Raw genomic sequence first — 72,089 nt, 5'->3', positions numbered from 1 at the left:
ACAACGTATGTTAGCTACATTTTTTTCCCAGGATCACTTGCGTGGCGATAAAAACTTTCAATGGTGTAAGGTACGTTGGTTATATTGTATTCCCAACAAAACCTGCGTGGCGATAAATTAATTTGATTGATGGTAGGTTTTTGGATACATTTAATTCCCAGTAACACTTGAGCGCCAACTACAAATTTGATTGGTGAAATGTATGTAGGCTACATTTTATTCCCTGCAACACTTGCGCGGCGATTACAAACTTAATTGCTGCTAGGTATTGTATTCCCAGCAGCACCTGCGTGGCGATTATATAATTTGATTTGTGTTTGTTGTATAATTATATTCAATTCCCAGCAACACTTGCGCGGCGACTACAAATTTGATTGGTGCAAAGTATGTTGGCTAAATTTTATTCCCAGAAACACTTGCGCGGCGATTACAAATTTCATTGGTGATGGGTATTGTATTCCTTGCAGGATATGCGCGGCGACTACAAATTTGATTGGTGCAAAGTATGTTGGCTAAATTTTATTCCCAGAAGCACTTGCGCGACGATTATAAATTTCATTGGTGCTAGGTATTGTATTCCCAGCAGAACCTGCGCGGCGATTGTTTAATTTGATTGGTTTTTGTTGTATAATTATATTGAATTCCCAGAAACACTTGCGCGGCGCCTACAAATTTCATTGGTGCAATGTATGTTGGCTACATTTTATTCCCAGAAACACTTGCGCGGCGACTACAAATTTCATTGGTGCTAGGTATTGTATTCCCAGCGGGAACTGCGCGGCGATTATTTAATTTGATTGGTGTTTGTTGTATAATTATATTGAATTCCCAGCAACACTTGCGCGGCGACTATGAATTTGATTGGTGCAAAGTATGTTGGCTAAATTTTATTCCCAGAAACACTTGCGCGGTGATTACAAATTTCATTTGTGATAGGTATTGTATTCCCAGCAGGATATGCGCGGCGGCTACAAATTTGATTGGCGCAAAGTATGTTGGCTAAATTTTATTCCCAGAAACACTTGCGCGGCGACTACAAATTTCATTGGTGCTAGGTATTGTATTCCCAGCAGGACCTGCGCGGCGATGATTTAATTTGATTGGTGTTTGTTGTGTAATTATATTGAATTCCCAGCAACACTTGCGCGGCGACTACAAATTTGATTGGTGCAAAGTATGTTGGCTACATTTTATTCCCAGAAACACTTGCGCGGCGATTACAAATTTCATTGGTGCTAGGTATTGTATTCCCAGCAGGACGTGCGCGGCGATGATTTAATTTGATTGGTGTTTGTTGTATAATTATATCGAATTCCCAGCAACACTTGCCACAAGAGCCGCAAATGTCTGGGGTTGCTGCAGCTCCGCAGCCCCCCTTCGAAAGCCGCCCCTGCCTAGAGTTCATGCTGACATTCGCGACTTTTTCACGTTAGCACGTGGTAGCCAGCTGTTTTATTTGGAAGAATCTAATCTTCGTTACTATGTAACAGCAAGTATTGGTGTTCTGTCATGGCTATTATTTTCGCAGTTGTTTTGTGTTGATGGAGGTAGAATTATTTTGAATTTAGTTTGAAATTTAACTAGCTGTGTGTGTGTGTTTCTAACGCGATTTACAGTGTTCGTACATTTATAAAATGCCGGAAGACAGTAAGTTCTTACTCCCTCAGTTAACAGCAGTTTTACAGAACAAACTTTAACTTAATTATACCAGGGAAAATCAATAATTATCTGTGTGTATTTTTTAAATTACTCTCTTATTTTGAATAACATAATTTTCACTGGCGATGTGATCGCGAAGGGATTAATTTTAGACTATTATCCAACTTGTAGAATCGTCAGAAATAACATCACTATCATCTTTCGCTGTATTTACGTCATCAGGATAAACTGAAATAGGCCTGATTCCGCGTCATTATCAGGTCACTGATACTAAAGGCTGGTTCACAATAAACCGGAAACGAGTATCGGAACGAAAACAGTAAAATCGTTAAAATGTGTACATTTAAATGTGAGCATTCCCAATTAACGAAAAGCTTGCCGGACCCCAGGGTCGGGAACGGAGAGTTGGCCAAGTTTCAACTTTGGCGTTCACGTTTTCGATCACAGCCCACTAGATTCATTCTATTACCATCTGAAAGCTATTTTGTCGTCATATATTTTGTAGCAAGAAGACCGTGACATAACCTATACATTATTTGTTCTGTGCTGTGCATCATGGAGCAAGTTTTATTTGATGAGATTCTAATATTGAAATCCTCACATTTACGATAAGCAGCGCGCCTCGTATAAAGATGAGAAAATGAAGGAGAATACGTGGTTCTCTTTGAACACCGATCGTAAGTGAACATATTTTATTACTGTATTGGTTGTATTACAAACTACATATTCATGCTTCAATTCAATAACTACTGTTGTGTTCATTTTTGTTTTGTTGCAGATGTTTCTTCTCTAATTATTTTATGTTATGGTAGACTTAAAATAGGTTGTGATAATAAAGATGCATGGGCACATTTATAGTACCGTACCGATACTTGTTTTTTCTTTTTTTGAAAGATGGGACATGACAGTTATGCGGCCGAGCTTGGAACTACAGTGCCATGTTGCCATATGGACTACCACGCTGCCAGCTGATGGAAGTTAGCAATTGTCGTTAAGATAGCTGACGTTAAAACATTCATTGACAATCGACGCGAAGATAAGAAAACAATACACAAATCGAGAGAGAATCAAACACGAAACGTGCCAATGCTAACATTGTGTGCACAATAAATATCGCCAAGAGAGCTATTAAGCACTCACTGTAAGTTTGGCAACTCAACCGTTGTTTCCATAGCAACAGGCCTACCACGCTATGTGACGTTCAGCTGTTTTTTCCTATCGCAACGCTCCTGTCATGTCCCATCTTTAAAAAAAACAAGTATAATGAAATGTTTCAGTTGAAATTTCGAAGTTGGTTAACCTGTGTTTATGTTGGCTGCCTTGTACTCATGGGAGAACGCCATTGGTCAATTATACACAAATAACATCAGAATGCGTAATATCGACTTTACATATCGTTATTGACATGCATATCGATATGCATAGTCGTCTACTTTCTCGGTTTATTGTGAATCAAAAGTTTTCATATTCACGTCCTCTGCTTCTCGTTTTCTTTCTGGTTCTCGTTTCCGGTTTATTGTGAACCAGCCTTAATATCTGAAACGCCTAGCTCAGGTAAACCACACGCTCCACTATATTTCTGTATTGTTCGCCACACTGTGACATTCTGATTTATGTAGGCCTGTCACTTCCATACTAGACATTAGCTGATGTAAGGTTGCCCTTGCATCTTTCCTTTGTAACTGTAAATTTATTAGCATGAAATCTTGATTACGGTTTATATCTACTATATATTGTTTGCACACTATGTAGGTCTACAATATTGGCATTCACTCATAGTTTATTATTATTATTATTATTATTATTATTATTATTATTATTATTATTATTATTATTATTATTATTATTATTATTACAGTCAGAGTCCGCATGATATTATTACTAGGAGTTCGTGTCAGCTGTTCATTTTCGACCAGTGAGCTCTATACTAAATTGGAGACACTACTGAATGCTTTAAAAGCGTGACGCGATTGCTGAGCGCCTGAGCCTATTGCTATCTCTTTCTAACATAGTGTTGTCCTTGTCTCTCTTGCTGTAAATGTTAACGTACACAATATCAGCTCGTCGTAATCTTTAAAATTATTTCCGAAACTCCAAACTGTTAATGTTTTCTATGGATGTTACTAAGTTATCAGCCTTGGAGTAAATGAAATCACAAAAATGATATTAAATACCGATAGACCTACGCAGAAAAACAACATGGTTTCTAATGAAGTAGTGTCTACGAAACCTAGCGATCCCGAGTTCGACTGCCAGCAAACTTTTAAGGAACTGGATGTCATTTTAGTACCGTATTATATGGCCCTCAGGGAAAGGCCTGGCATAGGCTAGTGTTTACACGGCAATTTTGATGTAAAATTATGTCAAAGACAGTGGCGTACGCAAGACTCCTTGTTAGGGGCAAGGGTTTATATAAGATTTTTTTGTGTAATCATGAAATTATATAGTTCTCGATGCATTTCACCCCAAAAAACATGTACAATTTTTACTGTGACATTGTTTTCCTATTACGTTTAACACTTTTTTATTAATAGGGTTTTTAAAGAACATTACTAATACTTTAACATTACGAATATCAGATTAAAGTTACATGAGATAAAGATCACTCAATTTAACCCAGATAAGACTGACGTCCTATATATAGGACCCGGACGTTTTATTTTTTTAACATTGCTGTGTAAGATTTTCATAGTCGGCAATCATGATACCATAATTCTTATGTGTTATAAATTGCCTCCAATTTTTTTTCTTATATTTAGTCTGTCATAGTCAATGTTATTATCATATTTGTGTGAAACGTCCGGTGTCCTATATGTATGACGTCAGTCTTATATGGGTTAATATCATATAATCTCTCCACGGTACGCCAATGGCAAGAAGTCTTAACCGCTGCACAGACGTAAAATCTAGGAGGGAAAATGATTAAAAAAGAAACGGTAAACATTTTGGGAGTTAAAATAGATTCTACAATTAATTGCCAGATCAGTATACCAGTTTAATATTCCACTTAGCAAAACTAATAACCAAGGCGATATGATTGCATGCTATAAAAGTTCAATACAAAGATGAATAGCAGTTCTATGGATAAACAAAATTCCTTGGTATCAACGGAACAAAATTGGACCACAACAAGGTTACATCAATATTGAGTACAACTCTCTTCAGATTATACAATACATAGTAATAGCCGAAAGAAGTACCAAAAGCAAAATCTGAGCTGTCTAATGACGAAGAAATGCAATATAGCAACGTTTCTCACACTTTTTTGAAGTGGGGACCACTTTTTAAGTCGGAACAGTTCCGCGGACCACCTTACTCTTGTTCCCTTCGAAAGCAAATTTATCATTTTTGCAGCATATTTTAATAGTGTACCAGTATACGTATATATTAAAATAGAATTAATTAATTAAAATTAATTAAATTAAATTAATTTTATATTAATATTAATTATGCTAATGTTAATATAATATAATTCAATTTTGTTTCTTTAATAATTCAAGGCTATTAGAGTTTGGATAAACTTTAAGTTATTGACAAAATAAATAAATAAATGTTGGTAGTCACATTAATGAGATGGATGAGCCTGCTGATTCTTGCACAGTTGTTCCATATTCGGACGTATGCTGGTAAACTTAAGTCGGAGATCGTCACATACATCGAGTCGATTTCTGTAGCCTACATTGTTTTATTATAGTTAGTGATGAAAACCCTTTCTCTCACAGATACGTAGAAGCAAATTGAATTACAACCTCTAAAGCACCATTGTACAGTTCACTATATTCTCTTTTCACTTGTGATGAGGTCCAGAAGTTGGCCATACCTTTCGCTTGGAATTTAATTTTAAGTCCGGTCTCATTCGAGAGTTCAATTAACTTTTCTCTTTCACTCAATGAAAGTTTGTTAGTTTCAATATCGCAATGAAAGTGACCACGAACCTATGAAAATTCGTCATATTTACTTGTAAAATAAGTTTCAAATTGTGACCTCAGAGTTGTATTATTGGTGTACGACGTACAGTACGTGACCATTTCAATGTGCAGACGGGTGTCGGCAAAACTATTAAGAAAGTCATAAATACACGAAAAGGATCGATCCTCTTATGAATTCGGGTGGTCCCTGGCTAGGTTGCAGGGGCGGCGCCAGATGTGCACGGAAAAGATGGCGATAAACACCAAGTTCATAGTGTTTTAAATCCCTCTTTTGTTATTTAGAGTAGAGTGGGAAGTCGGTAGATGGATAGGGTAATAAATTTCATAAAATGTCAGTACTAGGAGAAAAAGTGAAAGTTGATTGCCATGTGTCATTTCCAGACTCTGAGATTTTCAGCTATAGAGTGATACTCGGTTCGTTTGAATTTTATTGTTTCTTCTATCTTTTTTGAAGGAACACAAGGGCACACCTCGAGAACCACAGGTGGTCCGCGGACCATAGTTTGAGAAACTCTGCAATATAGTATATCAAAATTTAAATGTATACAATAAATACGGTAACATCTTAAAGAGATTGTTTGGTAAAAATAATTGGTAGATACAATGCACGTACTAATTACAAAATATATAATAGGCTAAATCAAACTTACATAGTTTAGTTTATTTACTTACACTAATGATCATATACAGGGACATCATTTTATTTTTACTAACATTTTTAATATTAACCTGGCTATACCTTTGGATCAACGCCGTTTGCTACCCCCTTCCACGACTGGAGTTCGATGATACTGGCGTAATGTACAAACAAATCACTTTACTAAGTATAGGAGGGAAGAAAAGTAGTTCATCCATTTACGTAAACTGGGAAATATCGCGCTTTTGAGTTTGATAATTTTCATTAGGTTTTTGTTTAATCAAAATACAGTACAGTATTATCAATGAGTATTTTACTCACGAACTGAGCTGTCCATGTGGACGTATTCATTATGCAGTGTATATTATACAGTCTGCAGCACATTAGCGTACAATAGAGAGAATAAAGTTAAATTGAAAAATAATCATAATATGGATATTTAAACACATTTTTTAAATTGGTGGCCGTTCATTTCGATACACGATTCAGTTCCAATGTGGATATTATCGCACTATAGACTATTGTACTTAATCCGAATTACCAGTTTAGTTCTTCGTACTAGTAACAACTCATGTTGCAATAACTCTGTACCTACTTTATAAAGAATATCTAACGTACTGTAAATTCAATATTCACTTCTGCCCTATCCGAAAAGATAAAATTATTCAGACATACTATCTACTGTCCATCCAACTGTTATGTCGTAGGGTCGTGAAAAGGGAGGAAATCACGTGACAGTTAATTACTTAACGAGGCCCTTTTATTTAAGTTATTTTAAACAGTTGTATAATATTACTTAAACGTCCAATTCATAACAGAAATTAATGTTCTCAGAAAAGAGCTAAGACAGCCCAGCCAGTAGCTGGCGAATAAAAGCTGGTGGGGGAAACCGGGATACGACGTAGGCAAATGGACGACAGTACCTGTGCGAAAATGATTCAATATTGAAAGCTCTTTCGTCACTGGAAAACGCGAACATATTTTTGGAACGTACTGTTTACTATGACCGTAAGGCTACTATGACTGTATATGCGGTCTTGGATCTGTGTGGAGGATGGTTGAGCTTCATTAGTAGAAGGGGTGGGAGTGAAGTACATTCAAAACCTCAGGTACAATAAAAATTGAAGTAAAAATAAAAAGATGTCCCTGTACATGCAGTACACAAGAGAAATACTAGTAACAATCACTAAAATACCAAAAATAATTAATAGAAACAATACAATGAAACCTGCTAGAGCAGAGGAAAACAACGTACAAGTTTCACCCTTACCGAAATTTTCTTCTGCAAGTGAGCAGAAGTAAATTTTACTTGCATTCAAGGGCGGACGTGACAACATTTATTTGTGCAATGTCTCCTAGTATGTGTTGGAAGACAACAAACTAATTCTCTCTTCGTATTGCTTGGATCTATTGTTTTAGGATTTCAGGACAAGAATGCAAAATTAATATACAGTATATAGGCTATCGATGGCCCAGTACCATACTGTTCCAAGTCTATTTTATTTTATTTTATTTTTTTTCAGGATAGCACTTTTAAGCTGCTGGCATTCAAAACTTCATGAAACAATTCGGAATAGATTCATAGCAATTTTATGGAGAGGAATATTTACAATTTTGTTCGATTCATATAATTAGGCCTATGCAGACGACAACTGGAACACAGTGAAACAGATTTCTTTCTTGTAAAAAGTTGGACTTAGAACAGTATGGTTCTCAACCATCGATATATATATATATATATATATATATATATATATATATATATATAATTTTAATAGTCAAGATTCTAGCCTAGGCTTACAATATCACTTCCTTTTACCTTCGGTTTTCTCGTAACAAAAGTAGAATAAACTTAGGCCTAATTATGGAAATGGATACCACTTCTCAATCTTTGGTCTTCTGAACAACCAAATGTCATACAACGTCTCTAAATTTTTTGTCTTTATTTATGATTCATTCAATGTGATGTTAAGGCACGTAGGTTCCATAGCTTAGGCTAATTTTGATTAATATTCGCAGCGTCTGTCGACAGAAAACTTGCTGTAATTTATCGAAGGGTATAAACACACCATAAGCTTGGGTTTCCATTATCAGCTATAGTTGTTGTTGTTACTTAGGCAACTGTCCGAAGACAGGTCTGAACCTCATGAGTGACACCAATCAGGAATCACTCAAGACTAAACTAAGCCAGGAGATAATGGATAGGCATATAAACTATAGGAAGGTCAATAATGTAATTGTTTACATTTTCCTTGTAATACCAGCAATACTAATTTTGCCTCTGATTAAGGTTCTGGCTGATTGGCTATGTACATCTATTAACAGGCAGTACATCTCACTTGACGATTTCTGTCAGAGATATAAAAATTGTTTGTATGCATCTGAATTCTGGTTAGCGTACTTGTAGCTAATCAGTGATGTATGTAATGGAGGGGGAAGGGAACTGACCATCCTACCCCATTATCTCCTGGCCTAGTCGCCTCATAAGTGGTGTCTTGCTGGTATCACTTGTGAGGTTCAGATCTGTCTTCGGACAATTGACTAAACAACAACAATAATAATTTGAGGGTGAGTAGGTTTCCAGGTCAATTAATTTTGGCTAAACTAGCGCAGAGATAGTTCCAATCGTACTCCGTCAATAAACCTCTATTGTTTTACAGCTGCTTCTTCAGTCTTACCAACATAACTTAGCGTGACATTAAGAAAGTTTCACGCCAGTGTACACTGGATTTTTTAAAGTTATGTTTTGTTAGGTTACAGCTTTGATTAGATTAGATTAGATTAGATTAGATTAAGTTTGGTTAATTTAGGTTTTTCTGAATTATTGCGTATCACGTTAAGGTGCAATTGTAGGCTATATACATTCTTGGCTTCTAGTCGAGTCATACCTATTATAAAAAAAGTTCCGATGCCAATTTCACACTGAAAATGAGGGTCGGAAGTTGCTGTGAAAGTAGAGGTTGACGGAGAAGTGAAGGAATTTCAGACAGGTTAAGTTAGGTTAGCTTAAGCTTTTCGCATGCTTTGAATTTACGAATCTGCGACAGGCCAGGTTAGTTTAGACTGAATGTTTTGCATGTCGCATGATGAACAGAACTTCATAACTCCTAGAAATAAAATTTTACAGGGAAGCAAAAGATTATCTAGATAACGAGGTTTTTACGCATTCTTAACGAAACACTGAAATGTTGCAATAAAATCAGTGTTCTTGATGATGAGGTATCTGATTTTCTATTGCTGTTTCATTTTGAGTCATAAATGGAATTAGGCTAGGTGATGTTGTTTCTTAACTTCCCAACCAAAAATGGACTTACGAGGTTTTGAAAGGAAAATTGGCGGGAGCATTATTATACTGCTAATAATTCTAAACACAATTCTCTTGTTTATTAACATTATATTTATTGAAAATCATATAATAATATAATAAGTAAAAACAAATTCTAACATCTATATAGACAAAAAAAAAAAATACATGAAAATATGAAAGAAAAAAAAAGCTGGAGTTTAAAGCGGTAATAATTAATTGCACCCTGCCTAGTTATGAGAAGCAGATAGTGGACTTTTCCCGTATCCTATTTTCACCCAGCTCCTTACACGCCATTCTCCAATGCAGAGTGTGTTAAGAAATATGGTCTTACAAACATGAATCATTTTATCATTAATTGAAAAATGATAATGCAACGTGTATGATCTATGGCGTATTTCTGTTGTAGACATCCTCTGATTTTATTCGTCGTAGAGTGGAAATATTTAAATTTTGGCTTCACTTGTCGTTTTCCATTGTCATTGTTGCATTTCCACTTACCAGGTTCATTTTTACTGTACCCCTACTCGCTCCTTGTTAATGCTCCTCTTCCACGTTGCTTTATCTATTTTCCACCAGCCAGTTTTTTCTGGGATGTCACCACTTCATATTTTTGCGTCTAATGGTGTTTGAAACTACGGTATAAGAGTATAACCAATTGGAGGTATAAAACAGTAATAAGTACTTGACCGTGAAAACTACTCATTTTTAATACATAATATGTATAATTTTGAAAGAAAAACCTCATCAGAATCATTTTCCGAGGAAATGCCATTGTCGTTTTCACCAGGTACGTATGTTTTATCTTTCACGCTATCGTCACTGTCAAACTCGTGATTTCCAAGTCATGTTCAGTCAATTCTGCAATTCAATACAATTAAATATTAAAATATATACAATGAGCGATTCGTGATGTTGAGCACGCTGTCTACGTGTGTGCAAGTTGGCGTAATTTCGGCGACATGGGGTAGCTGATAATAATAATTGCGTCATTACCCCAAAAAATGCGTTATAGCTCGAATAACAAAGCATTAGAAACGTACTTTTCTTCCCTCCTATACCTAGTAAAGTGATTTGTTTGTATTTTACGCCAGTATCACCGAAATCCAGTCGTGGAAGGGGGTAGCAAACGGTGTTTCCGCGTCTCAAACATTAAACCAAAGGTATAGCCAGGTTAATATTAAAAATGTCAGTAAAAATAAAATGATGTCCCTGTAGAAAGGCGCACAGTGGGCCAAGCTGTGTCCAAGTGTGCGGACCCGCCTAAGTAAAACCAAGCCAAGCCGCTCGCATATGTAGAGCGAACGCTGCAGTGCACAGCGTAGCTGTACAGGATCTTTCTATGCAGGCCTGTTCCGCTCTAACCTCTACCTAACAGAATCTGTTGGCGGACGGCGAGCGGTCATACGCCGGCATACGGACAAGTCCATACACGCTGCACTACGCAGACCGGTCACATCCACCCGTTAGCGCTTACTTCGCACCATCGCCATTAAGTCGACGGGATATTACTACTTGGGACCGCACAGTGGGCAAAATTTACATACATTAAGAAATATTTTACAATACTATTGTAATGCTCGTATATGAATATTCTTGAAAATTCAGAAATTGATTACCAATTTCAAATTCATATACATATTACATATTGTTGTATAAATAAAATTGTAACTTGGTCACACCCGAAAAATCTAGCTGGACAAAATTAATACTTTATCTTGTAACCAACAGAATTTTATGAAATTTTGTACAATAGTGACAGGTAACTTGCGGTTTTTGTGTGCAAAGTCTGGTTACGTTTGTACAAGAAGAACTACCACCTAACAGGGATGCATTTATACAAAAGCAACTTCTCTCGTACAAACAGATTTTTAAGAAAACTTGTACAGAAGTTAGAGGTAACATTTTTTTTGTGTGTGTGTGAAAGATTAGTTGCGTGTGTACGATAGGAACTACCATTTTACTAGAGATGTATTTAGACAAAATTAATAACTTCTATCGTGTGCAACAGGTTTTTATATACTTTAAGATGAACTATCCCTTTATCGAGGGCGCATTTATACAGAATTCATAACTTCTCTCGTATTCAACAGATTTTTATGAAACGCCGAAAATAATTTACCGATAAAATATATCTTTGTGTACGAACTTTGATCAAGATTGTATAAGAGAAACTACCCCATTATAGGGGGTGCATTTAAACATTTTTGATAACTTGTTTCCTATCTAATAGGTTTTTATGAAGTTGGTGGTAGCATATATTTGTCGTCTACAAATTTTTATTACGTTTTTATAAGAGGGATGTATTTAGATAAAATGATTGATTTCTAGATTTTTATGAAACTTTGAACAGGGGTTGAAAGTAGCATAATTTTTTTCTCGAAGCAAACAAATTTGTAAGACACTTATTCTTTCGAAGTTTTTCTGAGAAGGGATTTTGTCAGTTTGCGCTTAATTTGACACTACTACCTTCATGAAAAGATTTACGGAGTCTTCCTGCTTTTTAAGAATAGTCGAGGTGGCATAAACTGGTTTCTATAATTTTGTGATACTAGTAGGGAATTGTACTTCATAATTTAACTAAACCTAGTGTTCTAGTAAATGCATATGTCAATTCTTATTCAAATATTTTCATTCCGAAAAACAGATTTAGTTTTTTTTTTTTTGTATATTTGATGGCTTTAAAACTAGCAACACTACAGTACTGTATACTTAATTTCTTCTCTGTACATTATCACATAATTAATTTAAAATGTTATATTTTGTTCCGCAATACTTCAAATAATTCCACAGGGGTTGCAACAGGTAAACCACTTTTCCTTCAAGGCGACATAATGTCGCCTGATATTATATCGATATTATATGAATAAATTACAAGAAGGAATGATTAAATGAATAATGAAAACAAACTTAATACGTCATATACCTATGACATTTAGTATGAAATTAAAGGGTTGTTATAAGATATAAAATATATTTCGTAGACCTGTTCCGATCCGTTCATGTAGACTATCAATATTCACAATAAACACATAAATTTTTCTTCAATGATTGTCAGTCATCAACATGCACAGACGAATTTCTATTTTCATCCATTATTATGATTGAACATGCTACATCCCAGTTAAGCTAAAACAGCCGATAGAAATGTAACATTTAGTCCTTCACGTTGTCGAACACACACCACAATGAATAACTGTCTCACACTGCAAACAAGGCCAGCTGCCTGCAGGTCCTATTTTAAGTTAACATTATGTTATATCGCTATTTATTGTAGTTTTGGTTACAGATTATGAAGATTCAGTATGTTTGCAATACTATCTCATAAAAAAAAATCACTTTCACAAGGGTGACCAAAGTTAATCTTGTCCCGCTAGATTGCAAATCTAGCCAGAAAAAATTATGGGTGTAATATTTTAGAATCTGAAGTTCATTAAATCTACTATAATTGAATGTTATGTGAGTGTGAACTTATATTGCGATAAATATTTTACTGCAAGATAGTTTTACAACTCTATGGATTGAATCACTAAGTACAATTACAAATAGTAGATCTAATATAAATATACTTGAATAATTTCAAGGAGAAAATTGTTCCAGGGCCGGGTATCGATCCCGGGACTCTTAGCTAGCCCACGAATGCTCTACCGACTGAGCTACCCAGGAACTACACCCGGCACCGTCCCAATTTTTTCTTTTTATCCACACAACTCAAGTGGGCTGACTAGGCGCTAGAGACCCAAATTTGAGTGCTTTATCTGAAATACAGATTTGCAGAACTACAGTATACCTGTTTATCCTTTGCTGTCGTCTCATCGGTGTCTTCTTCAAATTTCGAGTCCTCCACTTCCTCAGCATCATAATCTATTTCTCCTACTCCTTCTCCTTTTTCGTCTTCTTTATTTTCTTTTTCTTCTTGTTCTTCTTCTATTGGGCGTCTTTGAATTTCATATTCATTCAAGAGATTTTTCACCTCTTGTGATAGAGATTATTGCTTCTTATTGAGAACGGGAGCAGTGCTAAAGATATTACAAGGTTCGAAGTTACGAAAAACAGGTTAAGAATATGTTTTTTTTTTTCGCGCGAGTATTTTTGTGGATGTCCTTCACGAAGCTTCTTCACATCCTTATGTCTTGCCTCTTGTGTCTCTTCAATTAGCATTCCTATTGGTAAGATGGCTAATTCTATTATGTGCATATCATGAATGAAAGTTTTATGTACAGTGACCGACATCTAGTACCGTGGATATAGCCATAGGTAAATACAAGTTTGTTGTATCACATGTAAGTGAAATGAAGGCCTCAGGATTAATGGGGAAGTCGTTAGACATTGCGCGCAGAATGGCGTAAAATAGTCTTATTAATTATTTATTTACACCTGTGATAGACGAAAATAATTCTGGATATTAGAAAAATTTGCATGCGGTATTGCCCTCATTAGCATTACCGCTACCCCTCGGTACAAGACAATCAACCTATAATCCCATTTCCATTCTAAATTAACCTGTCATTGTCTTTTCTTGACAGCTAAGATTCTCTTTTCTTCCTGGTGTTGGACTTGCCATTTTTTCAATTTCAGTCGATATGAAATGTGCAACAAGCATTCATTCATTTAGTGTCCTGCCCAAGAGCAGGTCTTTCACTGCAAACCCAGCATTCTCCAGTCTTGCCTATTTTCGGCCTACCTCTTTTTTTTTCCTTATATGATCTACAGGGACATCATTTTATTTTTACTTCAATTTTTATTGTACCTGAGTTTTTGAATGTACTTCACTCCCACCCACTCTACTAATGAAGTTCCAACTGTTCTCCAGACACAATAAAGGCCGCGTATAGTAAACAGCACTGAGTTAGTGAGTATAGTACGTTCCAGAAATATGTTCGCGTTTTCCAGTGACGAAAGAGCTTTCAATATTGAATCATATTTTCGCACAGGTACTGTCCGTTTGCCTACGTCGCATCCCGATTTCCCCCACCTGCTTCTGCACGCCCCTCTGTAAAAGCTGGGCTGTCTTAGCTCTTTTCTGAAAACATCAATTTTTGTTAGGAATTGGACGTTTATGTAATATTATACAACTGTTTAAAATAACTTAAATAAAAGGGCCCCGTTAAGTAATTAACTGTCACTTGATTTTCCCCCTTTCTACGATCCTGCGGCATAACCACTTGGACGGACAGTAGATAGCATTTCTGAGTGATTTTATCTGCGTGGGTCGGGCAGAAGTGAAGACTGAATTTACAGTACGTAAGGTACTCTTTTATAGAGTAGGTGCAGAATTATTTCAACATGAGTTAGGCTTTCTAGTACGAAGGACGAAACTGGCAATTGGAATTAACCATAATCTATATTGTACGCTAATGTGCTGTAGACAGTATAATATACATTGCATAATGAATACGTTCGCATGGATAACTCAGTTCGTGAGTAAAAACACTTATTCTTAATGCAGTACTGCATTTTGATTAAACAAAAACCTAATGAAAATTATCGGACTCAAAATCGCGATATTTCCAAGTTTACGTAAATGGATGAACTATTTTTCTTCCCTTCTGTACCTAGTAAAGTGATTTGTTTGTGTTTTACGCCAGTATCATCGAACTCCAGTTGTGGAAGGGGGTAGCGAACGGTGTTTCCGGTTCTCTAAAGGTATAGCCAGGTTAATATTAAAAATGTTAGTAAAAATAAAATGATGTCCCTGTATATATCTTAATGCAATCTATCATCTGATATCTTCTTGTACCCCGAACTCTTTTCCCGTTTACCATTCCTTCCAGTGCATCCTTCAGTAGGCAGTTTCTTCTGAGCCAGTGAGCCAGTCAATTCCTTTTCCTCTTTCAGATCAGTTTCAGTATCATTCTTTCTTCACCCATTCTTTCCAATTCAGCTTCATTTCTTATTCTGTCTGTCCACTTCACACGTTCCATTCTTCTGCATATCCACATTGCAAATGCTTTTGTTCACTTCTCTGCACTTCGTCGTAATGTCCATGTTTCTGCAACTTACAATCCCAAACTCCATTCAGAGTACTTCACTAGTCTCTTCCTTAGTTCTTTTTTCTAAGGGTCCGCAGCAGATGCTCCTTTTTCTATTAAAAGCTTTCTTGGCCATTGCTATCCTCCTTTTGACATCCTGGCTGCAACTCGTGTAACTGTTTATAGTACACCCTAAGTATTTGAAGCTGTTCATTTGCTCCACTGCCTCATTTAGAATTCGCAAGTATATCTTCTGTATTTTTCTTCCTATGATCATTTCCTTCATCTTATTTGCATTTTTTTCATCCCATACTGCTCACAGCTGTCACTTAGCTCCAGTAGCATATCCTTTAGTATCATTTCCTCAGCAAATCTTAGGCACTTTATTCTTCTTCCTCCTACTATCACTCCTTCCATGTTCTGAAAACAGTTCTTTACTAAATCCTCCAAGAAGAAGTTGAACAGGGTAGGTGATAAAGCGGATCCTTGACGTACTCCTCTCCCAATTTCACTCGTTGTTTCATATGAAAAGATTACTGAACAGTTTTCTTTTATCTATATTATGAGAAGGAGATAGGCCAAAATTAAACGCACTGACATCACAAAGAGTTTCTGCAGATTCTACATTCTTCATGGTTCTTTGGTGTGCAGCTAGATACAGTATGTAGCATATTTATGTTGATGAAATCTTGGAAATGTCACTGCAAATTTTGCCATCCAGCATCATCAGTAATAATTTAGAAAACACATTTACTTATTTTATAGCTACCATCTCCGTCGTTGGTATAAAATATTGAATTTGCTACTCCATTTTATTTAATTCCTTGAGTGACATGTCTTTTCCATCTTTTTCAAGAAGCTGTTTCACTGGTTTACAAAATTGTGTAGGAAGAGGCCTTGAATTCTTATAAAATTCTTGTGTCAAATCACTACTGTAGGCATGCGTTTCTAAAGGTACTAAACATATCAGAAACATATCTGGATTATCGAAATGGCTTGACTGGCCTATATATTGAATTTCTGTTTATAACGACTTTCCCGCTACTTCTGTCACAACCCCACTTAAATACAATATTCAGTTCATCTCCACATGTAATAACCCTTTCAAGTATTTCTTGTTGTACCAACGCCAACCTATTTATTGTATGGTCAAAAATGGCTTGTAATTTTATTTCGGCTGGAATATCAGTTATTTCAACTTTTTCTTTAAGTGGATCACATACCTTATTTGCTTCCTACAGCTTGTCGTAGGAAATATTACTGCTTCTGATTGTAGAACCCATTCGTGTGTTCATATATTAACGCTTAATCAACTTATTTTCCACAAAATAAGAGAAAGTTTCCTCCGGTGTACAAGTTGTAGGGGGGGAAATGGTGATTCATTTGCTTTCTTACATTTGGAAGCTCTAGGATGGTTCGTTTCTGTTACTTGGCCTAAAACAATAGCTGCAAGCCTTTTTTCTGACAATCGAAGAGAGTCCTGTGTTGCTAATGATAATTTATTCTTATGTAGAAAATTTCGCTGTAAGAGAACGAACAAATTTCTTACCTTTTCTTATGATTTTCTGGATCTTCCAATACCATGAGATTTTTAAACTCAAAGTTGTTTTTGCAATTAATTTATAAACTTTTTAGGGAACTTCAGACTTTCCTGCAACCAGTTACAATACATTTTTTTCCATTCCTTAATTTCCATTCTAAACTGTTTTCTTGAAACAAATTAATACGTCCTGTAAGCATTTCTGTACTAAATTTATTTTGTACATAATCACCTAAATCTTAGCGTTGGCACATTATGTCTAATTGGTCCATTCTCGTCATTGCCGACAGAAACCGTTGTTTGTACTCTGAAATAAAATAGATTTTTCTGCAAAGGCGCAAAGATCGACAAATCTGAAAATAAGCACTGTGAACACCAAGAGTTTACCTACATTTTCATCTGAAAAGTGTACCACTTGCAGAGACGTGTGATAGTTAAAATTATATTTGAATACGGTACATTCGATTTCGTTTATACTTAAACAAGTCTGTGTATATCGACGGGATTAACTATTTTATATTTCCATAAATTCAACAAAAATTGTATGAATCTAAAGTACATTCCTGTGAGTAACACATCTATTTCAAAATAATACAATATAGCACTTGGATAGCTTTTGCAACGTATCCACACTTCACATGCTATCTGTAAGCCCACTTCGAGGTCTCTCCAAGCCGCTGTATCCTACTGCAATTTTAATTTTCTTAAAGTTTATTTATTTTATTGGGTTATTTTACGACGCTGTATCAACATCTAGGTTATTTAGCGTCTGAATGATATGAAGGTGATAATGCCGGTGAAAAGAGTCCGGGATCCAACACCGAAAGTTATCCAGCATTTGCTCGTATTGGGTTGAGGGAAAACCCCGGAAAAACCTCAACCAGATAACTTGTCCCGCCCGGGATTCGAACCCAGGCCACCTGGTTTTGCGGCCAGACGCGCTGACCGTTACTCCACAGGTGTGGACCTCCTTGAAGTTGTTTAGTCAACTGTCTGAACCTCACAAATGATACCAAGAAGGCACCACCGAGGAGGCAAATAGGCCAGAAGATATTGGGATATAGTGGCCAGTTCCTCTCCCCCTTTTCTTGAAGGATGTTGACGTATAGATGTTTATCCAAACTATAAACATAGAAATGGTCGATTTTTTGAGGATCGGTAAATTGAGATTTTTCCTCCTAGATCGAGCATCTGGCCCACTGCACTGTGGACCGGTCTGCATAGGAACTTTCTGTACACATGCGAGTGAGGGAAGATATTTTATTCACTGACAATATTATTCTACATGATTTAATCACATTACTGACGTAAATATTACATTATTTCTGGAATATGATGGAGCACTCGACAGAGTTAGAAAAGAAACCTGCCTTCGAAGGAAGAAATGTTAATTTTTTTGTTGTGAGCTTAGGGAATTACTTCAGTTGATGTGGTACTAAGTTTATAAAATGTTGTAATACATTATATTGTCACTGCAAACGAATTTGCCGACTACACTTCGATTCAGAACCCTTAGTTATGTACTATTTGTACGTTTAGGTTCGATCCGAAGGATGTTACGCTTGTGCATCTGAGGGATCATTTTTTGCGGAACGTATAAAGAATATGAGCTGCTTTAACTGAAAAATGAGTACAAATAAACGACTTAATGTTTTAACATGTAAATAAAAAATTGACGTTTGTGTTTTCCCCACAATCACTTTCGTCTTTTTTTAATACTTGATATGTGGGTCATCCTAATTCATTAAGGGTAGGAATACGTGATAATCAATTGCTTAATATTTACGTTTACAAAAAAAAAGACAGTGTTATATTGCCCGTATAGATTAATTATTAACATATTTGCACCTTCTTTATATTTCTTGCTGTAAAATAAAATAACTTAGAAAATATAACTTATTGTATTACCAAGTCTAGCATATAGTCACGAAGCTCAATATCTACGTAGGGAATATGCATCCATAGATAGTTGATAACCACTAGGATCGCTACTGTCACCTCATCACATAAAATGCGAAATAGTATCGGCACAGTCTATTGTTCCTAGTACCCTCAACATCTAACTTTCGTGACTGTATATACTAGACTATGATATTACTATATACTATGCATTGTACTTTATTGGTCTGTCTACATCAGACATTGCAGTTTCATATTATTCTCAACAATTGAAATAGGTATTACAAACCGTTATGGCTGATTCGTCATCACCTCTCCAGTGTTGCCAAGTCAGCGGTTTTCTGGAATTCTGAGTTGGCAACACTGCACCTCTCCCTCATGCCATTCGGAACAGTTCGGCTTCAGTATTCGTGGCGGACATATTAAAATTTCTATGTAGCATCGCGCCCTGCGATATAGAATTTAATAAATAAGTAATGTCCAACTAATAGATATTTATATAAAAGTTGGATATTTACAGTTAATAACATACTAAATTTTCTCATAAAATATTGGCTGCGATCAGTATGTTATGAATTAAAACGATATAGCAACAATGAGTATCAATTATTCCTGACTGCATGATGCGTTGAGGAAGGTGGTAATGGATAGCCAACTTCACAAGGCCGAAAAAGTAAACTAGGGTGATTCTGTCTTCCGGTGACATTTGCATTAAAAGTAAATAAACAAATAGAAGTAACCTACATTGATTTACCACAGTTGTCGAGAGATGGCAAATTATACCGGAGAAGTTAACAAGGTATCTCTTATTAGGGCCCTGTTTCTTATTTGGGTACTTTACCTTACTCAGCTCATATTTTACAATATCGTAAACGTATGTTTTGATCATGTAAGTAGGACGAGATATATGCGGTACTTGTTCTGGCTAAAAGGGCAAAAAGAAGATATTGTAGATTGTATAGTCAACTGTCCGAAGACGGGTCTGATACCAAGAAGACGCCACTTATAAAGTAACCAGGTCAAGTGATGATGGGGTAGAGTGGCCAGTTTCTTCTCCCCCTGCATTGCATGCATTGCCGACTAGCTACATATTACACAAGTCAAACTTCAGATATAAAGCTAAAACGTCTAAATAATGGTTATTGAAGGAGACACTTTTCTGTCAATTTATTTCAAATAGAAGGTATGTTTTCTTTATACTGAAGAAAACATCATTTAACCACTTATAATATTAAAGTCCTAAATTTACAGTTACAAGCACTTAGATTTCCACTTGCACCAGAGCCCTGCTGTCTTATATTCATGAATACTTGACACCATTTTGTAACTTCTTTGGTGTAGTTTTTGCAGAGAACTATAAGAAAATTTGATTCAAAGTATCTGTCACCATTATTTTTAATTATTCAAGTTAGAGGCAAATGCATTTAGTAACGAAGTCAAGCGTGCTTTAATCCATTCTCTACCCCAAGAGGACAGGGAAGGATATATTAAAAAATAAAGGCATGACGCATTCATTTTTTCCGAATTCGAACACAGAATATATAACATGGTCACCGTATTCATAGATCTAGGCCTAATTAAAATTAAGTCAATAATTCATTTCTTCCCCATGTGCGAAGACTTTGACGTGATATTAAAACTTCCAGTTCAGAACTTACAAATCCACCTGCTTCAAATCTTCTTTTACAATTTCAGCAACAATTCGTATATATTGCTTTGTGAATCTGTATCTTTCTTTAAAATTCTCATCGTTGAATTTAAATGGATAAAAACAAGTTTTCTATTTCTCTATTTTTGTATAGTCACAATTATTTATACCATCAAACCCTTCAATGCCCTATGTATTTATTAAATAAGCGTTTAAATCTATAATTTCGATTGTATAACTTTCTTTACAGAAGATATTTAGCTCAGTTTTCGAAAAAAAAAAAGTAAGGAAACAAACTATCAGCTGTTTACAGAGTCGGCCATCTTGTCCTTCTGTGCAAGACTTACACTAGGGGGATAGGTTGTGTAACATTATCATATGTAATTGTACACCTCTTATACATAGAATAGCTTATATGTTGTTTATTAGTTACGTTTCACGTTCCAACGGTGTATAAGTCCTGTGTAACCTTCATACTGTACATAATTTATTAGTAAAATGAAAATGTATAACTAACAAGAAGTTGATATTCTATAGAATGCTTTTTAACTACTCTAAGTACATATGCATTATTATTTCACTGAGAAGTCATTTGTAATAAGATGGAATGTAAGTTTTACGAAAGAATATAATTTTTAGTAAAAGAAAATGTACTTTCAGGTTTCTGGTCGCTGTAGTATCACACTGCATGTTGTTCTTGAAGATAGGTCATTGAAATATCTGGAAGACTCAATGACGTGATCTGCCTTAACTGCTTTATTTGAAAGCACATTTGAAGCCCACCAAGACAACCTATGAACAGTCAGACAATTCAAAACGTATTTGTGATGTAGAATGGGAAAATGGGCCTCTTGTCGCCATAGTAAATTTTACAATAGAGCTGAAAAACGAAGTTAATCAGAATTAATTTTTTTTGTTTTCTATTTTAGTTTCTTAAAACTATTTCATAAAGATATAACAATAATAAAATTTCACTAAATTTATGTTCAAATGACAAATATAGTTTGGATTATGTGAGTTGAACTTTAACCACCTTTTCTCAAAACACTGTTTTTCCTATTGGAATTCAGAATGTTACGTCCCTGTTGAATTTTTAGATTGTTGGGTCAATTTTGTATTAATGGCTACACTTTTATCCTTTACAAGAAGAATTGAAAAAGTCAACTGAATTTTTCCGACAATAGGTTCCTTTTCCCCTTTCCGCATCTCATTTGTTATATAATTTATACAGTACAAATCTGTAAAAAATGTTTCTAGTCACAAGGGATTTTCTTCTATTGTTGTAAGACCATTTTTTCCAAAGCGGACCTGCCACGTTATGATGCTAACTGAAACATAAGGAAGGAGTTACGATAGTATCCACGAGATGGATGAACCAAATAGTGATGACTTGCTGGTATTCCAAAACCGCCTAATATTTCATATCCCCTCTTTTAGTCTAATAATAATAATAATAATAATAATAATAATAATAATAATAATAATAATGCAGTGATAATGTATTCTCGTGTAAGACTAATAGAAGATGTTTTGTTTTGTTGCAGGTAAGCGACCCCTCCATGTGTCCAGCTCTGTCGACGTCGACTGTAAGGTAAGTTTTTTTTTTAAGTATTGACTGGGTACATTCCTGTGGGAATTCTCTTTATAGATGAATGTCTTTTAATGAGTACAATAAACATAGTAATTTAAAAAAATATTTCGGATACTCTATCATCGCGAGATATTTAATTCTTCCTTTTCGATGGAAGAAACTACGAACAGTATGAGAAAAGTGTTGACGTATCACTTGATTACCGTAACACGTAACATCAGATAACAGCGTCTAACTTTATTATATTCGTATTATATAGAACGGCGTATCTCGTAAATCGAGCCGCAATCTGTACCTTGCAGAATTTCAGAAAATCTATTTGTGAATTTTTTTAGTCAACAGTGTTTATATTCTGGTATTAATATTCGTGTGAAATTTCCACATTCCGTTGTGAATGAAACTACCGTCGGAGAGATAATTATAAAAATGCAGCCGTAAAATCGTCTTTGTAACCTTTATATCTGGTTAGTTGGTATGTAATCATTAGAGTGATTGCAATGACCGCAGTTTATAGTGATAGTGGAAAGTTTTAATCAGTGAAAAGTTTATAGTGTCAGTAAAATGTGTTCTACTCGTATAGAATCAGTGAAGTGTGCCTTAGTGCCAGTGCAGTGAGTGAGATAAGAGTGAAGTGAAAGTAGTGAAAGAGTATCAGTACCAAAGAGAAGAATGGAGCGTGTGAAATGGTCAGACAGAACAAGAAATGAAGCTATGTTGGAAGGGGTGGGTGAAGAGAGAAAATAATGCTGAAACTTATCAAAAAAGAAGTAAAAGGATTGGTCGGACCACTGGCTGAGAAGAAACTGCCTACTGAAGGATGCACTGGAAGGAATGGTGAACTGCAGAAGAGTTCGGAGAAGAAGAAAATATCAGGTGATAGACGACATTAAGATAATATGGATCATATGCCGCGACTAAGAGGAAGGCAGGGTGTAGGAAAGATTAGAGACAGCAGGATTTGCAAAAAATTATGAATGAATGAATGTAGTATAATATAATATAATATAATATAATATAATATAATATAATATAATATAATATAATATAATATAATATAATATAATATAATATAATATAATATGTATATATGTATGTATATATGTATGTATGTAAGTTGTAATGGCAAATTAGGTTTACCTTAATTAGGTTATTTTAAATTATTATTATTATTATTATTATTATTATTATTATTATTATTATTATTATTATTATTATTATTATTATTATTATTATTATTATTATTGGATGTGGTGGTGGTGGTAGTGGTGGTAAGTAGCAGCAGAAGCTGTAGTTATTCTGTGTAGTTATGTCGCCAGTGTCACCGGGTGTTTGCCCATTTGCACTTTGAATAAACACATACAAATAAATAGTATATTGATTACGAAGATATAGCCGTTCACCCCTTATTCTAAACGACACCTACATCTAATATTAAAGGACAGTGACTTCATAACACCGTGACGTTTTTTGATGATATGGGAACGGATATAGACAATTCAGTTGTGTAGATATTTTAATATTGCGTCTGTTTTTTGATTAATTTACCAAACTGACGCACGTGGGTTGCGAATAAGTTTTTCGTTGTCTGCAGAAATTTTCCATACAAGGCAAATATAATACTTTTGTTAGGATATAAATAACTTTCAGTATCTTTGTAAGAATGAAGAGAAATATTTCAAGTTGACAGTAAATATTGAATTTATATTTGCAGATTAGCACATTTCACAGTTTAATAATTAATTCTGCTTCTAGTACATTAAATAGCCTACCGAATTTCTGCAAGTTTACCCATTAATATATACTTTTATAGATCAACTGATGAGTAATTGTTTAGGTTTGTAAAATGAGTCATTTGCTTGCTATGTACTGTATATTTTTTTGTCGTAGCTTAGTCGGCAGACTCGCTAGCCTGCTGATCCGGAGCTGTGCTAGGAATTGGGTTAGACTCCCGTTTGAGCTGATTACCTAATTGCGTTTTTTCCGAGGTTTTCTCCAATCATGAGGCAAATACTAGATAATCTACGACGAATCCTCGGCTCACATCATCTCTCCAAACAAAATTGTTACCTTGTAATATCTTGACTTGTTCCACATCTTAAAGCTCCAATGCTGATGTAAAATCTATGGAATACAATATGGAATGAAAAATATGCAGATCCGACCGATGTAGATGAAGCCTGTCGCATGGTTTCCTCTCAGAGGGAAGTAAGGCTGGGATGTCCGTGCAGAAGATTTCTGACACGGAAAAGAAACCTCTACCTGTTGGAGTGATTTGAGCATATACATTGAATTTGGACACTGAATAGCCTCTGTAATGGAGAAGTGTCGCTATAATAAAGGGTACTGATATTGCTAGTACTGTCGCTACTACCTACGTCACTACCACGAATACATATGAACCATATTCTGTCTGTGAGTAAAATCGGGTATTTATGTACCACTAGTGATCTTATAGAAACATTGAGGTTTGATTGATACTTACAAAAGAAATCATCACTCACTACTTAGATTACATAGCAACGAAAATAAAATACAAACTTGCATATTACATTAACTTCCAGGTAGATTTGATAGCCGTCTCAACCAGGGTTTAATAATCGGCCTCCTTATCATTTCTAAAATTATATATATATATATATATATATATATATATATATATGTGTGTGTGTGTGTGTGTGTGTGTGTGTGTATGTGTGTGTGTGTGTGTGTGTGTGTGTGTGTGTGTGTGTAAAATTCAATTTTTTCTTTAACAGAAACCATAGTTAGGTTGGCTATCATTAAAAAATTTATTGGAAATGCAAAAAACAATTTAGGCTACAACACAAATTACATTTTATAAAAATATAAATTACGATTCATTATGCAAATTGATGACTTCAGTGCAGTGCAGGATATCAACTCTCAATTTTCGGAAGAATTCTAAGGACTTGCGTGGGGTTGTGCCTCTAGCCCTAATCATAAGTCCTATAACGTCTCATGTGTTGATGTTATATTTGGGCCCCAAATCACTGCTGCATGGCAGATAAATTGCGCGTTTTTCTTTCCAGACTTCTCTAGGTTGTTCCTCGCTGTTCTCAAAACGGACTGTGGGATCTAGAATAAGTTCACAATTTTTTTCGGTCTCTAACAATGATATCTGCTCTTCGAGTTGATCCGTCAGCGGAAAGGCACCCAATTTCCTCGTACATCTCATACTTATCAGCCCGGCGAAGTTCATTGGCAATCGTTGATCGAATTTTATTATGACAGCCAATTCTAAGTAATTCTCCCTTCCGGCAAAAACCCAGTACATGGGCTAAGGTTTCTTGCTCTTCGCATCTCCTGCATTGGGTAGTACCAGGCTTCTGATTGGAAGGGTTCTGACTGGAATTTCACCGTTTCATTGTTAGCTTATTATACTTAAGAAATAAAATTCGTGTGCTAGATTCAAAGTAAATGGTCATTGAGTTTTTGATGTAAAGACTAGCCGATAATTATATTTTATGTGCATCAGCCCCAATTTAACTGACCAGACGTGAACAAATTCCATCCACTATAGCTTTACATAGGAAATATAGAAAGACATCATGGGTATAAAAAACTTTTAGAGATCAGAGTGCTAAGCTATATCACCTTACAAATTTCGAAATTGAATTCTGCATCGTGATGGTACTTTCCCTTAATATTTCGTATAATAAGAAGTTGAAGAGGCACAGGTTCTGTCATTTATTGTTAGTATGCTAGTCAAATGAAAGATTCCGTGCAACACTGCCCTAACCCGTCATTTTGTAATATGATGGAAACAGGATTTGAAATTTTAAAAATACCTGTAAATTTTGTTTTTAGATCAATGTGGATAGTTTTAATTAAATGTTCAGGTCCACTCTAGGGGATGACATATGCATGATTTATTTGCAGTAGCATCAAAATAAACGTGTTGAAATAATAATTGTATTATTACATGTGTAAACCTATGGGATTGGGCTGTGTTCCTGCAAAGTTTTTAAAACGATATTTTTAAAGAAATAAGATTTGTTATTTGGTTGAAGATCTTATACAGATACTTTTAATTTGAAAGACGCTTCTAACTGCAGAGGTTATATCAACGTCGCTTCTACTTTTGTGCAGGCCGTACAGTCATAGGTGAATATAGAAATTGTATCAAAATCAGTTATGTAATTTTCCGTTAAATATTTCAATGTACTTACTTATCTGCTTTCATTACTCTTCAAACGTCTTAAAAGTGATAAAATACGAACATGTCACTTGGGTTGTACAGCATCCGGTCCTCCAGCTTCAAGCTATAACTCTCTCTGTGGGCCGCATGAATGTGTGTTATATTTAATACAATATATTAGCTATAATTAAATGTATTATGAGCCGATATAGTGCCCCTGAATTAATGTTTATTTTGAAAATAATTCTGTTATTATTTTTAATGTTACAAAAATGTTTGAAGTGGTCAGCGTATTCTGTATCAAGTTTTCTGAGTACTGTCTGGACTTCCCCTACCAATAAATTAAACTATTCCGCCTACTTCAACTACGTTCAATATTATTGGCAGTTTACAAAATCCACTTACAGTAGTATAAATACTACAAAAATATTATTGATATGCACAGGTTGTATTCAGATTTAGTTAAAATTTGCTTGTAACTATTTAACATCAAGTACGAAATATACAAGAATAACATATATTATACAGGTTTGTTTCCGATCTCTGGAAACGAATTCTGAATGACATGTGCGTCAGGAGTCACACGACAGCTGGACTGTGGTGAGAGATGATAGACCAGTGGTAAGTGATTTCATAGTCAGAGTGCACGGTGTGTCACAGGAGCAATGCCCAAGAAAAACGAGTTTTTTTGGGAAGGGTACATTACGACACTTTCCGATGCCAAGAATAATTACGTGAAAATCATAGGAGCCCGCAAAAAAACCTGGTTTCTTCATTTCCAAGAAAGGCATCTACTGTGTACTTAATAAACTGGCGAAGCTCGGATGGGATTAATTGCAGAGGGGAAAAGCAAGCAAAATCACCCCTCGCCACACATTGCACCCCCGAAATGACTCAAATTAATCCCATCCGAGCTTTACCAGTCTTATTAAGTACACAGAAAATGCCTTTCTTTGGAAACTACATTTTTTGCAGGCTTCTATTATTTTCACTTAACTCTACTTGGAATTGGAAATGGTCGTAATGTACCCTTCCCCAAAAAACTTGTTTTCGTGGGCATTGCTCCTGTGACACACTGTGCACACTGACTATGAAATCACTCATCACTGGTCTATCACCTCTCACCACAGTTCACCTGTCGTGTGACTCCTGAAGCATATGATGTCATTCAAAATTTGTTTCCAGAGATCGGAAAGAACCTAATGTGTGCTAGTTATCGTAACCTAACAAATTCATTACTGAATCTCAACACGGACGCCGCGCCGCCGGCAGTTCTTCAAATATTCAACTGGTATTCTAGTTAATGGCCGATGTTTTATAATATTGGTTTCGTCAATACTATTCACTGCATTAGTTATTTCTTCAGTGCCCCTGAATCTAGAATTCCTTTACATTGTCCCACAGGAAGAGGTACTGGTTATTCAAATCCAATCCAACAAATTGGAAGAAAAGTTCGGACATCAGTAGGCCTATTTCACTGTGGCGGCATCTCGTTTTTTTTTTTGACAACGCTGGTTTCCAAATTCTTGACTTGATGTACGAAGTGAAAGTTCAATACATGCAGCTACGTTCAATCTCTTATCGTACAGTCGATAAATAAAACAGGTCATAATTGAAGTCTTGTAGCTAATACTTACTCCGCCCACATTTCGAACACAAGGTTGCTCTCGTCATTACGGACTTAATTTTTTATACAGCAAACTTGCGACTTTTCCTACTTACTGACCACTTCACAGTCCCAACAAAAAACACATTACTGTACACAAAGAAATCGAGTATAATACATACATTACTTATATCTTCAGATGAGCGAAGATTATAACGTTGATTTCATCTACAGTGTAATATCCTTTAGATGCATGACATATTACGGTTTTAACATATTACACTACATAATTAAATATTAGTATCGGCTTATGGACACTGTATTATTATAACGTGTGAGAACATTTTTATTTCCCTTGTTAAAAGTGTTAAACATCAGTACTTTAATTTAATTAAGAGTGACATACATTAATTTCGGATTATTATTGTTACATTCGAAAATATGAAGCCCTAACGAAAATCAATACGCCTATTCCCAACAGGAGAGAGTATAGCGAGAAGCTGCATTAAGTCCATAGCAGCTTACGTATGAAGTGAGCTGTCATGGAACGGGTGTCATCAGCTGCCGCTGATTCATTGTGGCCGGTTAGTACAGCCCAAATGACTACTAAAATATTCTGAAACCAAATTAAAGAAAATGGCAGAAAAAGATTAATTTCAAAAAGGATGAAGTCCCTGTAAAGATAGTAATAGGCCCTGAAGCTTCGGACTTCAGAAGAAGTCAAAGTTGCTTCCAGGTCCCAATGATGACCAGCGAAACTAGTAGCATCAGTCCGTCACTCCTCTGGGAACTGGAAGACATTCATGACTGTTGGCCAGTGAGTTGTGTTTCTTGCCTACGTCTTGATCCCATTTCAGCTCCTTCCTTGTTGTTCTGCTTCATTTCTGAGTGTGTTGTAACATGTGATTCTAGATCTTGTTCTTCTTCTAACTTGTTTCTCGAGGATTCTAGTAAAATTTTTCTTTACCATCTCTTTTCCGTATTTGATTAGATCCTGAAGCTTCAGACTCTAAAAGAAGTCAAAAGTCGCTTCCAGACGTCGTCACGAAGGTTAGTTATCCTGACTTAAAGCTGGATACTCAACGTCGGTATCCTGGTCAACACGCTGATTTATGCCCGTGTGCACCATTCTCGATTAAAATTTGACCATGGTTAAGTCGGCACTTGACCATCTTCAACGTCAATTTGCGGAGTATCAATCTCGTTCAAAGTTAAACAAGCGAGTTGATGATGATCAAATTTGATCACGGGTGTGGGACCGATTATCTTGAATTGAATAATGATTTATAATAATAATAATAATAATAATAATAATAATAATAATAATAATAATAATAATAATAATAATAATATTAGTAATAATGATTTATTTTAGCTGGCAGAGTTAAGGCCGTAAGGCCTTCTCTTCCACTCAACCAGCAAAAAAGTGTATATACATATGCATGAACTTACAAAGAATTCAACAATTTGATTTAGATGAGAGTTACATGTATACAAGAGTTATTTACGAATTAAACAACAAAATACTATGAACTATTAATTAAACACTGAAATGAACTGTGTAGCAGAATTAAACTAAAATACATAGAATGTTAATATATTTCAAATGATATTAGATAATAGAAAGAGATTATTATGAGACAATTTTGAAAATACAGCACAATCAGGATGATGTCTAAAGAAAAAAGCAACAGTGTAGTCAGTGATAGTTAAAATCAGTATGATTGGAGTGAAATGCTAATAAGGTTATCTTTTAAGCTGTTCTTAAAGGTGAACTTGAACATGGTCAAGTCGAGAAAACCAAAATGGCGGCACGATTTGACGTGCTTGATGGAATTGAAGATGAAATGATGTATCTTGAACACGCAAATCACTGCGGAAATAACAGAATTGGTGTTCTTGTAGAAAGAGTAAGTTTGTAGATGAATAATAAAAATGTTTTTTTTTCTCTCAAAATAGACTAATGTTTTATATATGTTTCTGCTTTGGAAGATCGGGACTTTACTTGACAAAATATTATTTAGGCCTAATTGTCCAATTTTGTTAACATAATAAAGTAGTTATTATATGCCGGTAATAATAGCCTATAGCAAAACTAAATGACCATTTTGTAGAATGCGAGATTATCACTTATTAGCTATAGATTTGCCGTTTGAAACTATTATGACCTACATGACGTTTTGGACAATTAGGCTTTTTACTCTTGAATTAAGAGAAAATACACGGATATCTTCCTTTCCCTCTTACTCCAAAATTCCAACCTTGTGAACACAAAATAAATGGATAAAATTCAGAACGAAGGATACATTCCTTTCCCTCTTACTCCAAAATTCCAACCTTGTGCACACAAAATAAATTGGCACTAAAAACTTCCTTTTCGTATGCATGATGATGCGTATTCTACATACACAGACGAATTGCTTTTTTTTTTTTTTTTTTTTTTTTTTTTTTTTTTTTTTTTTTTTTTTAATAATTGTTAGCGAGGTATCCGTATACTGAAATTTTCCCAAATGAATTATTGGCACTGAAATGTGTCTTTTCGTAAGCAAGATGATGAACATTCTACAAACACATATAAATCTGCTCTTTTTAGTAGCCTATTTCAAGATAATTATCAGTGAGCTATCCGTATACTGAAATTTTCTCAATTATTATCAGTAATATGAAATAACCACTGTATAAATTACGTTACAAATTATGTGGAATTATGTAAACACGTATAACTCATGTCAATTGTGAGATTAAATCCAACCAGGTAGCCTGCTTTTCTTTTAGAGAACTTCCGTCAGTACTTTTATTCTGTAATATGGATGCATAATTGCTGACGAGTTCTAAAGGAATTCCCACTTCGAACTGTGAGAAGTTCGGTGCTCTTTTGTTTTTTTCTTCCATGATTATTGAAACGTTGTTTGAAAACTGCGAGGATGTTTGAAAGCAGTCCGACAAACAAAAACGAAGCGATAATTGACAGAGTGCGTTCGTTCGCTGTTTTATACGCGGTAACCTAGCGCTCACATGATTCTTCTCAAGCGAGCGTACCGTCAGCTGACGGTACTGAGTTGATGGAGGGAAAATGTCGGTGCACCGCATCTGCAACTTGATGATTGTCAAGAATTGACCATGTTTCCGTGATTGCTAATAAACGGGCTAGATGATCGAGAATGGTGCACACGGCCATTAATAGCAAAGAAGATTGGCTGCCCCGTTTTGAAGCAGGTCACTTAGCGTTGTTGTCAAAGTTAACACGCTGATTTGCACGCTTCTATTTATTCACACTGCAAATGGGTAAACACCCAGTGGCAGTAGTAACACATTATTGTAATAATACGATACAATAAATAATAATAATAATAATAATAATAATAATAATAATAATAATAATAATAATAATAATCAATATGAGAAACTAACTTACAATATTTCTTTTAAATGAAGGGAGCTTCCTAAATAAAAGAATAATTATATGATAACCTAAAAATTTAAGTAAATATAACTTGTTAACCTAATAAAGTAATCTTAATTATTTGCAAGTGAATTTGATAGTTACACATATTAACTAACTACACATCAACTTAATTAATTACATATCAAATGAGTTACACATCAACTGAATTATATATCGAATTAATTAATTGCAACCAAATTAATTGCACATCAAGTCAATTAGGCTATACATCTTAATAAGTTACAAATCAGCATAATTACACTCTTAATGAATTACAAATCAACCTAATTAAACATCTTAATACCAAATCAGCTTAATTACATCACATCTTATTGAATTACAAATGAACCTAATTACACATAATTACAAATCAGCTGAATTACACATTAATGAATTAAAAATCAACTTAATTACACATTAATAACAAATCTACTTAATTACACATCTCATTGAATTACAAATCAACTTAACTACACATCTCAATAACAAATCAGGTTAATTACACATCTTAATGAATTACAGTTCAACTTAATTAAACATCTTAATAACAAATCAGCTTAATTACACAACATATTATTGATTTACAAATCAACTTAATTAATTACAAATCACCATAATTACAATTAAGCTTAATGACACATCTTAATGAATTACAAATCAGCTTAATTACACAAAATCTTAATAAAATATAACTTTAATTACACATCGTAATAAATTAATGAAAAATCAGCTTAATTACACATCTTAATTACAAATGAGCTTCATCTCGCATCTTAATTACTTACAATTCAGCTTAAGTACACATCTTAATTTACAAACCAGCTTCATTACACAACACCTTGAAGAATTTCTAATCAGCTGATTTACACATTAACTTAATTATCTACATCTCAAATTAATTAATTACGTTCCAGCTTACTTACATTTCGAATTAAATAATTACACATTAACTTGATTAACTATACATCAACTTATTACACAACAAATTAATTATTTAAAAATCATCCTAATTAATTACAGAGGTACTTAATTACATACCAAATTAATAATTACACAACCAATCAATGAATTACACATCGAATTGATTGATTAAATATGAAATTAATTATTAACATTAACGTGATGAATTACATACAGTATCAATTAAATAATTACAAATCAACTTAATTACATATCAGCCTATTTAATTATACATGAACTTAATTTTATTACATATTCTACAGTATTCTACACCACTATATGATTTATATTAATATAAATCTAAATTATTAGTATATATATTATTTATATAAAAAATATATTCTTGTTAAATCTATTTATCAATAATTAATTATTTAAAATAGGACCTTATATATATATACTTATATAAAATAAATAATTGATGGGATATAAATATTATTGGTAGTAATATTAAACCTTTAGTGTATAAATAATAGTAACAGTATACACACATACACAACACATCTAACCACCCCATACAACACAAACATGCTGCATTCAGGACAATGGTACACAGATTACTCAACATACCCATGAGCCAACAACACTACAATGAAGAAGTGAACACAATCAAATACATAGCACAAGAAAACGGATACAATCCAAACATAATAGACAACATCATAAGGAAGACAAAACAAAAACTTAACAAACACAAGAATACGCAAAACACAACACAAACACAAGAACACAAGAAATACATCACACTAACATATGAAAACAAAAGCACACATAAGATCGCATCTTCATTCAGAAAACAGAAATACAACATAACATACAGAACAAAGACATCTCAACACACAAAAAACACAAAGAAATAAATACGACCACACAGGTGTATACAAACTCACATGTAATAGTTGCGACAAGTTCTACATAGGACAGACAGGCAGATCATTCCAAACACGCTACAAAAAACACATTAAAGCTATAACCAGAGGACACAATACATCTACATACGCCGATCACATAACCAATACTAACCATACAGACAATAACATAAATACGGACATGGAAATCCTACGCACACAAACCAAAAAACCAAAAACTCAACACACTAGGACATACGAAATATACAAACAAACTAAAACACACCCCGATCAAATCCTCAACACACAGATCAATTTCAGTACACACACACTATTCGACTCCACACTCCAACACCTTCCAACAATAAAAAACACCCTCTTAACAGGCAGAGAAGTTCGAGATGACGCCGCGATCTAGTAGGCTCTGATGATGGTGCGTGAAGCACTGAAACTGCTGTAAGCCGGACAAATATTGCATATTTAACACGAGTAAGTCCACTAATTCATCAATTAATAATATTACATATCAAATACGAGTAGATTAATTAAATGCAAACATAATTAATTAAATTTCAACTTAATTAGCTAATTAGCATATTTTACATCACTTTTCAGTTTATCTGGGTAAGGACAGACCTCAAATTCACTGACGGTACTCATTCAAATATTTTATTGTTCTGTTTAGGAATAAAAATTTGCTTACTTCTGTTCTCTGTTGTCTAGTTGTGATATTACATTCATGATCGCGTCTACTAAAACAAGATGATCTTCCAATTCGTGAATCGACACATTTTCAAAATCATGTAGACTAGGTAATCAAGGTGAATACTTACGATCTGAAAATGAAAGGAAAACTCTGTAGTAATTTTCTGTGAGTCCACCTAAAAAAAAAAAAAAGAAATAGATCCTGAAGCTTCGGACTTCAAAAGAAATGAAAGTCGCTTCCAGATCTCGTAAATATTCCATTGTAGTGCGTCTGTATCGTAGCCGGTCATCTGAATATTCATGCGGACCGGTTACCCATCTTCGGAGCAGTTGCTGAACGTTGTAGCTGATCATAATACCGGATGAATCAAATCATATCTTCCATATGCTTGATTTTCGATTACAATTGGTATTACCAGTATTTGTAAGACCAAACGCTCTACCAGAGACACATTCGATTCTAGTCCTCGGCTATCTCAAAAGCCGCCATTTTGAATACAACTTTGAAATTTTGAATGGAAAGGGGGTTTTGTAGGTACTCAAAATAATGTGAAAGTTTCTGAGAAAAATAAAGATGCAATCCGTTTAGAGATATCTATAATGGTTTTCAAGTTATTTAAAGATAAATGGCATAATAACACAAATATTAGTTACTGCATCTACAGATATTTTATAACATGGTACAGTACTAAGGAGGCTTTGGAAAAGGTATCTTTATGCAATTCCGATAATTAACTTTTCCAGCTTTACTGTTTGGCTAACCTGTGACAGTTTCAATGCATTGTTGTGATTATTTGAAGCTTTCGTGAAACAAATTTCTTGATTTTAGTGATGACATAATCGAAAGAAGAAAGAATTGATATCATTCTTCATTCTGGTAGGCTAAGCAACAGAAATATTGAGTAGACTGAACGAACAGTTATCTAGACATTGGATTGGTCAGCGTGGATCAGTAGAATGGCCGGCCAGGTCTCCAGATTTAACACCCTTGATTTTTTTTCTTTTGGGGTTATATAAAGAGCTTGATATATGAAGAGAAAATTGAGAATGTGGATAGAACATTCTGTAACATTTCAGGGATGACTTTAACACAGGCTACAATGATACGGTTCTTTAAATGTTCCACATTCTCAATTTTCTCCTCATCCTACCAAGCTCTTTATATAATCCCAGAAGAAAAAATCAAGGGGTGTTAAATCTAGAGACATGGCCGGCCATTCTACTGGTCCACGTCATCCAATCCAATGTCCAGGGAACTGTTCGTCTAGTCTGTTGCAACATATCTGTGGCTTAACCTACCAGAATGAAGAATGATATCAATTCTTTCCTCTTTGGATTATGTCATCACGAAAATCAAGAAATTTGTTTCAGGAAAGCTTCAAATAATCACAACAATGCATTTTTCTGTCACAGGTAACCAAACAGTAAAGCAGGAAAAGTTAATTACCAGAATTGCATAAAAACACCTTTTCCAAATCCTCCTTAGTACTGTGCCATGTTACAAAATATCTGTAGATACAGTAACTAATGTTTGTGTCATTATTACAGTTATCTTTAAATAACTTGAAAGCGATTAGAGATATCTCAAAACGGATTGCACCATTGTTTTTCTCAGAACATATCACAAGATTTTGAGTTAGTGCTTGACCACCTTTCCATTTAAAATTTCAAAGTTGCATTCAAACTGGCGGATTTTGAGATAGGTGAGGGCTAGAATTGAATGTGTCACTGGAAGAGCATTTGGTCTTCCAAATACTGGTAACACTTATAGTAATCGAAAATCAAGCATATGGAAGATATTTATATGATTCCAGACTTTTGATTCACTCTGTATTATGCATATTGGTCTGCTCCTGTGGTTACCACTTTTAATAGTTATTTTATCAATTTTACATTCCTTTCACGTTCACAATCGAGATTATGATCTTCATCATTGTCTTCATGACAGACTTCAAAGTTTAAACTTGATGTGTCCATTGTTGTCGTTCATGTCCCTTCATTTCAAATTATTCTACTGGTATTTGTTTCCTTTATCTTTTATTTCGATTTATGTTTCAATTTAATTACTATCGAGTGTTCACACGAACTGCTAGTGTGTCATTCTCCATGATGGAGATTAGTTTGAAATCTATTGTGCAGTGCGCGGTGCTATTTCTCCATTAGCATGCCGTCAATCATCGCTAGTTTATAATCATAATTTCACTCCTGCAGAAAGCAAGATAAATTGTGTCGTTAGTGTGGTATTTCTCAAAGAACCCAACTGCACTGACTCTTACAGGCTCCGTCCCTGGAAGAAGTGAGAAACTGTTAAGCTATCAGAATTGTATCGAATGCAATATTAATAAATTATTGTTAATTGTTCTGTTAACTTATTTAATTAGGTATACTTACTTACTTACTGGCTTTTAAGGAACCCGTAGGTTCATTGCCGCCCTCACATAAGCCCGTCATTGGTCCCTATCCTGAGCAAGATTAATCCAGTCTCTACCATCATATCCTACCTCCCTCAAATCCATTTTAATATTATCTTCCCATCTACGTCTCGGCCTCCCCAAAGGTATTTAATTAGGTATATTTCTCCCAATTCGTTTCAATATAATAAAAAAATGAACACATTTGAGTATTAGTCACAATCAAAAGAATTTTTTTTAACCACCATTCCTTCCCATAATAAAACATTCCTTTATTCTTAAAGTTAAGCTCTGCTTATGTAGCCTATGTATGTATTTATTCACACTGCAAATGGGTATAGGGTAAACTAGGGTCTGTTGGACAGTCGGGCATGTTGGACACTCCGTACTTTAACGTGTTACCACGCCACTTGTGGGCACCACATTCAGCTAGAAGTCAATGACGGAAGTAGGCACGAGTGGGGCTACTTCCGTCATTGACTTCTAGCTGAATGTGGTGCCCACAAGTGGCGTGGTAACACGTTAAAGTATGGAGTGTCCAACATGCCCGACTGTCCAACATGCCCGACTGTCCAACAGACCCTAGTTTACCCTATACCCGGTGGCAGTGATAACTAATTACACTCAATATTGACAATTAATAGTAAGCATAATCAATAAAAAATACAATTAATAATAAATTAATAATACTAATAATAAATTAATAATAATGCGAGTAATAATAATAATAATAATAATAATAATAATAATAATAATAATAATAATAATAATAATAATAATAATAGGGAGCATCCTAAATTAAGTGAAGCACGATCACTTAAATAACATTTAAATTAAATCTAATTTGTATCTTAACCCTAAGTATGATATGTTCATACCTGCACATGTACCTTTCAGCACTACACTCACTTTGCTTACAACTCACTCACTGCACTGGAACTACGACACATTTCACTGATTCTATCCCGATTTTCCTAACACTTCAAAAACATTTCACTGTTGAAATACTTTCCACTGCCACTATTAACTATAAAACTTCACTGACAGAAACACACTTCACTTACACAACACACTTCACACTTCACTGACACAACACACTTATTCACTGATAGGCCTACAACACTTAAAATAACAAAATATCAATTACATCGTTTAAATAGTGTGAATAACATACTACCGTCTATTTGTAAAGTCCTTAAGCCTATTTTAAATACATTTTTGGTTATTGGTAAAGCCTAAGTCTGCAGGTAAAGCATTCCAGTCCCTGATAGTACGATTGAGAAAAGAAAACTTTCCAGTGTCCGTCCTCTGTCTTCTTTCCCTCAATTTATATGAGTGGTCGTTCCTTGAAGAGTAATTTGGCGGCTGCAGCCTATTTTTTTATTTCTCTCCAGGCAGGCTGACCTCTGTATGTTTTGAACAGTGCGTATAATCGAATTCGCGTTCTCTTGTCCGTGAGTGTGTCCCATTTCAATTGTGAATTATTACGACAACGCTTGAGAGCCCGTTTTTTAATCTTTTCCAGTGTCTTAAAATGTTCTAATCTGTAAGGATCCCAACATACAGCACCATATTCCATTACTGGACGAACTAGTGATTTATATGCAATCTCTTTGGATTTATCAGATTATTTTCTTAGTACCCTCATCACAAAGTGTAACGCTCGGCTACATAGCGACTTGAACTACATCGCATTACAACTCTTCAGAGCCTAGCAATGTCTACTGGACCCAAAGTTTATAATTGCACAATTTTACGATACCTAGTATTATGTTTGCAGACATTCTTCATAGGTTGTCGCATCGTTTTTTTCTATATTTATTTCGTATTTTTATATTTATGTGAAATTCAGCAATTTATTTATTTTATTCATCCAACCATGTATTTATTAATTTTTAACTTTTTTCCACTTATTTTTATTGTATTTCATTTTAATTTAATATGACTTATTTATTTATTTATTTATTTATTTATTTATTTATTTATTTATTTAGTCACTCACAAACTCATTTATTTGTCTTGTCTGGTCTGACCGGGTCTCGAATCATCTTGTTTTGACTGCCGATTTGTATTTATTTATCACAATGTTAATAATAAATTATCAAGGACCTTAGGGAGCGCATTATTATAGCTAGCGTTAGTTCAGTATCTGCAGTAATAGGAAAAGAACAACCAGGATTCTTTTAAACATTTACTGTTACAAATGGTTATTTTGACTTAATTTGTTGGAGAATTTTCTAGAATTCAACTTCCAGATCGTTCGGATGCAAGCAGACAATGTTATATAAGATGTAAAAGAATCTATATTAAAATACAGTAGAAACCATAAGAAAACAGAAACTGATAATTACAGATTTAATGTAAACTTGTTTGTCTCTACTTACATTACTTCACCGGTGTTCGCCTAATACTGAAGTATATTTTCCTTCAGTTCCGTAGTTGAGTTGCTACTTTCCTGTCACTCGTTATAAAAGTGCATTTTTTCTAATAGTTATAGAGATTTTTATTAATTATTGTTTGCTTTTGATTTCATACATTCCGTTAGTTATTGTTAAATAATAATCCATTTTACTGCAGCATAATATTAATTTGTATCATTAGACTTGAAGTATTCTGTGATCAGTTTGTGTTATGCCGGTCATGTACCTAATAAGAAATTCCATGGCAATATGAACAATATAGGATAGGTTCATTGTTTGAAACAATTCAGAATAAGCCTAAGTACAAAACGTATTCGATCTTGCGAAAGGAGGATAATATTATTCAAAACCTAGGAATAAAATAATTAATTTATCATGCATTTGACATGAGTGAATTGAAATATACTGATGGGGATGCTAAGGACATTAGGTATGGATTGGAAATAGAGAAGGCTCTTCAGTAATCTTTATATGAAACGACGGTCAAAATCAAGATAGGAGAAGAAATGTTTGAAGGAAATGAAATAGGGAGAGAAGTACAACAAGGATGCCCTTTATAATCTACACTGTTCAACATCTACTTGAAGGATTTCGTGAATAACTGTTTTCAGAACATGAGAGGGGTAAAAGTAGGAGGAAGAAGCATAAAAACTGCATAAGATTTGCTGATGATATCGCGTTCTTAGCAGAAGAGAAGATGATACAAAGGGATATGCTACTGGAGCTAAATGACATCTGTGAGCAGTATGGGATGAAGATAAATGCAAACAAGACGAAGACCATGAACATAGGAAGAGAAGTAAAGAACGTAAACTTGCGAATTGTATATGAGGTAGTAGAGCAAGTGGACAGCTTCAAATACTTGGGGTATACTATAAGCAGTAACATGAGCAGCTGCCAAGAAGTCAAAAGGAGGATAGTAATGGCAAGCTTTGAATAGAAAAGGAGCATCTTCTGCGGACCTCTGAAAAAATAACTAAGGAAGAGACTAGTGAAGTGCTTGGTATGGAGTGTAGCATAGTATAGGGCACAAACATGGACATTACGACGAAGTGAGGAGAAGCGAATAGAAGCATTTGAAATGTGTATATAGATAAGAATCGAACATGTGAAGTGGACAGACAAAATAAGAAATACATCTGTGTAAGAAAGAGTGGGTGAAGAGAGAATGATTCTGAAACTGATCAGGAAGAAGAAAAGAAATTGGTTGGGTCACTGGCTAAGAAGAAAGTGCCTTCTGAAGGATGCACTGGAAGGAATGGTGAACGGGAGAAGAGTTCGGGGCAGAAGAAAATATAATATGATATAAGACATTAAGATATGTGGATCATTTTTTATTTATTTTATTGGGTTATTTTACGACGCTGTATCAACATCTAGGTTATTTAGCGTCTGAATGATATGAAGGTGATAATGCCGGTGAAATGAGTCCGGGGTCCAGCACAGAAAGTTACCCAGCATTTGCTCGTATTGGGTTGAGGGAAAACCCCGGAAAAACCCTCAACCTGGTAACTTGCCCCAACCGGGATTCGAACCCGGGCCACCTGCTTTCGCAGCCAGACGCGCTGACCGTTACTCCACAGGTGTGGAAATGTGGATCATATGAGGAGACAAAAAGGAAGGCACAAAATAGGAAAAATTGGAGTATGCTGGGTTTATAGTGAAAGATATGCTCTTGGGCAGAACATTTAATGAATTATATTTCTGATATTAGCTAAATAGGCCCTCTCTGGCGTTACATTGGCCGCGTTTGTGGCTCCAAATTCGCGCTTTCTTCTTTCATGCAGACGGTTCGGGTTCGATGCACTGCAAGATTGTAATGAAATATATAGTGGATAAAGAACATGCTGAATAGCTTTTTCTCCGGGTTTTCCCTTTTCCATCTAAATTCCATCAATACTCTCCAGCCTGCATTGCTTTCATTTATCATCTACAAAATAAAAAGTGGCCGGTGTGAAGTCTTGAAAACAGCGCGGGTTTCCGATGCTGATATAGGAAGGAGTTAGGACTCCGGCCGTGGGGCTTACCAGACTACTCGTCTGCTGACGAGCCACAGCACTCTAAGGTCTGAGGCAGGATGGCCCACATCTCAGCATCGGATTCACAATCGCCACGGAAGCCATCGTTTGCACTTGGACGTAATCGCATATAGCTACTGTATAGGGACAAAGCATGTCCAAGCGCAAGAATCCGTTTCGGATCCAGTTCACGTAAAGCCGAATAAGATATGCCGTTATATTGGTAATTTTCAATGTACAATTTTGTAATCTGTAATCAGGGATGTAGGTCTGCATATTTATTAGCAACTATGTATAGGGCTACTGTAATAGTCTGCGCCGTAGTGTCGTGGTCTAAAGCACAATGCCTAGCACTCTAATTGTGGAATGCGCACTCGTTCATATGCCCATGGGAAAGGAATTTTCTCTTGAAATTTCGGCCAGTGTATGGGATCGGTGGCCACCGAATGCGATTAATTTGGGGAGCTACGATGGGTAGCGAATCAGGTTACGAAACCAGCTGTATCTGCTTGGGGGTTCATCATGCTAACCATACGATATCTCCGTTCTGATTGGGTGATCGTTCACCTCTGATGATTGTGGACATGAGATCAGCAGCTAACTGGTCCGCCTTGGCCATTCATGGGCTGTCAAGCCACTTACTATACTGCAATATTTCGTAGATTTGAATTCAGCTTTTGAATGGCTTAGTAATATTCCAATATTTGTGTAGGCCTAATATTGAGCAAAATTGTATTTACGAGCCGCATCCAGAAAGTAAGTTTCCCGATTTTTCCCCCTTGAAAGTAAACGTAATTAGCCGTGTCAATTGCGCATGCGTAACAGATCTATGACGTATCAATCATATGCCAGCCGGACAGGTCCCGCCAGGTGCCAGTAGCGTGGCAGCAGTGGTCCGAAATGGAAGCTCTTATTCCTTCTCCCGCCGCCTGCGAGGTTCGGTGGGTGATAAAGTTCTTTAATGCACAAAGGTTTGCGCCAATTGAAAATCATCGGCTCTCTCTCTCTCCCTCCCCTCCCCTACCCCACCCCATCTCTCTCTCTCTCTCAAGTAATTCCTGTCCTCCGGTGAGCGTTTTGGCAGCGACGAAGAGCTGAAGACGTCTGTCACACGCTGGTTCCATTCACAGGCGGAAGAGATCTACGACAGAGGAATACAAAAGTTGATTCCGCGATACGACAAGTGTCTCAATTCTGATGGTGGCTGTGTTGAAAAATAGCTGAAACATTGCTGTACCTGTTGCCAATAAATGTTTTCTTGAAAGTGTGTGTTCTTTTTTTAAAAAAATAGGGAAACTTACTTTCTAGATGCGCCTCGTAGATTGAAACATCGAACGAATTAGGCCTAAGTAGTACATTAAAATAAGACGACGTGACTAAATGCAGAAATATCGGAAAACAGAAGAAAAATAGCATTGGAAATAAATAACGATGGGGTTTGAGTAAAGGGAGATAAGTCACAGAAATTAGTTTTGAGGTAAGGCCTAAATCAAAATTGAACTTCGGAATCTTATTGCAAATAATGAATTTTATACACAAATAAAACACATCTCATGCTAGTGGGCCTATTATCTTGCTTTTAGTGCGTGTATTCACCGGGGAACAAAATTACATTTGCACAAAAAATGATTGAACTTCTTTTATCCGAACACCATGGTCGTGGTTCAAGTGTTATTTTACAATTCATTTTGAAAGAGTTAAGTCTCTGACAGTGACGTGCCGTTGTCATTGTTCTATATCGTTTTATACGATATTTCATTTACTTACCCAGTACGAAACTTGTTATTATTCACTAATACAGGGTGGTCCTCCAGCTTGGGGGTTGGGCGAAGGGCTAACAACCCATCACCGTAAAAAAACAGCTTGTTACGAATTCCTACAGTAAGCCTCGGAATAGGACTGATTCTCTGGCACGACCACAGCAAAGGAATAAGGTTTTGAGATTTGGCACTTGGAACGTAACTAGCCTTTATAGAACAGGAGGGGTAACATTAGTAGCAAAAGAACTAGCTAGATATAGAATAGACTTTGTGGGAGTACAAAAGGTTAGGTTAGATGGGAATGGCATATCACAAATAGGAGATTACTTGTTGTATTATGGGGAAGGAAACAATAATCACCAATTAGGAACAGGATTCTTTGTACATAAAAGAATAAAATCAGTAGTAAAAAAGGTCGAATTTATCAGTGACAGGTTATCATATTTAGTACTTAAGGGTAGATGGTGCGACATCATATTTATAAATGCTCACGCCCCTACAGAAGAGAAAGACGACTATATAAAGGATAGCTTCTATGAGGAATTAGAACATACTTTTGATCAGTTCCCTAGATATCACATGAAAATTTTATTGGGGGATTTCAACGCTAAAGTAGGACGGGAGGATATTTTTAGACCAACTATTGGAAAAGAGAACCTACACGCAATTAGTAGTGACAATGGATTTAGATTAGTCAACTTTGCCACATCGAAAAATTTAATTGTCAAAAGTACATTCCCCCATAAGGATATACATAAATATACTTGGACTTCTCCAGATGGATTGACACACAACCAAATAGATCACATCTTGATAGATAAACGGAGACATACTAGTATAGTAGATATTCGAACTTTCAGGGGTGCAGACTGTAATTCTGACCATTATTTGGTGATTGGAGAATTAAGAGAAAGATTATCAGTAGCCAAGCGAGTAGAGCAACAAGTTAATATTACTAAATTCAATATTTTGAAATTAAAGGACGAGGAAGCTAAGCAAAATTATCAGGTCGAAATTTCGAATAGGTTTGCCACTTTAGAAAGTTCCGACGAAGTTGAGAAAGAATTAGATGTTAATAGCGTGTGGGAAAATATCAGAGATAGTATCAAAATTGCAGCTGAGCAGAGCATAGGTTATTATGAAACTAAGAAAAAGAAACCGTGGTTTGATTAAGATTGTTGCATGGTAGTAGAAAGAAGGAAACAGGCAAAATTGAAATTCTTACAGGATCCAGTTGAGGAGAAGAGAGATAATTATTTCAATGAAAGACGGGAAGCAAGTCGTACACTTAGGAATAAAAAGAGAGGTTACTTGAAGGAAAAACTGAATGAGGTAGAAACAAATAGTAAGAATAAAAACATTCGAGATTTATATAAGGGTATAAGGGAATTTAAGAACGGATATCAGCCAAGGGTAAACGTGATCAAGGATGAGAATGGTGACTTGCTTGCAGACTCTCCATCAATCCTAAACAGATGGAAAAACTATTTTGCGCAACTACTAAATGTACATAGGCCAAATAGAAATGATCGGGACGATACTGAAATACAAACTGCTGAGCCATTTATACCCGAACCAACGCTTTCAGAAGTCGAAATTGCGATAGAAAATCTGAAAAAGTACAAGTCTCCAGGTATCGATCAAATTCCAGCAGAATTAATACAAGAGGGTGGAAGTGCATTATATAGCGAAATTTATAAACTTGTAGTTGCAATTTGGGAAAAGGAAATTGTACCAGAACAATGGAAGGAGTCCATAATTGTACCTATTTTTAAAAAGGGGGACAAAACCAACTGTGGTAACTTTCGAGGAATATCACTTTTGTTGACGTCGTACAAAATTTTGTCCAATATTCTTTTGAGGAGATTAACTCCGTACGTAGATGAAATTATTGGGGATCATCAGTGCGGTTTTCGGCGTAATAGATCGACTATTGATCAGATTTTTTGTATTCGGCAGATAATGGAGAAAAAATGGGAGTATAAGGGTACAGTACATCAGTTATTCATAGATTTCAAAAAGGCATATGACTCGGTTAAGAGGGAAGTATTATATGATATTCTTATTGAATTTGGTATTCCCAAGAAACTAGTTCGATTAATTAAAATGTGTCTCAGTGAAACATACAGCAGAGTTCGTATAGGTCAGTTTCTATCTGATGCTTTTCCAATTCACTGCGGGCTAAAGCAGGGAGATGCACTATCACCTTTACTTTTTAACTTCGCTTTAGAATATGCCATTAGGAATGTTCAGGATAACAGGCAGGGTTTGGAGTTGAACGGGCTGCATCAGCTTCTTGTCTATGCAGATGACGTGAATATGTTAGGAAAAATACACAAACGATTAGGGAAAACACGGAAATTTTACTTGAAGCAAGTAAAGCGATCGGTTTGGAAGTAAATCCCGAAAAGACAAAGTATATGATTATGTCTCGTGACCAGAATATTGTACGAAATGGAAATATAAATATTGGAGATTTATCCTTCGAAGAGGTGGAAAAATTCAAATATCTTGGAGCAACAGTAACAAATATAAATGACACTGTGGATGAAATTAAACGCAGAATAAATATGGGAAATGCGTGTTATTATTCGGTTGAGAAGCTCTTATCATCCAGTCTGCTGTCCAAAAATCTGAAAGTTATAATTTATAAAACAGTTATATTACCGGTTCTTCTATATGGCTGTGAAACTTGGACTCTCACTCTGAGAGAGGAACATAGGTTAAGGGTGTTTGAGAATAAGGTGCTTAGGAAAATATTTGGGGCTAAGAGGGATGAAGTTACAGGAGAATGGAGAAAGTTACACAACACAGAACTGCACGCATTGTATTCTTCACCTGACATAATTAGGAACTTGAAATCCAGACGTTTGAGATGGGCAGGACATGTAGCACGTATGGGCGAATTCAGAAATGCATATATAGAGTGTTAGTTGGGAGACCGGAGGGAAAAAGACCTTTAGGGAGGCCGAGACGTAGATGGGAGGATAATATTAAAATGGGTTTGAGGGAGGTGGGATATGATGATAGAGACTGGCTTAATCTTGCACAGGATAGGGACCGATGGCGGGCTTATGTGAGGGCGGCAATGAACCTTCGGGTTCCTTAAAAGCCATTTGTAAGTAACAGTACTAAAAAGTTTGAAACAAAAACCATTAATAAAATTACAGTGTTATTGACTATTACGTAAATAGAAAGGCTTCTGAACTACAACAAAATACCGAACTATAATGAAATATCGTTCGAAAAGAATATACCAGTAAATTGGAATTTCAGGACAGTCAATAATTCTTACAGACCTGCTATTACGACAGTACTAATGAAAACTATGCTGTGGTGTATTGTTAACTATAATTTATTCGTTTTGATGCGGAATGACCTTCGTTATATTGCCTTTCCATCTTTCAGATTGTGGATGTTTGTACAAGATTTCTTTTTTAAAATTTCTGGAGTTAGAAGTGATGTTTCAGACTGTAGGTGTGAATTCCAATCTCATGGACGCCCGTCATCCAAGTTTGTCTTGTTTCCTAAGTTTGGCCTCGTACTTCTATTATAGTTACTATCCTCCGTATCACGGTTCCGTTGATAAAGGCATTATCAGGGCATTACTTATGATTGTGAATAACTTGTTCTTCTTCTTGTCTCCAGCGACTCAATGTCAGTGGCAACTGCAGCAGAAAGATTAAACAGATGGGCATTCGTGTGGACGGAGCTTAATAAAAGAGGACAATCCCAAGTGATTTCGTATTGTTTTTTCCCTGCAAAACGGTATGGTAAATAATTAGAAGGATTGCTAACTATTCTTTACCATGAATGGTTCTTTCCTGACACCGATTTTGGGCACCCGTTCAAAAGATTACTGTTACAAGACTATGAGCCACTGTCGAAAGCTAATGTTATTACTAGCTAGGTCGTGAACAAATGTAACTTGTGTGACCATGTCAATTGACACAACCTCCCCTGAGTGTGCAGAAGTTGCGTACAAATTTAGCCGTGTCGCGCTGTCTCTTTCGATAATACGTCGGTATCGAGACCAGCTACAGACATGTGCGACCGGTCATCCGATATCTAATCGCGAGTTCAGCAATAATGAAGTCATAATAGATACGTATAATAAACTTCCAGTGAACCAGGGTGAATGATTTTTTGTGCACTGGGACTAATTTTGAAATATCGCTTCTTATGAAGATAAAATAGGCCTATATTGCATACCCTATGTTACTTCACTTACTGTAACCCATACTCTTTATTTGTAAACCGAAACAAAAATTAAACATTCACACCTACACAACTGTAATTTCATCCCTGAGACTGGATGACTTATTCTATGTTTGGTTTAATTTAGTTTCAATATGTCTTGTTGTTATTCCAATTATGATGGCGCTTGGCATTAACATGCCTTATGGCCAATAGTACATGAACCCCATGACAAAAATTTTAAAATTTTGTGTGCTCTTTTACAATTTATATCTATAACAGTCCTGACATTTGCTTTTAGCTTCTAAATTGGACCTTGTTATCTCTCTCTGCTCCAGATTATTTATATATAGAGGGTATTTTATATCAATGTTTATGTAGTTGTTTATCTCTCAGTACTTCCGGTTTTTTCAGACCTAATATTTGCTACAATAATTTGTTTCAGTAATACTCATCTTGTTTTACATGTGTGTCCGGTGATTTTATTTTTATAGCGACATTTAATAAATTATGTTCGTATACTGTATTACATTTCAGCTCTTCCAATTTGTTTATTTTGTAACAACGTTAGTCGTAGGCTCTATAACTGAAATTCCGAGGAGAACTATTTACGAGTAAAAGTTTGTTCAAGACGGTGATATTTGTACGACAAACTGCTGTAATTTAAATGTCTATTCCATGCATAAACTTCTGCTTATTTACTTGTGTCAAGGAATACCATTGTAGAAAGAGCTGTACATTGATACGAGAGTTCATCATAGGAAATGAAGATTTAATCATAAAAGTTTGTCCAATTGAATGTTGCGCTCCATAGAGAAATTTGACAGGTGATTTTGAAGCGGAGAGGAAACCGCAAGTAAGATTTTAGTGTAGGCTGTAGGTAAATGGAAGACCTGTATATGATTTGATTCTCAGCTTCACAGATGATCAAAGGCGTGACTGTGTTGAATACTTGAAAAATATATGTGTAATTACTCGAAGAAACAAACGGATCATTGGTATAAATCGTTGAAAATTTGACGAAAATCAAGAAACTGCGTTTTCGGTTACCGAATAACCTATAAGAATTTTAATTTCACAAATATGAACACAGAGTATTAAAATTTCACGTCTTTTCATAGTATTACCGGTGTTAGTTGTGTAGGTGATCTCGCTGACGGTACCTACCACCGATATTCAGCATGGAAAGAAAATATGATAAAGCGCCATCTGCAGTTTGACACGGAGTACACGTTTTTCAGTTTCCTTCACCACAGCTTCGCCTCTCTTTGTGAGATTGTCAGTTTTTTGTACATGCCGTGTTTCATGTCAATTTTTCCTTATAGTGTATTATTGTTACAAGGAACAAATTATTCCATTTTTTAGTGACATAAGGAAGTCACGTCCCAATTTTCGGAAATGTAAACATTCCGCTCTGCTCTGATCTTTATTTTATCCTGACAAAAATGGGAGGCTTCTTATTTGTTGGTAATATTCAAACAATACAAATTTTTCTCTGAAATAAGTCCATAACTAATGTAATGGCAAGATCTGTTGTAAAATAATTGTCCATCGTCTTTTTTCTCCCCGTGTCTATTATGGGTTCAACAAGTCTCTTTACAACCACGCCATATTTTAAGGTCAATTTCGTTTCTTACGACCGAATATTTCCAGATTATTTGTCTAAAATGCACGAGTATAAATCAAATCTTACATTTTTCTTATATATTTGTCTGGTTTTATCGGAATGTGCACATGAAATTTACAACGGTAGAGAAAAGCTTCTAAGATGAGGAGCGTTTTTTCAAAACTCGATATATTCAGCAAATATACATTTTCAGAAATTTCGTTTTTTTTTTTATTTTCACCTAAAGGCATATGTCTGAAAAGTTTCAATTTTTCATCAATATTTGTTCGTACAGATATACATCAAGTGTTCTAATGAAATACATTGAAATTTAATATACCGGTACCTCACTATGGTGGACTAGGAAATGATTTACTGAAGTTTTTTTTTTTTTTTTTAAGTGTATAAATGCAAAGGTATACAGAGGTAAAATGTTGTAATACAAAATGTCGTATTTCTTATTTTTCAATTTATTTATTTATTCATTTTATTTTATTTTAAGCAGAAATATTTTCTTAATAATTGATGATTATTGGGCTTCATTGTAACACATTTAATAATAAACCTGTTAATAATACACATTGTCTTAATATCTGTTACAATGTTCTAAAATGTGTTGCATTTGCTGAGTTGTTGTTTAGTCATCTGTCGAAAACAAGTTTGAACTTCATAAGTGACAAGAATAAGCCATCACTCATGAGGAAACCAAGCCAGCATATAATGGGGTAGCGTGGCCAATTTTTTCGCCTCTCAATTGCATACATCGGTGATTAGTAACATTATCAAGAGTAAACATTGCAATATTAAAAATATTTTAACATTTAAGAAGCAATGATTTTAGCCTATATAGTTAATTTTTAGGTTTGTCCATCAATGGATAATATAGCCTGCTATTAAACTAAACTAAGCAACAATAATATTGCGTAGGCTATAAAATATTCAAAATCTTATTCTTAAATCTAGACATCAGATTATCTGTCGCCTTCAAATATATCAATGTAGAATTTCATTGCATCGTGCTGTATTTCAAAATACTCCATTAGAGCATAAACGTCCTTCTTTTGTTTCCTAACCATGTTTCGCTTTGATGATAGCAAGATGGCATTGTTTTCTTCTCAGAATTTCAACTGATTCTTCGAAGTGTGTACTGTTTATTCATACTTTAACTCGGTTCTTTGCCTTCTTGTAAGTGATAATCTTTGACCGTTCATTTTAAATGCCAGCCTGGAGTTTAGTACTTTCTGTGCATTATCCTTTATAATATTTTTAATTTCCCTGTCCTTGCTGAGAACTTTAAGGAAGTCGTGTTCCTTCAAGATGTCACACAATTTTTAGCGTTTCTTCTGGATCATTATTTTCTTAGTTATACCAAATACACGGAACTAGAAAGAAGTGCACAATATTATTGAATGTTATACTTATTCCAAAAACGAAATGAGTGTAGTCATGACGCTGTATTTATTTTGTCTGATGTAGAAATCAGAAAATAAATGTATTCTGGTAGAGTTTCTTATCTGTGTCAGAAAAAAGTCCGGGCTGCATCCTATGTTCTGCTTTGTCAGTGTTCACTGCACTGCTGTGAGGTGTAAAAATGTTGATGAACTGTAATAAAAACTTATTTTGAACTGTGTTTAAAGATGCCAAATGAAAATGAAGATGGTGATATCTTCGTAGCTAGTTCAGCAGCTTTGGATAGTTTCTTCTTTTTCGTTTTGCTTTTGAGATTAAACGTTCATGTCCATCAGTGCATTTAATAATGGACTCTTCTTTTTCTTTTATTGCTTTACTTTGCAGGCACTTGCTTGCACCTATATTGTCTGCCACCGGGACGTATTCAAATTGTACACTATTTTAAGAATCGTCAGATTCACTATTCATTTCTCTTTAGTATGAAATCTGTTTTCTTCTTACACTAACAAATCCATGTGCATTCATAGTTTCTCTAAAATTGAGCTGCAAATTTTGTCGACAATGAAGTTAAGTTGCGGGATTAATATTGCCACCAAATTCAAAGTATAAATTATTACAACAATGACTTAATATAGCATTCTAGAACCTGTAGTAAATTCTGCCGAATATTTGGTATGGAACAAGAGTAACAGTTGAAAATAATGTATTGTATTTATCGAGTTTGCTTCAATTTTCCCACAGCACACTCGTATATAAGTTCTGTAAAAACCTTGTGATTTCGGCTCCTTCCACATGCGGTAATTGTCGAGTTTTCGTAAAACCCGATTCACAGGACGATATAGAATGTTGAAATAATGCTGTTATGATGTATAACTCTAGTTTGAAAACTTTTTCACTTATCGAATTATGAAAAAACGCTTCTGAAATTTCATTTACATTTTTCTTATTTACTACCTCATACTGTGCATTGCAAACACTTTCCTGACTGGTGCAAGATTATCTCTCAGTTTACGAGTATCGCGTTCATTTACGTTATAAAATCTCAATGAAGGAGCAATAAGTAATATCTTCTCAAGGACATTGTTGCCCTGAAATATTCTGGAGCATTTCTGTCTTCGATCCACAATTACTGAAAGCAGCGATTTGTTTATGCAAAAATTAAGAGAGGGGCACAAAATAAACATAATTGCTCCTTTGTCTTTTTGGACTATTTTAGTATATTAACCCTTAAGTACTCGCCTGGTATAAAGTTACATAAACACTCGCGTCGGGTCAATTTGACCCATTGACACAAACTAAGATGTGGACGTGGATTCATGGCAAAATTATGGAGTAAATAAAATGTTTAAACTGAAGTAAATTAAATATTTTTATTCTGAACTGTACATTATTTATATTGAACATAATCAAATACAATGAAATTTGTAAATCTCAACTAAAGAAAAATTAAAACATGACTTTGAAATCTTATAACCATACTGTTTCTTTACGAGGTGTGATTGAAAATTTTTAAGGTTAGGTTCATAATAATGGTACCTAAAGACTACTACAGTCCTCTTCTGGAGGAATATACAAACTCCTACTATTATCCTAGATTTCGAAACATTCTTGAAAAATGTTGACTGGGTTTGTAATAAAAAATCACTGTACCTAAAGGCTACTGCAGTGAATGCCCTTCAAACGGGTTCATTCTGAATTGTAACATCGATTCCTAAGATGTCACCGCAAACCAATAAGCACTGCTGACTTCAGTCTTAAAACTTTTCAATCAGACATTGTAAAGCAAAACAGTGCTTCATTTCTTGGCTTATTCTCCACATATTGTGCAAACAACTTTGCAGTGAATTTTGCATACGTGTCCCAAACAAGCAGCACATTGTGTTGAATGCTTATTATCATTTGTGCTAGGGCTGGTCCACTTCTTGTTTCTTGATTTTGCTGTTCTTTCGGTGGCACTTCAACACCTCTCTCCGTTAGGAATATTTTTATTCTTGCCCTGAGACTGCGTGATACGTGAGGATTACTCATTCGCCTGACAACGTTTTCCATAAGAAGTTCTTTAGCCAGGTTCTTCAGAAATATTCTTCTTTGTATCTTCTCTCTGGTATTCATCTTATAATAAGCAACACATGAGTTGAGTGCTGAAACAGTTATGAAATGGAAGAACACTGCCAGTGGCCACCTTCTTGTTCTACGTCGAACACTATAGTTGCTACACAATTGGTCGCATGAATCAACTCCACCCTTGGTACAGTTATAAAACGTCACAATTTTTGGCTTTTTGGAGGAACTTGTGTCTTCATCTATGACATCGTCAAGCTCAGAAAGTTCCCCCACAGATTCACCATCGTCATTATCATTAGTGCATTACTGAGAATCGTATTCAACTCCCTTGCAATTTCTTCGTCTGTTACTAGTAATTCCCTCGACTTCGACTTCTCTGCAATTTCTTCGTCTGTTACTACTTTCTTTGACATTCTTTGAAAATAATAATAAAAAGAGCTGCATATACAGCTGAAATGAACGCGGAAAATGTGAAAAATATAATAATATAAAGCTTACATCAAATAATACTTACGCATAAATAATGAAATCTCCTCAGTTATTCACAAAATCTTCCTGCCTTTTAGAAGAACGCACACACTCGCGTCGGGTCAAATCACATGTAAACAGCTGTTGGGGCTAAATGATAAACTCAGCAATGACTACAGCCAGGCCGTTTCAAAGATTTCAACAATAGAAGAAATTACACACCACCGGCACTCTTCATATGAGGAGCAACTAATCAAAACGTATATTGTCCATTAATATAAAATTTTCAGGAAAGGCGAAAAACTGTTTACTGGAAAAGTATCTATTGAAATCTGATACACTTTTCACAGTCAGTTAGATGAAGAGGCACTGAATGAAATCCCATATTGCAGGAGATCTTTAATTCGCTGGTTACGTTGCAAAACTCAATAATGTTTTGGACATTATACGTTTTGATTTGCAATACTGGACTATATACATTTTGATGAATTAATTTGAGTCAAATTTATGTTCTTAAGCTAATTATGTACCTAAAATAAATGTTTGAAATTTATCACTAAAATTATTATTACAGAAGTTCACAAAATTATAATGGAATGCATTTATTTATATTATCAATTTAATGATACACCATAAATTTTTAAACCATTATTACTGTCCTGTGATTACAAATTACAAAATCCGGACTCTTCATGTAAACAATCACAGGTGTGTTCTTCGTCATCACGTTGTGTTGCATGCGGCAGATCCATTGCTTCTTTGAAGAAACTCGGCTCTTCTTGCAAAACCCAGTCTTCACCGAATCTTAATCCGAGCAACTTTTTCACATCTTCCCTTCTTTCTACCTTTACTCTACTGGTTAATAGGAGCTCGGAGATCTCGCCTACAGCATGGACCTTATACCCACGTTTAGCTAATGTTGTGAAAGGTTTTGAGGGATCGTCAATGTTATAGTGGATTTCTGTTTTTAATGTGGCATCTTCTTTGTTGTTTTTTTCAGTCAGTTTAGATTTCTTAAAAAAATTATCTTCATTTCACTTAAACCTCTAATCTTTTTCCAAATCTTTGACAATTGTTTATAATTGTTTAATTTTCAGTCTTTCGATATATCCCTGGTTATTCATGCATCGTTGTAAACTTCCTTATATATTTCTTCAGGAATTGTACGTAGTTTTTTCTCAATGAGCCCAAAAAATCTGTCTGCAGGTCAGGTAAGAAAGGATGTCCACGAACAGGGAAGACGAAACAGACTTCTTTCAGATTTGGCTGAGATCTCTTGATGAGCCAAAATGTAACTGAATGCATTAAGTGTTGGTTTTTATTTTGGCCACCACATCCATCGGCAAAGAGTTGAAGAGTAGTGGTGGCTTCATGAAAGTGTGTCTTTGACAGAAAATCTGTGACAGCAGAAGAAATTTTTTTTTGGCCTCTTCCAGCTTGTTTTTCGTTCCAGACATAGCAAGCAGGTTGTGTAGCCTCTATATTAGTTACACAAGAACAATAAAATGATATCTGACGGGTATAATATGCTTCACCTATATTGAGTTTTGGGAGAGGCTGAATTTTTAAATCAAAAGCAAAGGATAGACTTCCATGTGGTTTCTGTTTTATTAACGTATAAAATGCCTTTGCTCTCAATCTGTGAGCACGAAGTTCTAACATTAATTGTTGCTTTTTGTTACCATCTTCAGCGTTTTGTATCTCATGGCGCATTCTAAGGCAGTAGTTGCATTTGTCACTAGCAGGTATGCCAAATCCTTAATTGATTTTTGTATTGAAAATTTTGGTAAAAAACGATTTCATCACTTTCAGATTTGATGCTACAGAGTTGATGTACATTTTGAAAAGCTTGTTTATGCTCAAATCAAGTCAAGATAGGTGAAGTCTCTGGCATTTACTTCCGTTATAATGATCCTCTGTCCATTTTAGTTTTGATACGAATTTAACGACTTTCTTTCTTTTGGCTTCATATTTTCCACCTTATGATCTCCTCCTCTTTTGTCACTTGTTCCCTTACCAGATGGAATGAACTTTGAAATTGTATTTACACGTGTTTGACCAATGCTGAACAGTTTTCTGAAAAATCTAGCACATACATGAATTTTTTCACCCACTGATTTAACCTGTGAATAAAATTAGGAGAGTGTAAGAATCTTTTTAAGTACTTTGGTGAAAATAAAACTCTCTGAATTGTGTTAATTAAACAGTATTCAAATTAAAGACTGAGAGAAATCTTAAATAAGTGACGATTTTGTTTTTTAAATCTCTATTTTCGGGGAAAGTAGGCTACACTGAAGCCTTTTAAATAATAAAAAATATATATATCAACAGCATACTATACAAATTGGTTAAAATTGAACACTACCTTACTAGTATTTTACTCTGAAAGCAGTAGGCTTTACTTTAGCAGTATGTCCCCGAACACGACTATATTTTGGACTATTCACATCCAAAAGGAACGATAGCCGCATATCCTATTGTTTTTCTATTTGGATTAGCAAACACTGTCCGTTTTGCTTTACAGAGAGCATTAACAGGAATATAACAGCAATGAAAGCGGCCTTCTTTGTGCTTGCACAGCAGTTCAAATTGCATGAAGTGAGGATCATTGTCACGATATCTGTGGAAGACAGAACCGAGAAGAGACTGTAAAAATATTTATATTGAAAAATATTTAGGTTTAATTTTAGAGCAGAATGCAACCACTTGACGATATTATTACAATAATACAATCTGCATTTTTTAAACTTTACCTGTTTTCATACTCTTGTTCTCTCTTTGATTTCTTTATCATTCTTTTTCTTGTCCCACGACCTTCCCTTCCTTCCCCCCACTAATACAGTTTCCTCTTCGAAATCCATAATAATTTGATTTAAGCAACACTAGAAGAACGCACTTCTTGGTTTGTTTCTGATCAGTAACTGTTTTTATACTCAGGCAATAATAAAATTATAAAAATGACAATTCTCTCAAAAATGAACATAATAATTTTATTATCCACAACATAAACATGAACGCTATGAACGTTTCGTAATTCGTCAGTATTTGCCAACTTAACTAATCAAAATAAAAATATCAGTGGACTATATACGTTTCGATTCAATCACCTTCATGGACAATATACAATTTGTTTCAATCACTGGTTTTCAAAGCACTTTTTCACTGTCAAATAGTATGATTTGATGTAATCTGACTATGGGAACGTTTAGAGCGTATGAAAAAGTACACGATAACATATCAAACTCAATTTTGTCCACCGGTGGACAATACAGTATACGTTTTGATTAGTTGCTCCTCATATTACCTTTCAGCAAAGAAAACAGAGGAAAGAAAAAACACTCGGGTCATATAGACCCGACGCGAGTACTTAAGGGTTAACATAAGGTTCACAAATGTGTTATGCCATGACTTTATCATTACGTATTATGACATGGCTGAAATGGAAAGAAAAAATATTTTATTCTCAACAAAATTATCTTTCGTGGCATAAACAAAACAAACTTACTGGCATCTGCCTTAGAACATTCAAACAATTAAGCATTCAAAAAACAAAACAAAAAGTTACGATTCAAAATTTAGTCTATTTTCCCCTCATCTCGATCACATCTTTCAGTCGAATGGGCATGGAATCGACTAGAGTCGTTTCAAATAGCTACTGTTCTCAGCCACGACATTCCAAGCATCCTGGACATACATAAGTGTTCTGCCCATGGGCAGGTCTTTAACTGCAAACTCAGCATTCTCCAATCTTTCCTATTTCCTGCCTTCCTTTTAGTCTCCGCACATTATCCATATTATATTAATGTCGTCTATTATTTGACATATTCTTCTGCCCCGAACTCTTCTCCCTTCACCATTCCTTCTAGTGCATCTTTGAGTAGGCAGTTTCTTCTCAACTAGTGACCCAACCAATTCCTTTTTCTCTTTCTAATCAGTTTCAGCATCATTCTTTCTTCATCCACTCTTTCCAACACAACTTCAATTCTTATTCTGTCTGATCACTTCACACGCTCCAGTCTTCTCTACTTCCACATTTCAAATGCTTCTATTCGTTTCTCTTCATTTCGTCGTAATGTCCATATTTCTTCCCCATACAGTGCCACACTCCACACAAACCACTTCACTAGTCTGTTCTTTGGTTCTTTCTCGAGAAATCTGCAGAAGATGCTCATTTTTCTATTAAAAGCTACTTTGCTCACGTTTGCAGTTTTTCTTGTTAAGGATAAATGCGGTAAGTTCCAGTTGCTTTCCACACACCATTGTGTCTTTCGAATCTCAATAGATCCCAGGGTGCTCAAGCGTGGAGGTGAAGAGAGTGGATTTGAGTAATCGGGCCCTCCGGACTTCACCGAAATTCATCCCAAGGGTTAAATATTAGTTGCATCAGGATTTTCGACCCGATCAGATACCGGGAAATCCCAATTATCTCCCCCCCCCCCCCGCATCCTGGACGAGCTTCTACAAATCGTCAGAAAATTTTGGAGGGGGATTGGGCCAATTTTTCCGCAAATGTGTCTATACTTGTGCCCTCATAGTTCAGTCTGAAGAACGTAGGAATTTAGATGTCAAAGTCTCAGGTTCAATTCCCCGTCACTGCTTTTCATTTTATTGTTTCAAGACAGTATAATGTAATAATATAAAAAGAAAAACTAACACTAATATTATGCAACTGTATTGTTCCAAACCTACTATTAAATTTATGTTTTTTATTCGGTTATTTTACGACGCTCCGTCGGTCGTGAGATCGAATCTCACGTTGTCGTCACAATATTGTACTAACATACTCCAAACAATGTAGAAGCGGATAATCACAATGGCAACAAAATATAGAAAAATTAGTTATTGACTGAAAATACTATAATGATATAAAGAACATAATCGTTTTTTATCAAAAAAGGTGAGCTCCATATTTCTTTTCGATCGATTCATATTTTGACTTTTAATTCAAAACAATGTTGCTTTTATTCACAGCAATAATGACTTTCTATAACTGAATTTAAACAATCCCGTCAACAATGAGTATTTCACTCCACACAGCAGCGCAGTATTCGTTATTGCACTCCACAGACGACAATGAAAATTCACTTGGATTATGGAGAACAACAATGTACTGCTAATCTCAACTAATGTTCACAAAGCACTATTTACAAAACATAACTGTCAGTTCTCTGTTTACAGTTCGTTTGACTTGGCTAGTTCTTCTAGCTCATTCACTCAAATTCACGGTATATCGAAACCAAGACTTCCAGACACCGTCCACTGAACTTCGAACTAAAGACTTCTGGAGACAGTCCACTGCACTCGAACTCAAGACTTCCAACTGCGTTGCTTCCGCCTGGGCGCTGCTACAGTTACTCAAGTTCACTCACGTCGTACCAAAGGCTCCTGGTCGTTGCTTCCGTCTGCACGCTCATTGCTGCTTCACAAAACTGACTAGTTTGCTGTCCAAACTAAAACTGGCTGAACTTCTTCGCGTCTTCTATTTATTGCTACGCTACATTACACATTCTCGACGTTTCTGTTTCTGGAAGATTCGTTTTCGGGAATAATCTGTCACGCTGCTTCTCCCCCTTCACCTCCCGCCGCAGTTGGCCCCCCTTCTTTTCCTCCGCACCCCGCGCAGCGGCCAGCGTTTCGTCTCCCCTCCGCGCCGCGCCCCCAGCGCTCCTCGGAGCTCGCCTCGTCTCTCGCGGCTCCTGTCTTGTCGCGCGTCCTCCCTTCTGTGGGACGCGTGATCGACTCTCGACGTGGCTGTCACAATATCAAGAAGGAAGATATTTTATAGTAAAACAATAAACAAAACACTTAAAAGAACGTCGACAAACTGTTGTGAAACGTAAGTCACTGGTCGCGCGACGAGAGAAATGCTCACAGTTCACACTCGTTCGCGTAGAAAATCATTCCAATCCATTTGTAAACTGGACTTGAAATTATGTGTGAGCAAAATGCTCGTGTAGCGACCACTGGCGTATTAATTTCATTTAGGTTAGATTTGAAAGAAATGGTTTTTAATAAGGCCCCGCCGATCAGGACTATAACTTAGTCTAAAATGAGTCCACATAAACTTAGTGTGCATTGAATGTGCCAGATAGATGCCAGAATTTTTAAAACGATAATAGCATGTACTGCAAAATGGAGAGTAGTGTGCGGAAAGAAACAGAAAGCTATCGCATTTATCGTTGCCAAGAAAAACTGCAAACATGGTGAAGTAGTGGAACAATTGGACAGCTTCAAATACTTTGGGTGTACTATAAGTAGTAATATGTGCTGCTATAATGAAGTCAAAAGGCGGATAACAATGGCAAACGAAGCTTTTAATAGAATAAGGAGAGTTTTCTATGGCATTCTGGAAACGAACTAAAGAAGAGACTAGTGAAGTACTTTTTATGGAGTGTGGCATTGTATGGGGGCAGAAACATGGATGGATATTACGACGAAGTGAAGAGAAACGGCTGGAAGCTTTTGGAATGTGGATATGGAGAAGAATGTAGCGTGTGAAATGGACAGATAATAAGGAACGAAGCTTTGCTACAAAGAGTGGGTAAGAAAGAATAATGCTGAAAGTGATCAATAAGAAAAAATTGCCTAAAGTTTAATGAAAGATACACTGGAAGGAATGGTGAACGAAAGAAAAGCTCGGGACAGAAGAAGTTGTTATCAAATGATAGACAATATTAAGATACATGGATCATATGCAGAGACTAAGAAAGACTATAGCGGAAAATAGGGAAGATTAATGAATGCTGGATTTGAAGTAAAATATCTGCTCTTGAGTAGAACGCTATGAATGAATGAATGAATGAATGAATGAATGAATGAATGAATGAATGAATGGCATGTACCTACCTCATCGCTAATAGACTACAATATTATTACTGTAAACACTGATTTGCCATACGCTACCGCTTCCCCATGGTCAGGAGTTGTTGTCTGCTTCGAAGTGTCTACATCAGTCTTGCGATGGGGACTAATAATTGCGAGCGAGAGCTATTTTATGCCCGCTGCGCGCGCAGAGCTCTTTTACCTGTAAACATTGCTAAAGGATGTACAGATCTTACAACACAGCGCATCATGACGGAACGGAAGCGCTTAAAGCTTTCAAGAAAGAGTGGAAGATACAATATTTATGCTTCGAACATGGTGATGAAGTCCAGTGTTTGTTGTGCAAAAAAAAAAAAAAAAAAAATCATTTGCAAAAAAAAAAAAAAAGGCAACATAAAACGGCATTATGAGACGCAACATGAAAAAAATGTAGGCATTATTCAGGAGAAGAGAGAAATAAATCAATTTCGGAATTGACATCGAAGGTAAAATAATTTACGTTTGGGTCAGTAGATTGTATCTAGAATCCTTATATTTCTTTATTTTAAATATATTGTTGATGTTATATTTGTTGCTTGTTTCTGAATATTTACTTTTATTAGACTACGTGTTTCTTTAATTTAGAAATAATATTTTATCTTTGATTGCACTTTAACTTATACTATTCGCGAGCTTGGTTTGACAAGGTTCTAACTGACAAAATCGGTGAAATTGAGATTGTGTACTCATAACCTTTCATTCAATCAGATCTTTATAGGAAGCTGACTTTTATTGCTATCTGTTGACAAACAAAGAAATTAGTACTGTGCCATAGTTCTATCTGCAATGAAATTGGTATTTTTTTAATTTGACAAAGTTGTAAAAGTTTAAAGTGACAAGGTTCTAACTGCATTTTCGCTACCTCAGATTCTACGACTTAAGAAGAAATTTTTTAAAGAGAACTCATTAAAACTACTTTCCATTGATATCTAAGAAGGTGTATAAAATTATTTCGAAAAATATTTATAAATGAAAAAGTAATAGTATAATGAAACTTTAAACTCAATTTTCTCAGAATAATGGTTTTTGCAGTTAGAACCTTGTCAAACCAAGGTACCGTATTACTAAACTCAAAATGCTAATTCACTTTTATTCAAATAACTATTTTCAGGATTTTTAGCAAATATGAACTAAAATTTTGAAAACTTTGATGCAAGGAGCTTTTTTTTAGCAAAGTCAATATAAAATATAATTAAAAATATAATGTCAAAACTATTAGACCTAATTGCACCAAATTTTGTACAGATGATATTATTATAGATCTGTTTATACAGTTTAAATTTCACAAATTTTGGCTGAAATTGTGGAAGTTTTAAAAGTCATACATATCCCCTTAAATGATTGACCCCAAAAATTACGATGGCTCTCATTATCTTAATTTAATCAATTTGCTTTTTTTTTTTTTTTCTTGTTACGTGCATCTCACAAATCACTCTAAGAAAACTCATTACATAATCACGACTGGAGTGTAAGGACTACATTTTCACAATCACACAATCAATAGGCTATATTCTATTTCAGTCAATATTGCCATTATTATTTTTTCAACAAATACTCAAAAGTACTTAGAGATCACACACGTGGAGCAGGTAGACCTTATTAGTTTCTCCTAACCAATGAAGTGAATTATTTTCATAATAAATAATTGCTTTTAACAATTAAATGGTTTACATATAGTTGACCTTTCCTATTTCTCTTTTTGTTAAAAAAATGCGATTTGTTTATATATGTACATGTAAATTAAATAACTTAGTAATTAGCCCTATTACATAGCCATGAATTTAGTAACGCAAGTTATTGTAATAATTGCTGCCTTTATTCGCTGCATGTGCATGTACAGAGTGATTTATATAGAACTGACACATTTCTTTCATTAATTGTTTCAAAACGAATTGTGCTAGCGACAACTTATTATACCTAAAATGTAGAGGAATTTTGGGAGATTATTTACCTCTATAGCAAATGTTGAAAATGTCCTCCATCCTGCATAAGGCACAACTCAACACGTCGTTCCATGTTACTGGCCACACGTTGGAGGACTCTGTTGTCAATAGCTTGAATCTCCTGTGTGATGTTGTGCTTCAGATCGTCCAATGTCTGGGGACGTGTGGCGTAAACCCTGTCTTTTAAGTAACCCCATAGAAAGAAGTCCGGCGTTGTCAAATCCGGAGATATCGGTGGCCACAGGTTCCTGCAAATTATTCGGTCGTCAAAGAAACTTGCAATTAGTTCCATGGTTTCATTTGATGTATGGCATGTAGCGCCATCTTGCTGAAAATATCCTTGACTCAGCTCTACATCGTCCAGTTGCTCAACAAACTCCATGAAAATCAGTCTGTATTCTGCAGTGTTCACAGTCTGGTTAAAAAAAAATTGGTCCCACTATTCTCTGTGCGGATATTGCGCACCAAACTCCGATTTTAACCGGGTGCATAGGCGCTTCATGGATGACATGTGGATTTTCGATGGCCCAATGGCGTGAGTTCTCTGAGTTCACATAAACGGATAAATGGAACCATTCTTCATCTGTGAACCATGTGGCAGGATTTTGCACAATGAACGCCTGAAACCAACGACAATAATTCAATCTTTTATCCTTATCTGGTTCCTGTAACTGATGAACAACCGTAACCCTATATGGCTTTAGGCCTGCACTTTTCGCAGCTCTCTGACACATTGAGTAGGTGTACCCTGTCTCCTGCGACAAACGTCTTAATGATTTTTTGGGTGACTGCTCCAGTCGTGCTCTTACGTCAACAACAACCGTGGGAAGCCTAGATGAACGATGCTTGCCCTTTTCACTCACCAGAGATCCAGTTGTTTCCAATTTGTTTACCAGTTCCAGTATTGTGTTTCTTTTGGGAGGATTGCGAACACCAAATTCTCTCTGGTATGCCCTTTGAGTAGCTGTAATTGAATTCGTAATCCAGTATTGCTTCAAAAGGAAGAGCCGTTGATTTAATGTGTACTGCATTTTCACGTTGACACAAAATGTCGAAAACAGCTGCCAACAATAGGAATAAAACATAAACATCTACGAATTTAGTGCTGCCAACAATAGGAATAAAACATCTGCACATCTAGTGACAAGGAATCGAAACTCCAGAACATTCTGCTTAATTTGGTGCTAAAATTGGGTCATTGAATGAATTTCCAACGGAATAATTAAAGAAAGAAATGTGTCAGTTCTATATAAATCACTCTGTACATCCCTGTTGTCTATGTTACAGTGGATGCACTATGCGCTCGTGATCAAGGTCGAGCTCTTCTACCATGATTGGGAGCTAATATCGTCTCATTCCTGGTCTACATGTATTGCTACGGAGAACAAGAGAAGTTCGCTATGAGGTCACAGAGCATGTAGTTCGAAATGACTGGATTGTAATAACGAAAATTCTAACGTATAACAAATTTAGAAGAGTTTGTAATTTCAGACCTAGTTTCAGACATAATCAAACATTTAAAAGTAGAGATACCATAACTTAGTTTTAAATTGATTAATCAGAGACCGGAAGTTTAGGCATTATGAATCATTAAAATAGGCAGGCAAAAAGGCATCATACATAGCTAAAATAGGCAGGCAAAAAGTCATTATCGTCTTCTTCTTCTTCTTGTTCAGTAGGTGCTACAACTTCGACGAAGTTTTGACCTTCCTTTCTGTTATGAACAAGATTTGGCCAATTATTTACATTCAGTGTTTTCAAATCGTTGGTTATGTTTTCCTTCCTTCTACTTTTTGGTCTTCCTTTTGCTCTTTTACTGATGGGGTTCCATTCATACATTTTCTTAACTGATTTACCTTCGTCCGTACGATTGATATGGCCAAACCATGCCATCCTTTGCGCTTTGATATAGTTTACTATGTGTTAGTTTTGTATTAAAATAGCCTCCATCTCTAAGGTGTCTGGTTCATTATTTTTGGTTGAACAATTTAAAATTTTTGTTTTCTTTGTATTTACGATTAATCCATATTGTGCTGATTCTTCCATTAAAGTTTCGACCTTTTCAATTAATGCTTTCTTTGATTTTGCTACTAGTAGTATATCGTGTGCATATGCTGTACATTGTACCAATCTTGTGCTTATATTACCTCTAATCTCTAGTTGTTTGATTATCAGGTCCACCACTTGTATGAAAAGGGTTGCAGAAAGCGGATCTAAAAAAAGGCATTATAAATAGCTAAAATACGCAATAAAAGGCAATTACAAAAAGCTTGCACATTCCACAAAGGGATTTCGGCAGCAAGAAAAGCTTTACATAAGTCGAATGCAAATTGAAATTTTCGACTCGATATTACAATTACTGTGGAAGCAAAGAAATCTTCTTCTCAGTAGCCTTGGAAAGTGAATTTTTGTGTTTGGTTGTACTGATATGTTGCGATATGAAATATTTAGCTAGCTACGACAATGAAAACTGAAACAAAAATAACCGTAAAAAATAACGTTATACCCGCACTCATTGTTGCCTTGTCAAATAAACACAAGCGATAATTAAATCGCTTACTGTTATACATTTTTGCACGGCAGCACTCATTGTTGCAAGGAGACTATGAACTGACTGAAAGACAATGATATACATACGGTGAAGTCACTTTCATTGTAGCGGTTATAGAAATGAATAAAAATTTAACATATATGTAAACAAATTTTATTAATAAATTAATAAATAATAGATAAGTAATCAAATAAAGGCAAAAAAGCATTTATTTGGTAAATTAGGCATTTATATTAAAAAAAGGCAGAAAAGGGCAACATAAAATTATGACCTTTCAATCACAAAGGTATAATTCGTACAGATTTACTTTCAAAATGATTATGTATATAACACATAAAAAGACATTCTGCCAAAGTACCGGTCTCTGTATGATTAATAATCAATAAAATATCATTTGTATACAAATTTACGGTTTGAATGTGTTTAAAAATATATAGCTCATTTTAAATTATGCAATTACCCTCATATTACATTTCACACAATTCCAGTTAATTTGAAGGAAGTAAATGAAGCTCTAGGCCAGGGATGCGAATCTGGCAAGTAGGGGTGAGATATAATTTTACCCACCCCACTCTATACGATAGAGTGGACGCTAGTCTGGTGACATCTATCATGAAAACATACCGCTGGCTATGTCGTCGTCAGTGGTGTGTTTAAAAGCCAGTTTGTAACATAATACAATACAGAACACTGTAATAATAGAATACAGACAATCACATAATATTATTATTCGTGTTGGATATGTTCTGAAGAGGAACGCTGATGTCTTTTAGCTTTCACCAGTTTATCAATATCGGGCTGAATTTCTGAACATAATCTCAATTGGTACACTAAATGAAAATCAGTTAATCTACTGGGTATGTCGCTTTTAATGATATTCATCTTGGAAAATAACTGTTCGCATAGGTAGATCGAGCCGAACATGGCCATTAATCGTCCAGCAAACAGTCGTAGGTTTGGAAACTTCTCTTCAGATGGTTTTTTATGAATCTCAGGACCAGACGTCTCTGAACATCGGATAGCTTTGTTATTCTGAAAGTCAATTAATTCTAATTGCAGTTCTGGAGGAGTTTCAATAGGAGCAAATGCGAGAGGGCAGGTAAACAGTTGCACCTCGGAAAAGGATCTTATTGTTTTAGAAATGTGCCCTCACTCTTCTGTCAATTTGTTTTTCAGACGGGGTTTCATTTAGTTTATGTTTATGGCTGTTTTTCATTTCCTCCAGTTCCTTCTTCCGTTCAGTGCCTTGTAAAAAAAAAAGTTAATATCTCAATATTGTGCATGCGTAAATTGCTGCTGACGATGGCTACAAAGCACTGCACAAAAATAATTGTATATATCTGAAAGTACATGCTTTCCATAGTTTATATGATTAGATTTCTTAAAATGTGTTTTAATATTGAAGTGAGAGACATAATTGAATTGCGTCGAGCTTGATGAAACATCTGATATCATCATTATTAACGACAAAAAATAGTCGTTCTTCCAATCACTATGAAACATGCCACTTCGGTTTGAACAACTCATATTACTACCTCCGCCACTGATGATGTATGCTACGTACTGCGATCTCTTTGCATTGCATTGAGACGGGCGGCCTTCGAGCGTTATGGAAAGTGGAAGGAAGGGGAAATATGTGTGATCTGAAATTACAGTATCGCATCCCAGCTCTATGTCAATGTTTAAATTTTAAAACTACCTTAATAGTGTCTGATTTTTATTTTGTTTTGAGTTTTCAAACTCTGAAGTTGTGAAATGTTAAAACGTTAGTGTACGTACAGAATGAATTTACAGTTAATTTGTCAAACAAACTAATTTAGCCCATCTTGTCTTGCCACGTGCACATAAAGTTTGTAACAAATGCTGGTACATACAGCTCGCTAGGTTGGATTCCTAAAGTAATAGGGGCTTCGGAAAAGCTGACTTACAGCATGGATGAATATATAATAGGATGCGAAACTTACTGAGTTTCCCGTAACACATACTAGAGGCGCTGTTGTAGAAATTGATCTTGCTGCCACCTGTTAGGAGGAGGGGCATTATTACATCTAGCAGCGCACCAAGTATCGAAAAGAGTAACTAATTACACCATGCATTTAGCAGCGCACCTGGTGACGAAAATGTTAAACTGTGCAGAAAGTATTTCCTCCCACCCTCATCGATATTCAAAACTAACCCAATTTAAAGTAAAACATTTACATTTTTATTCCTCACAGCATCTTCTACTGAAAATACTTACCGGAGCCAAAAGGAAGATAAAAGAGACGATCTATTTTACACTACACAATTAAAATATAACCAGACAGAGACAAAAAAAAATAAAGCAAAAGGTTTCGTGATTGGGATTATATTCTTTGGGTATTTATTGTACAGCGCAATGGAAAAGTCTGCAAGAACTACTTAGATAGTTCAATTTATTATATTACTATTACTTTACAATACATTCAACAACACTATTTTTACAATGTCTATAAACATCACTGTTTAACATACACTGCTTATACACACGTAGTACCACTTTATGTTCACTTATTAGCAAGCTTCTGTCTGCCATCTTGTCTCTCTCTTCGAACAATATCTCGAACGGATAAATAGAGAACTCTGGGTAATGTACCCAACACGTAGTTATAATGTTCACCATCTACGACGTTGGGCGCTGATCATCTTATTTCAGCCCCCCGCCGCCAGATGGTGCTGACCGCAGTTTCGCATCCTATTACATATTTATCCATACTTACAGTCCAAACCCTTGATGTACCAGCCACTTCACTGCTTTACGTGTGCAGCGGGACGATATAGTCTAAAGGGGAAAGCTTCGAGTGCCGACATAACAAAAACGCAAATAAAAAACGCAATATTTCGTTATTGTGTAACATTTAATTACACAGTATGTTAAGAATAATCATCCTGCTATTCTGCACAAGGCACTATACGTCACACAACGCTTTCTTGCATCCTCGAGAGCATGAGCTTCCCTAATCCTTGCCAAAAGGTCATCCCTGTTTTTGGGTAGTGTTGCGTAAATTTTGTCATTCATGTAGCCCCACAAAAGAAATCCGACGATCTTGGTGGCCACCCATGCATAGGCCTGTTAAAACGAATCCACCAGCGATGATAGTTTCCATTTTAAAATATTTGACAAGATCTTGTTCTGTGTGCTGGATGGCTATTCTTTTGGAATATAATTTTCGTTCGAATATTAAAAGGGACATCGTCGAGTAACACATACAAATGCTGAGTCAGAAAGGCCGAATATTCTGCACTAGTGACGTTTCCATTGATAAAATACGGCCGAATAATCTGGTAATTTATGATACCCATCCTAACATTGATGGAAAAGCGGGGTTGAATGTGCACCTCCTTCGTACAATGTGAAGTGACGTCTGCGTAGAGATGTTCGTTGCGGCACTCAGTTATCCACAAAATTCGTCTTAAGAAGTTTTGATTGTCCATATATACCTAAAAGATGAGAAGAATAAGCAATATAACGCCATAAAGTGCTATATTGTTATTGTGGGAATGATTTGTAAGCTAACCTGCTCCATAAACCACACGCAGAAAGCTTCACGACGGTCATAGTCACCAGGCTCCAGTTCTGAGTTGTGTGTCGCTTAAGCGGAGGCCATTCAAGATCCCGATTAAACAATTCGATGAGCCGTCAAGTGATTCAGATGCAAGTTTCGAGGCACAATTCTGGTACTGGTACTGGTGTGAGTCCTGCTGCTACAGCCTCTCTAAGGCAGAGCGCCCACTGGAACGACAAGCGACAGCAACACGACACACATTTGATGCTTTGCTAGTTGATAACGTGTATGTTCTTATATAACCCATAATATGAAATGAAAGGAATCCCACTCATCTGATCAGACAACAACTCGACACTATCTGTCTGTTGTGTCGCTCACAGTGCTGCATGCTCCACTTGTTGTTGTATCAGTTGTGAGTTGGTAATACAAGGGTTAAGATGAGAGACGATCCTAATTTCAGTATAGCCTTTATTGAACTTATTAAAGATTTGCCATGTATTTTTGATACTACGTCTATATTTCGGATTGAAAACATAATAAACCTATTGAAAAATCATTTTATCTTATTTACACAGAATAATTTACCGCTCAATATTATAACAGGGCGAAATATAAAGATATTCTAATAACCTTTGCTCAGTTTCCGCTATCTGGACCTCGGATCACACAAACTCTCTCACTCCCATATGTCGCAATCAGGTCTAGAATATTACTGCTTTCCATTGACTAGCTGAAGGAATGAAAGGAAAGATTCTGTATAAGCACAAAATGTTACGAGTGTCCGTAAATAGAACCTGTCCGGTAATTGGCCCTCTACCCTATAAACATATTCTAAATACATGTTTACTTTGATGTGGACGAAAAACGAACAATTATTATTTATGTGATGTATAAACATATAGGCCTATTTACTTCATAGTTATCAGAAGGCGTTCTTCAGCATTGACTGAAATCCTGAAGTTAGTGTCCTTTTTATAAATTGCAGATCCAACTTTCTGTACCAACAGATTAAATGTTTCTCTATTCATTCTGTAGAATATTTTAAATCTTTCTGGGTATATATTTAATTCTTTGAACAGATTAAAAGCTCAGCATTGTTCTAAATTAGCGCACCAAAAAGGATGCACCCAGAATCGTCACCTATGTTTTCTGTCACTGTTATTTGATATTAGCTAAATTAACTAGACTAAGAACGTCCTCATTCTCCGACGACATGTTGTATGAAAGAATCAGTCCAGTGAGTACCAGGTCACTTTGCTGTCATGATGCTATCATAGTTCGTGTTGGATCAGTGTTTTTGTCGTATCACTATCATATTAGTGGGCTCTCTGCCTAACGCGACAGGAGGCCTTTCCCGAACATGTCTTGGTTGTGTTGATACATGCAGTGTCCCATGTTGATGTAGCCTCTACTCTACCTCTCTAAATCGGTCATGGTTTGATGTCGCCTTTCCGGAAATAATTGTCTATAAAGGCAGCTGCTTGTCTCTGATTTCGTTGATTTGCCATCTACGCTAACAGCATGTTCACCAACTCGTCCGTACTATATCGCTTCCGCTCCAGTAAATCACAATTTACAAATATCACTAACCTGTTCGAATACTAGTGTTCTACTGTGCCAAAACTAGACTTCGAAACTGAGGTCCTAGTACAAGAGATACGGGTTAACTGATAGCGGAGTACTGAGTGTAAGTGGGGAGACAGGCTAGGGCTTCTTTACGTTTTCCATCTGTCGGATCTATTCTTTACGCTGTCTATCTAGTTCTGGTTGGAGGTTTCGTACGTACTAGCACAGAAACTGGGTGAATTGGGAGAACATGAAGTCATTGCCATGTCTGAAACGAAATTCATTTGCAACACATTTTTTTATGTACGTTATTAACATTATTCCACGCAAAAGAAAACATTACAAGAAGTAATAAGGTATAAAATATATAGCCTAGGCTTACATATATACTTTTTTTTTAAGTGACAAAAAGCATTACAATTGGTGGCAAAAATTATCTTAATTATTTATGGGTAAAACAATTAATAATTGCATGGTTTCGAAGTACCTATATTAAAAAAATTGTGAAATTGAAATTCAGAATTAAAATAAATAATTAGGCTATGTAGAATGCGCTATTTAAATTACTGTCATATTTTTCACTGATACACATATTTTAATTATTTTATGATTTGGTGATATTTAATTTTAATTCATTTTATTTTCAGATTACTCTTTTATTATCAACAATAATCTCACCAGAGGCTTTGATTTATCTGGAGAAAATAAAAACTGGATTGGGATTTAGGCTAATTGACTATTACACGATTAGAAGAAAGTATATAAATATTATAAGAAATAAAGTACTCTAATACGATAAAATATTATTTGACTTACAAAAATTCTATTTCACTAATGTTAACTTCACCAGAACGTTTGATCGGAGCCGCTATTTTCAGTTCACTATCTATGCAGTAAACAAATGACATTCGCAAAGTATGTTTTGTAGTACCTAAAGAATTTTCACTTTGAAATTTTAACAAGAAAAAAGAAACAAATGCTAGGAAAGTGGTACAAATAAACAAAAGTTAGGAAGTGATAAAATTGAGGGATACATGTATGTACATGTATGCATTTATTCACACTGCAAATGAGTAAATATCCGGTGGCAGTGGCAACTAATTACACTCAATAATAACAATTGATAATGAATTATAGTTAATAATAATATTACTAATAATAATAATAGCAATAATATAATAATATTAACAAGGAGCATCCCAAATTAAATGAAGCACGATCACTTAAAATAACATTTAAAGTGAATCTAATTTTCATCTTAACTCTAAGTTCAAACTTAAACCCACAAGAATAATATATGATATGTTTATAGTAGACATGGACAACGATCGAGAAAACGAGACTAAAGGCGGCTTCACAATTGCCCGGGAATGGCAACTAGAACGAGAAGGGAAAGCCGAGAAACGAGAACGGGAATACTAATATTCACAACTGAACGGAAAGCTGATGCATCTGCGTTATTCTAATGTTTCAAGATGGACGACGACGAGTTAGTCACATATTTTGTACTTATTTTAATATGTGTTTTAGTCGCTCAGAGCACTAAAAGAAGGTAAATAGTAAATAGTAAAATAAAAAGACATTTAATGTCTTACACAAATTTAATACGTATGAAAGTGGAAAATGAGAACTTCATTGCACTGCGTTTCTTAATAAGGTTATGTGCTACTATCTAGTCGACATCATGATGTTCGTTACATTGTATTCCCTATTTTCAGATGGTGGATTCGACCAATGAACCAACAAAGAAATGAGCGTGGAGCATTTGTGAATATATTCAAATATATAAAGGTACATGATCATGAGGCGTTTTACAAATATACAAGAATGGAACCCCAGCATTTCGAAAAAATATTATCATTAGTGAAACACAAGCTACTCAAGAGGAGTAGGCGAGAATGCTTGAGCCCAGATTTCGATTGGCGATGACTCTAAAGTATCTGGCTCATGGTGGTTCATTTTTAAATCTGAGTTGGGAATTCAGGGTTGGGCAGTCTACCGTTTCGAAAGTGATCGCTGAAACCTGTGATGTCTTATGGGGAGTACTTTATCCTTTATATTTTCCGTTTCCCACCAAAGAAGAATGGTGTAATATAAGTGAACGTTTCCTAGAGAGGTGGGACTTTCCCAATACTCTAGGTGCCATTGATGGAAAACATGTCCAAATCCAGTGCCCTTTAAGATCCGGTAGTATATATTACAATTATAAACACACTTTCAGTTTAATGTTAATGACATGCTGCGATGCAGACTATAAGTTTATCTGGGCTGACATTGGAGCATATGGCGCTGAAAGCGATGGTGGTGTATTTAGAAGAAGTAAAATAGGAAAAAAAATGGAGAATGGATCTGCAGAACTACCCGAACCTCGCACTCTACCAGGCAGTAATATTTTAATGCAGATGAGGCTTTTCCTCTAAAGCAGTATATTATGCGACCTTATCCTGGTAAATATTTAGGAGAGAAAAAAAAAATTAATTTTAGACTGTCTAGGGATAGGAGAAATATCGAAAACAGTTTCGGTATACTCGCAAGTAGATGGAGAGTTTACAGACAACCATTGTTATGTTCAGTGAAGACTGCAGAATAAATAATTAAAGCCACATTATGTTTACATAACTATTTGAGAACAGAAGCTTGCAGCCAGCACCCATCTCAAAATTTGGGAAACTGGAGAGAAATCACAAGAAATGACACAAATTTCAGATCAGTTGGTCGAATGGGATCTAATATTGCTGCTCAGGCAATTTATAAATTACGGGATAATTTAGCGGATTATTTGGTTTCAGATGCTGGAGCAATATCCTACCAACGTAGATATGTAAACAATGGGAGATAGAAGTATGTCAATGTTACTATATTTCAATTGCATTATGGAAAGTATTTATTGAACACAAAAATAGGAACACAGAGTATTTGATTATTTATAAGTATCCAATAAAATATTACAGAAAATTGTTATTTTTTTATGTATGAATACTCTTATACCAACATCTAAAATAACTTGTCTCAGTTTATGGAATATATTTTTCTAACAGGTCCAACACCTCCTTCTTAAATTCAAATTCATCTTTGTGTGGGATCATTTTCATGTCTTCAAGTACAGATTTCATGAAATTGAGGTCACTTAAAGTATGTCAATGTTACTATATTTCAATTGCATTATGGAAAGTATTTATTGAACACAAAAATAGGAACACAGAGTATTTGATTATTTATAAGTATCCAATAAAATATTACAGAAAATTGTTATTTTTTTTAATTTATGAATACTCTTATACCAACATCTAAAATAACTTGTCTCAGTTTATGGAATATATTTTTCTAACAGGTCCAACACCTCCTTCTTAAATTTAAATTTATCTTTGTGTGGGATCATTTTCATGTC

Source organism: Periplaneta americana, chromosome 15 (assembly GCF_040183065.1).
Source record: "Periplaneta americana isolate PAMFEO1 chromosome 15, P.americana_PAMFEO1_priV1, whole genome shotgun sequence".
Taxonomy (NCBI): Eukaryota; Metazoa; Arthropoda; class Insecta; order Blattodea; family Blattidae; genus Periplaneta; species Periplaneta americana.
This window is presented reverse-complemented; position numbering follows the sequence as displayed.